A 72,089-nucleotide genomic window follows, 5' to 3' on the forward strand; every position below is an offset into this window, starting at 1 on the left:
TAATTTGCCCTGGGGAGCTTCCTTGGCCATGCGGAGCTAATCTGGCTTCCACCCAGTAGATGTCAGTAGCATCCGCCCCCCTCCCCCCAAAAAAATCATGGCAAAGAAAACTGTCTCCACACAGTACCATGTGTTCCCTGGGGGCAAAAGGACACCCAGCTGAGAAGCACTGGGTTAGAGCAACACATCTTTAGTTTAGAAGATTCCCACTAATAGATAGGTAAAAACCATTTTTAAATGACTTCTGAAATGGACATTAGTTTCTGAACATGAAAACCAAGTCCACTTTCCAGAATGATTTATTAAAATAGCTTATGTGACAATATATAATATATCAATGATGACAGACAGAAATACCCAGGAAAAGTACCATTTGCCTCCCCAGAATATTCAAGATAAGCAGTCAAACCTAGGATATTATCCAAAAAGAATTCACACAGCAGATGTGAATGCTAGAGCCGTTTTCCTGCACCTGGTCAAACACTCTACTTGATTTTAAACACTCCTCTTGAAGTGCTTGCTGCATAAAATTACACCGTGGAGAGTTAAATTATACATTTTATTCTTTGTTTAACTCTTTTTTGGTCAGTTTTATTGAGGTAAATTTACTGAAAATAAAATTAACTCATATAAAATAAAATTTGGAAAAGTTAAATTAGCAATTTGATTAAGACATAATTTTCCCTAACAAAGTTTGCAGCAGCGTAATCACCCATAGGATTGCAATTGAGCATATTTCCATCACCGCCAAGGGCTCTCTTATGTCCTATGATATCAATTTCATGCCCTCACTTCCAGCCTCTGGCAACCAGTGACCTGATTTCTATCCTTCTGTTTTTATCTTTTCCAGAATGTTATATAAATGACAGTTTGAAAGGCCATGTCTGGCTTTTTTCACTTAGAAAAGTGCTTGCGAATTCAACACATTTGATGCAGGATAATATGCTCCTTTATTTATGCAAGTTTTTTGAACGTATCATGGGGGGTGCGGTTTCACTCACAGCCTAAGAATTCTCTGAAAATATTTATTGAGACCCGAAACTAATGGAACTTCATCAGAGCAGCCGGCCCCTCTCTCCCCTTCCCAGCATGCAATGTGGCTGATTTAATGCAGCAACCCGGGTTACAGTTGCCTGCAGGGGGCAGCAAAGGGCTGGGAGGCAGCACCAACCTCATTTTCCCCCCCACAGTCAGCAAGCTGGAACTGGGGCCAGAAACACAGTCCCTGGTAAAACAGCTTCAAGCTCAATGTTTCAGAGGACAAGGCTCCAGCAAAACCTGAATTAGGCCCAAGGAGGTGAGGAAGTCCTCAAACCATTATCCAGCATGAGAGAACAAATCAGGGGTTAGACCAAAGATAAATCCAGAACTAGAGGCTAAAGAAACTTTTCCTAAATAAAACACACCATGCCTTCACTTAAAAAAGATAGTCAGTTATATTAAAAATGAAGACCAATCATTCACCAAAAGCACCTTCAAGACACTCGTTACAATGGAGAAGAAAATATTTTCATAATACAACTGACGAAATATTAGAAGATGACTAGGGAATGAATTCCTGCAAATCAATAAAAATAGCGTAAACAGACCAAAAGAAAAATAAGCAAAATTATGAACAAGTATGGAAAGATAAGAAATATTTCTAAAAGACAGATAAAGGAATGTTCAGCATCACTGGTGATCACACACACAAAAAATCTAACATTAAGACTAGAGTGGACACGATGTAGACTCCTTCTCTCGGCTACAACTGGAAGTCTGGCTGTGCTCCCTCTTGGAAAACAGGTGGCCCCACAGAAGCTTTTATACATAGCTGGTGGGGCTGTAAATTGATGCAGTGACTCCAGAAAAGGGTCAGACATCATCTGTAAACAACCAACCACTCGCACAGCTGATGATCCTTCAATTACAGTCCTGGGCAACCTCAAAGAAGCTTTGGCACCTGTATTATAAAAACCACACACGAGCAACTTTATAACAACACAGTGCCTATGAGCAAGACCTTGAAACCAACAAAATGTCTTTTGATGGAGGAGCGGGTGCATAGACTTTGATGTATGCACATGATGAAGTAGTATACAGCTGTCAAAATAAATTTAGTACTAAGATGTGTACATAAAAGATCAACCTTAAAAATACAACAGCCAAGTGAAAATAACCACCAAGAGATTTCAATGGCAGGATATCCTTTTCTAAAAAAAACTTGAAGAAGACTAGAATACAGATTATCTATTTGTAAGCATACATGTGCAATAAATCTGTGTTAAGAAAGAAAAGGGAATAGTTGACCTAGACTGCAGCATTATGGTGGAAAAAGCAGAAGGGTTGTTTCATTGTAAAAGATCTAGCTTTTGCTGTCATTAGTGGGATTTGGGGGTGTCCATTACACTCTTAACACTAGCTAATTAAACATCTAGTTGGAATACATAAAATGGGCATACCTGGAATAATGGTGAAAATGTCCTGGACCAGGAGTTATAATTCATCTGATTTCATGATCTTGAAATTTAATTTATCATGTACCATTTTTAAGTGACTAGACATCGTTCCCAGTGTTACACAGCAGGATCTCATTGCTGATCCATTCTGAAGGCAAAAGTCTGTATCTATTAACCCCAAGCTCCCAATCCATCCCACTCCCTCCCCCTCCCCCTAGGCAACCACAAGTCTGTTCTCCAAGTCCCACAATTTTCTTTTCTGTGGAAAGGTTCATTTGTGTCTCATATTAGATTCCAGATATAAGTGCTATCACACAGTATTTGTCTTTCTGACTTACTTCACTCAATATGAGAGTCTCTAGTTCCATCCATGTTGCTGCAAATAGCATTGTTTTGTTCTTTTTTATGCCTGAGTAGTATTCCCTTGTGTATCTATACCACATCTTCCTAATCCAATCATCTGTGGATGGACATTTGGGTTGATTCCATGTCTTGGCTATCGGGAATAGTGCTGCAATGAACATGCGGGTGCATGTGTCTCTTTTAAGGAAAGTTTTGTCTGGATATATGCCCAAGAGTGGGGTTGCTAGGTCATATGGTAGTTCTATGTGTAGATTTCAAAGGTACCTCCATACTGTTCTCCATAGTGATTGTACCAGCTTACATTCCCACCAGCAGTACAGGAGGGTTCCCTTTTCTCCACACCCCCTCTAGCATTTGTTATTTGTGGACTTATTAATGATGGCCATTCTGACTGGTGTGAGGTGGTAATTCATGGTAGTTTTGATTTGCATTTCTCTAATAATCAATGATGTTGAGCATTTTTTCATGTGCTTGTCACTTATGATGGAGCATGATAATGTGAGAAAAAAATGTATACATGCATGTGTAACTAGATCACCATGCTGTACAGTAGGGAAAAAAAAGGTAAAAAAAAAAAAGAAATTTCATTTAAAAATAGAATGAAGTAAAAATAACTGTACCAGATACTACATATTTATTTGAGCAACAATTGAGGTCCAGGGCTTCTAGAATAATACCAATTAATATTAAATTAAATTCTTTGTTGAAAGAATGAGTCAAGAAGCAATTCTTTTTTTTCTGGGTGCAAAGTTAGAGAAGAATAAGGCTTAGGAGTCAAATGGTATTCTTGTGAACAACAAGAAGTAAAAAGGTAGCATTCAAAGGACTGAAGAATGTGAACCTTGAGAACGCGACAGACTTTGTAGAACAGTCTCGAGTCCCTAATAAGACAATATGACACTGTCAGAAAACTGAGAAGGTAAAAAGTACAAGAGAGCAGCATTCCCACTGTGGCTCAGCAGTAACAAACTCAACTAGCAACCATGAGGAAGCAGGTTCGATTCCTGGCCTCACTCAGTGGGTTGAGGATTCAGTGTTGCCCTGAGCTGTGAAGTAGGTCTCAGATGCGGCTTGGATCCCACACTGCCATGTCTGTGGTGTAGGCCGGCAGCTGCAGCTCTGATTTGACCCCTAGCCTGGGAACTTCCATATGCGGCAGGTGCCTTAAAGAAAAAAAAAAAAAAGTAAAAGAGAGGGAACAGAGTCACTGGAGATGAGTTTAAACAACCAGCACATGGAGTCTACCACTCACGGTATGGTGTCCTGTGTATCTCCAGCCTGCCTACTCATCTCATTGGGGAACCTTGTTTCTCAGCCCCTCACTCTCCTGAGAGAGAAAAAGGGAAGGCTCATCATCATACAGCTGATGCTCAAAACCATGGCCTGAATGAGGTCACACAGCAGCAAGTGTGGATACAAAAGGGAAGAGCTAAAGGCACTAAAGACCATCATAAGCTAGAAAAACAGGTCCTATAAAAATATGGCCTGACCCATGGATGGGGATGTCTGGAAAATCCAGACCTGTAATTTGGGGCAAGTCTTAAGTCATGTAAGAATTGGAAAAGATATCTTCCTGTTCTATGCCTCTGTCAGATATAATGTAACCTCGTCTGCATCTTCCTCTCAGCCATGGGGGAGTTTCTGTTACTGTGACATTATTGCATTGTTTTCTCCACGTGTGTCTGACTTTACCTTTTTGATTACTGGAGTGCATTTTTGTTTGTTTGTTTGTTTTTTGTCTTTTTTGCCTTTTCTAGGGCTGCTCCCTCAGCCTATAGAGGTTCCAAGTCTAGGGGTCGAATTGGAGCTGTAGCCACCAGCCACAGCAATGCGGGATCCGAGCCGCGTCTGCGACCTACACCACAGCTCATGGCAATGCCGGATCCTTAACCCACGGAGCAAGGCCAGGGATCGAACCTGCAACCTCATGGTTCCTAGTTGGATTCGTTAACCACTGCTCCACAACGGGAACTCCTGGATTTTCTTCAAACATGATCTTCATGCTACGGGAGGACCACTCATTCATGTGATACAGGAAGGGCGATGGTTCATTTCATGTGTCAACTTGACCACAATACGGGATGCCCAGATGGCTGGTGAGATGTTGTTTCTGAGTGTGTCTGTATGAGCATCTCTGGGAGAGATGAGAGTATGAAGCAGAGCTTGATCCATGAAAGGCCTGATCAGAACAAAAGGCAGAGAAGTGCATTTTCTGTCTTTCTGCTGGAGTTGATGCATCCATGCTCTTCTGCCCACAGACATCAGCATTCCTGGCTCTTGAGCTTTCAGATTCAGACCAGGAGCTACTCTGTCCAGTGCACAGAGTTCTCAGGTCTTTGTACTGGGACCTAATTGCACCACTGACTTTCCTGATTTTCCAGCCTGCAGGGGGCAGTTGGTGAGGCTTCTCAGTTTCCATAACCATGTGAGCCAATTCCTATAATAAATCTCCTCTTATCTACCTACTGCCTAATCTACTTTTCTTTTTCTTTTTTTTCTTTTTTTTTTTGCTTTTTAGGGCTGTATCTGTGGCACATGGAGGTTCCCAGGCTAGGGGCTGAATCGGAGCTACAGCTGCAGGCCTACACCACAGCCACAGCAATGCAGGATCCAAGCCACATCTAGAATCACAGCTCGCAGCAACGCTGGATCCTTAACGCACTGGGCGAGGCCAGGCATCAAACCCGCATCCTCATGGATTCTAGTTGGGTTTGTTAACCACTGAACCACAAAGGGAATTCCCCTGTTACTTTTCTATCTACCTACCTACCTACCCATCTATAGGATCATCTATCAGTTATCCATAAATCTAATAAAATTTATCTATCATCTATTTGTCTATCTATCTATCTGTCTATCTATCCATCTATCTACCTGTCTGTCTGTCTGTCTGTCTTCTATGGGTTCAGTTTCTCTGGAGAATCCTAATACATGAACTTCTGCTTCTGTCTCTAACCTCATAATGAACTCTGGAAAAGTTCTGGGCACAGAAGAGGAAGAAAAACAAAACCACAACACTTGCAAACTTGCACTAACTTAGTTAAGATAAAAGGAAGTAAACAAATTAGCGACCCAACCAAAAACCAGAAGGTTTAAGTCCACAACTAATTATTCGAAAAGTTATTTTAAACTGTCAATCCATAGGTATTTTACGTCTCAGTTTTTATTTAAACAGAGATTATAATGGTTTTATATTTAGACTCGCAGCCTAGAACATTAATAGCATGGAATACTCTATAAATTTTATGATTATTATTATTATTTTGCATATCTGATAAGTCACTGAAATGTTCACCATAAAGAGGTGGACTTAGAAGTTAAGCGTTGCTACTAACGTGTCAAAACAAAAAAGTAAACATTTTATTCTAATCCAGAATTATCTTTCTGAGACCAGAAACATTTTAAATGCACATTTTCCCACATCTAATTGAAAATTGTTTTACGAAATGCAAGCAAGTACATAGGAAACCATGGAGTAATGGAAGATCGTGGTATCATTTTATTTGTAGATGTTTTAAACACAGAACTATGGTGGCTTTAATTTTTCATGTTGCATCATTTGAACGAGTGCTGCTTAATGCTCAGGACAACTAGTCGTGTTAAAATGCAGACGTCCAGGCCCCAATTCAAGACATCTTCATTTAATTGGTCTCGGGTGGCTTAGGTGTCAGTTTTTTTGTTTGTTGGTTGGTTTTTGTGTTTTTTTAGGGCTGCACCTGAGGCACGTGGAAGTTCCCAGGCTACAGGTCAAATCAGAGCTATAGCTGCTGGTCTACACCACAGCCACACATGGCCTCAATGGAGCTCCTTGTAAAGATAAAGACCTCTCTCTGTCCTCCTTAACTACTGGGAGGTTGTAATTAGCTCCCACTTCTACAACCTCACCGCCAGCTAAGGGCTCCCCAGCTCCCCTCCAACAAGCTGACATCTTCTGCTGGCTCAGCTACCAGAAGTAGCCCCAGGGAGGAAAGAACAACCCTTGACTCCCTCCTACTCTCCCTTTTCTCTGCCTGGCAGGAGAGACGTACAGCTAAATAGTTTTCTCTGTTTCTCATTTCCTCTCTCCTCCCTCCTCATCTCATGACTTAACTTGTTTAATTTTATATTTTACCCCTCCAGTGAGAATTTAAATAATATCCATTCATTCAGTGACTCTCTGAGCCTCTATATTTCAGGCACTGTTCCAGACGCTAGGGCACAAATAATAACAAAGTCTCCACCTTCTGGAGGTTACTTATTAATAGGTGGAGATGTTTACGTTACTCCAGATGATATTCAGCCCTATGGTTTGCATTTCCTTCTTGCATGAGCTTCTCTTTTCAACAAATGTGAAACCAATGAACTTTCCTAGTTCGAAAGAATGCTGGGAATGAGACTGTTTTCAGTGTGGAACTTGTCTTGCCTCCTTAGGTACTGAAGGCAAGTGAAGGCTGTTTCTGGTCTGCTGGGACCACTTTGAAATCAGCCAGCAAGTCGCACTTGGTCTTGAGGTGTTTGACAAGTATTATGGACATCATGTTGATTAGGTTCAAAGGCACTGAATGCTTTGATGGCAAGTGGGGGAGGGCACCCTGAATAGCCCCGATAGACAGCTGCAGGTCTAATGTCCCCCATCATCAGGTAGCACCAGGGACCAGGTAGCTGGTACAGCCCCACTTCCATGAGCCTCACCAGACCTGGCTGGGGTCACCTGCATTGATAAGTCACATGACCCAATCATAGCTGCCAAGTTGAAGTGGTCTAAACAGCCACTCCCCTGAGGATCTGTAAAATAAAACAGGGTCTGGAGTTCCTGTCGTGGCTCAGTGGTTAACGAACCTGACTAGTATCCATGAGGATGCGGGTTCAATCCCTGGCCTCCCTCAGTGGGTCAGGGATCTGGCATTGCTGTGAGCTGTGGTGTAGGTCGCAGACACAGCTCGGATCCCATGTTGCTGTGGCTGTGGTGTAGGCTGGTGGCTACAGCTCTGATTCCACCCCTAGCCTGGGAACCTCCATATGCTGCAGGTGCAGCCCTAAAAATTCAAAAGACGAAAATAAATAAATAAAATAAAATAAAACCAGGTCTATCAAGGTGAGCCTTGCCTAGAGCTGTGAGAATGGCCTTGAGAGCTGTCTTCTTGAGGCCAAATAGTAACTCAGGGAGGCAGTGTAGGAGCATGGGCTTTGATGCATTCTTTGATATGGCTATTGGATAACATGTGTGGCTTAAGAGCTCCAGGGAGTAGCATCCCCACAGGGCTTGTTTACGATAGGGAGTGTACCCATGCCCATTAACCTATAACCTCCTGTGATTCAGTCTACGGAAGAGAAGGGCAAAGAAACTATGAGACTTACTGGACATTTTCACTCCTAAGACCCCTACTGGACCAGGACTGATATAGGTAACTGGTCAAAGCCAATGGGAGAAAACCACATCTTTCTGGACCCCACATTGGTACCCCCAACTTTTAAGGGATAAAAACCTGCTCTAAGACAATAGAGAGCAGCTCTTCTCCCCCCTCCCCGCTGTCCTGGGAGCTGTTTGTTTTCCTGTAATAAAGACTTGGCTTGCTTGCTGCCTGCGTATTCACAGAGTCCATTCTTTGGCTCCAAGAACAAGAACTCGGATTCTGGTAATATCTCTCCAGCATCACTCTTTTGGCGCTGCCTTGCTGGCGCTGAGGGTGGAGAGCACGGCAGCCACGTGCACACTGTTAGGTTTTATCTCGTTCAGGCCATCAGTGCATGTAGCCCTGGCACTGAGGGGAAACTCTGGGAACCAAAGGCTTTGCTTCACGTGGGAGCGTGGCAATACCTCGAAGGGGGTGGCAGCCACTATGGAAAGCCAAGGTGCCTTGGAGCTGCCTCCTGGACACCCCATTTCCTCTGGGCCAGCGAGGCTGCTAGTTGGGCCCTTCCCACCTCTTCAGACCCTGAGTCACAGCTGACCCGCCCTGAAACAAGGATTTCAAGCGGGAAACACCAAACCACCTTGGATCCCATGTTTAGTGTTGATGGAAGGCCAGCCGCAACTGCTCCTCAAAGGGGAGAGCTGGGATCCCCCCCCACGCCCCCCCGCTGTCGGTGTCCTCTACTGGGCGTGGAAAACCGACGTGGGTAACACCAACAATTCACAAAGCCAGCCAGAAGCAAGCACTGGCTGCGACCACAGTCAGGTGAAGAAGGCTGCCTCCCACCTGCCATCAGGCTAACCGTGCCTGTGAGACGCTGTGGTTGTGCTCTGAGCCCCACTTCCATGGCAGGGGGTTAGTATGTGTAAATAATAGATGTTTTTGAGTCAGTGAACGTGGGAGCAGTGTTTAGCTCAGGGCTTGGTTGTGAGGCTTTTATTTTTCTTCCTTCCCTTTTTAGGGCCACACCCACGGCATATGGAGGTGCCCAGGCTAGGGGTCGAATGGGAGCTCTAGCCACTAGCCTGCACCACAGCCACAGCAATGCCAGATCCGAGCCACGTCTGCAACCTATACCACAGCTCACGGCAACACCAGATCCTTATCCCACTGAACAGGGGCCAAGGATTGGTCTTGCATGCTCATGGATACTAGTTGGATTCCCTTTCATGAAGGTATGACAGGAACTCTGGTTGTAAGGCTTTAAATGCACTAACCCTTATTCCTCCTCCTGTGCATGGGAGGTCACAGCTGGGCACTCAGCTACTTCTCATTTCAGCCATGCACAGCTTTCTGCTTGGCTTTCTGAGCCAGCTCCATTTATCTATACCCTGACTCTTCCATGAAGACAGAAGAGAATGAAAGAAAGGAATTCCCACATCTGTCATGTGACATTAAAATCCTTTCTCAGATGAAAAATGGAACAAATATCTCTGCAAAATAAAGAAATGCTGGGAAAATGAGTTAAGAGATTAATTCTCTTTGAAAACCTTAATCCGAGGCCGTGACTTCTTATTTGCTCGTGTTCACATATGCCTGCACCAGACTTTAGCCCGTAGGATGATAACTGCCACCCGGTTACAGCCCAGATGGACTTCATTCCTCTCTCTGTTCTAAATGTGGGTGGCCCTTATTTATTTCCAACCTCACAAGGTATTCTAGAAGGTAGTTTAAAAGCAATTCTGGAACCATCATCCCAGACGCGACAATTACACTGCCTGACTGTATTGATTTTTATTTTTCACGCTAAATGACTAGTCCACTAACTGTGAAATTTAAGGGAAAGTGAAATTGTTGCTTCAAAATAGGTAATAAAACTCGAGACATAAAGATGCTGGTACGTCATTATTAGATGCGTCTCCAAGCCTGGCAGCATCATTAACATGACCTACTAGGAGCGAATAAAACACAATACACGGTGCTTTTTATGATGCTCTTATAATGGGTATGCTTATAGCTGCAAAATGTGAGATCCGTCTTTGTACCCTTTTATGAAGCATCATAAAACATTTTGCATTTGTGGCTGTCGCCCACCTCACTGTATTAAAAATCTCCATCCTTATAAGCCTCTTCTCCATTGCTGCCACCATATATTGGTGCGACAGGTTAATAGAAATTTAGAAGGGGTTTCCCTGCCCTACATCTTGTCTCCCCTAAAATAAAAGTTAGTGGAATATCTCTTCTAAACATATGTTTTATGCACTTCATTGGCATAATGCTCATAAACAGTCAAATTAAAAGGTCACTGAGATTTTATGAAAATACTAGAAGACAGGAAACCATCATCTGGAGGTTTCACAAAACTTTGCATTTTCTAATGGGTTCAAGTGCCTTCTGATTTGACTTGATATGTGTTCAAAAGAAATGCTAAGTGTTGCAGTGCCTGGTACTTTAGTGCCTAAGGATTATCATTTAATATCAACCAGGCTGATGTGCAGCAACATGGATGGACCTAGAAATTATCATGCTACGTGAAGTTAGTCAGACAGCGAGACACCAATTTGAAATTCTATCACTGACATGTGGAATCTAAAAAAAGGACACAATGAACTTCTTTGCAGAACAGATATTAACTCACAGACTTTGAAAAACTTATGGTTTCCAAAGGAGACAGACAGGTTGGGGAGTGGGGGGAGTGGGCTGGGGGTTTGGAATGGAAATGCTATAAAATAGAGTCGTGATGATCATTGCACAACTTTAAATGCAATACAATTCATTGAGTAATTTTAAAAAATAAAAAAATAAAAAAATTAACCAGAGGAAATATCATTATCTGAGTCTCACAGATGAGGAAATTTTCAGAGAAATAAAGCCATTTGCTTAATCACAGTGATAAGTATGCTGCTATGATCCAAACCCAGGTCCAGCCACTCCAAAGTCCATGCGTTTTGCCATAGACCATTCATCTAGACACCAAACATGAACAAAAGAATTTAAAGAAAGGAAGAAAGTAATTGGGAGGCAGAGTAATTTCACCCATAGCTTCATGTGTGATAACATATATTGAAAGGCTAGCATTAACATCTTACACAGAAGTAAAAGGTTTTTAAGTCAAAAGTAAACACTGAGGACAATGACATTATTTCAGTGAACTGCTCAGAAGAGTAGGGGGATACTAGCCGCTGCAAAATGTCTAGAAGCGTGGGTCCATGGACACATGGATGGCCAGCGTAGACCAGGAGGCCAGGACATTTTCCAGGTGGTCCAGTGATGCGAAAACAAGCGTCAGCTCATTATTGCCCAGGGGCCAAATCCCACCTCCCCCTGTTTTATTGGAACACAGCCACTCCCACTCATTTGCATATAATCCAAGGCAGCTTTCATATTGCTCAAACTGCACTGAGTCCTTGTCATAGGAACCTCACAATCTCCCAAGCTTAGAAGATGGACGGCCTGGCCCTTTATGGAACAAGTGTGCCAACCCCTGGTATAAAGCCCAGACCAAGTGTTGGGTAAATGGCATTCTTCATGTGATGGGACCACTGGGCTTGCCTCCAGCCGGTACATGCTCGCTGCAGTTTCACCAACAATATCATGGCACACAGTCCCTGATGAACCTCCTCCACATCTGAGGGTCTGTGACACCCCCTGTGACACTGCTGTTTTCTGCTCACTACTGCGACAGTCATCAGCTGGGTGTCCTTCACACCCGCCCTTCACGCCGCTGACCAATGCTGGCAGACTGAGCTCTCGGAGCACAAAGGAGACAGCCCACCCCTCCTCTCCAGCCCCCAGGGTTTCCTGTCTCCTGCAGATTCAGCCCAATCTCTTTTCCTGTCCTCCAGCCCTTCCTGATTTGCCCTGCCTCCCTCTATGATCTTGTGATATCACCTGTTCTGTCTGCTCCAGCCTCCACACATATCTCACTGTCCTTCAAGCCTGTTCCTTTTGCAGAAGATGACAAATGCTCTCCCTGGTGCCAAAGACATCTTTACACCCCATCAACTCTGCATCCTCCAGTACCCCCTGCTCAAGTGTCACCATCACACTCTTTGCTGCCAGGAAAGGAATTCTGTAAATTCCAGCAGCAATACCCCTAGTCTTTATGAGAACTGCATTTTGAATGTCATTACACAAGAAATGGCTAATTTCCTCAAAGTTCTCAATACATAAAACACAGGATACAAGTTGATTTTTATTTCCCTGCCATCACCGTCACCCCCCAAAAAAGGCTGTAAAGTGGATTGTAACACGCCAAGAAAGATGGGTTTTTGTCATGTTCTGATTTCTCCATCTCTAGTCACCAGTCTCCGTCTCCAATCCCTCACCAGACCCTGCTTCATTTTTCTTCCTAACGCTTATCTCTGCCTGAAATTGTATTCTTGATTTGTATATTTATTTACTTATGTTATTTATGTGTTTGCTTTTCCTCTGTAATTAGAATGTAATCTCCATGAAAGCAGGGTTTTTTTTTTCCCTATCAAATTTGCCACGCTTGACACAGAACAAGAACTTAATAAATATTTATAGCATATTAGGTGACTTGTTCTCATGTTTGCAGATAAAGTATTATTTTCTAATACACAAATCCTGCTGTTACGCTGACATGATTTACACCAGTTGGGCCAAATTGAGGGTAGGATTCCACATTACAACTGCCCATACTTCTCTCCAAGGTGTGTGATCTCCCCTCTCATATATATATATATGTACATATATATGTACATATATATATATATATATATATATTTTTTTTTTTTTTTTCCCCTTATGGCTGTGGCCAGGGGTCACATCAGAGCTGCAGCTGCAAGTATACACCACAGACATGGCCACACTGGATCCAAGCCACATCTGTGACCTACACTGCACCTTACAGCAATGCCGGGACCTTAACCCACTAAGCAAGGCGAGGAATTGAACCCACATCCTCACAGAGACAATGTCACGTCCTTAATCTGCTGAGCCACAGCGGGAACTCCTCTTTCGCGCTTTAAAAAAAAAAAATGGGAGTTCCCGTCGTGGCACAGTGGTTAACGAATCCGGCTAGGAACCATGAGGTTGCGGGTTCGATCCCTGCCCTTGCTCAGTGGGTTAACGATCCGGCGTTGCCGTGAGCTGTGGTGTAGGTTGCAGACGCGGCTCGGATCCCGCGTTGCTGTGGCTCTGGCGTAGGCCGGTGGCTACAGCTCTGATTCAACCCCTAGCCTGGGAACCTCCATATGCTGCGGGAGCGGCCCAAGAAATAGCAACAATAACAACAACAACAAAAAAAAAAGACAAAAGACAAAAAAAAAAAAAAAAATGATTATAGAACATTCCTGGCCTGCTTTCCTTTGGGATCTTTGTTCCTGCAATTCCCTCTGCCCGAAATTCACCAGGGGGTGAGGAGGGAAGCATTTTACATAAGCGACACTCAACTCTGTCAAATCTTTGCCCAGATGCAAGCCTCTCACCTCAGCCCACCCTGCCCTCTGCCGCACCGGCGGCATATGGAGGTTCCCAGGCTAGGGCTCGAATCAGAGCTGTCGCTGCTGGTCTACGCCACAGCCACAGCAGTGCAAGATCCAAGCCACATCTGCAATCTACACCACAGCTCACAGCAACACTGGATTGTTAACCACTGAGCGAGGCCAGGGATCAAACCTACATCCTTATGGATGCCAGTCAGGTTTGTTAACCACTGAGCCATGACGGGAACTCCGTCTTCTACACTCTAAAAAGTGCAGCATAAAATCATCATCATGTAAAGGATGACAATAACGTATGATATAACTCTGAATCACATAGAATGCTTACTGGTCCTTGTGTCTCCCTAAAAGGTAAGCTTCGAGAAGGCACAGGGCTTTGTCACTTTGCTCCATGTCTTGTATGTGTCTGTTCGTGCTGTTGTATCAACATACCCAAGCCTGGGAGGCATAAACGATAAGTGTTTACGTTTTACAGTCTGGAGATGGGAAGTCCAAGATCAAGGGCAGGCAGATTCAGGGCCTGGTGAGGGGCCACGAATGGGTTCAGAGACAGCTGCCTTCTCACTATAACCTCACGTGGTGGAGGGGTCCGGGAGCCCAGTGGGGTCTCCTCTGTAAGGGCGCTCATCCACACATGTGGGCCTCACCGTCACGGCCTCACCACTTCCAAGGGCTCTGTCTCCCAACACCATCACACTGGGGGCTGGTATTTCATGTATGAATATGGCAGGGTTGGTGGGGGCGGGGCACACACATTCAGTGCATAGCATTGTCCCCCCTCTCTGATCCTGGGGCTGATCCCCTAAGCTGGTCCCCAGGTTCTCCAAGGGCAGGCTTCCAGCTGGGATTGGCAAGTGGGAGGCACTGGCTCTTGTGTCCATTGGGCTCTTCTAAGATTCCAGCACCTCTGTGGCTCCAGTGTGCCCCAGGCGGTGAAGCCCTTGGGTATGGAAATCACTGCTTCCTTCCCGAATTCCTTCCTCAGCCCAGGGGTGGGCTGGGGGTGGTGGGAGGCTCCTGGAGGCGGCTCTCTGCTTTGTCCTCCTGCCCCTGTTGGATGTTTCGTTCTTCCATCACCTGCCACCACCTTCCAGAATTAAGATTCCTCTGTTTTAAACACGCAGAACCGTTTCTGTTTTTCTGGTACATCCTGAAAGACGCGCTTATATTTCTTCTGGTTTTTAAGGTCTTCTTGGAAGGCAGGTCCGAGAAAGGGAAGCTAGTAGTGGACGGTGACAGGCTTGTGACTCTCCGCAGATGAAAACCAAGTGCCTCAGCCGCTCAGTGGGCTTAGCAGATAAGGTCTAGTTTCATAGGTTTCCTTCATTATCCCAAGAAAGACGTGCTATAAATCACCATTGCAGACGTTGTAGACGAGGCTGTAATCTGATGTACGGGACAATCACAGTCCTAGACGTCCAGGTCATCCATCATCCGATTTTAATTACGTGAAGAGACACGGTAAATTCATCTCTGTGGCCTCACCACCCAGTTCAATGCCTGGCAGGTAATGGTTACCTGAGAACGGCTCGTTTAACGGTGAAGTGAATGAATGGAAATATTAACAATTACGCACGCCGTGCTTTCCACATCCCAGTATAAGAGGGCATGAGAATTCTGACAAGCCAGGAGCATTTCGAGGTGGCAGCACGAATTGCCGAGGACAAATGTCTGCACTGACACGTGGGTATCACGAGAGGAAGGGCTTTCTGGCCATCGAAGCTCCAGTAGCCACATCTCCAGTTACGGCCGTTTCCTCTGTCTCTGGACATCTTGGGAACAGGCCATCGTGACTGACTGATGCTCAGGAGGGCAAGAGACATCCTGAGGACTCACACCTATCAGGGACCGTGGGGTCCCAGGCACGCTTAAGGTCACAGGTGTTTAGCAGACAAACACTGCAATAGATGCAGGATGTAGAACTGGAGGTGGGGGTGAGGAGGGGGGCAGAAGACAAAGGAACAATTTTATCCTATTGTCCAAGGTGTCATCGCCAGGCCTGAGTAGCCAGGTTTCATTCATTTTCAATCATCAACATACTCCAAGCCGAGGCTGGCTCCAGAGAGTCCCTGGACAGCTGGCACTGCCAGAGCTTCTGAGAGATTCAAGGGGACCCGGCTGTGGGTTATGGAGGCAGGCTCCCTCCCCTGACACCGAGCACTCAACTGTAGGGAAGCACAGCCACGATGGTGCCCTGGCACCTTGCGTGTCCCCCTCACATGCGGATGTGAGCACACCCCAGCCCATGCCTCGGTGCAAGAGCCCATGATTCCTTCAGGAGCTGAGGATGACAAGTCCGGGGAGGAGCTGCTGTGAGGCATGGTCCCAGCCCCCTGAGAGTCATTTCTCCTCTGTCCCCCTCATTTCAGCCACCCACAGCTCAAGGCCTCTGCCACCTGCGTGCTTGAGTTCCCTGCCGGCCCCTGGGAGCAGAGTCAGGGGCGCTGAGGCCATGCCGACCGTGTTCTCGCTGCCTGTGTAAGTCACAGCTGTCTGCATCCATGGGGGCTCCTGCATCCTCAGTGGCCATAGCGAATGGGCTATCCACCTAGCAAACACTGCACGCCTCTGCTGAGTGCTGGCACGACCCCGTGGCTTGGTAATGTTCCCTCCGCCCTTTGTTCATGGACCCTGGCGTTCCAGGCTGGGGTCCTGAGGCTCTGTGACATGGGCCATCTCACTTTGCTGTAACTATGCAGGACGCCCTGTGGTTGATGGGGCCACAACCACCTTGCTCTGTCTTTAGGTGGTTTGGAAACTTTCCCCACAGGTCTGCAGGCAAGGTTCTTCCTCATGTGGCCCTGAACCTCGTAGGCAGTGTCCACTAGGAACTTATGCAGTACAACAGCTGGTGCTGTTACAGCCTCACATTGCTCCAGAGTTTATGAGGTGACTCTACTAACTGTCCCCAGTGACATCAGCTTCAAAGAGAATTCCTTGAGAAAAAAAGGGAGTGAGTGAAATTTCGTGGCCAATAATATGCTTTTAGTTCATCTCAGAGCATATCATTTACACATGTGCAGAATAGGCACTTCTTGGAGTTCCCGTGTGGCTCAGCAGGTTAGGGTTCTGGTGTTGTCACTGCTGTGATTTGGGTCACTGCTGTGGTGCATGCTGCATGTTCGATCCCTGGCCCAGGAATTTCCAAAGAGCACAGGTGAGGCCATGAAAACAACAACAACAACAAAAAGAAAATTCTCCTCACCTCCAAATATGTATAAAGCCCTCTGGACAGACCCAAGCACAGGAACAGCATTAAAGAAAGTGAATCTCACTGCAGAGCATTCTGCTTTTGCTATGTAAGCCCTCTTCTTACAAGGGCTTTGAAATAAATAAATAAGAGCACTAGCTTTTTCTGCTGTCACTGTCACGTGTTTTCAATCGTGGCTTTTGTTAGTTTTGAATTCTATAAGAACGCAAACCCATTTTTAATTTTAACATGACTACCCTCTGGCTACGTACAACCCAGATGAGATATATTTGGAATAATAGACAGATTTCTCCCTCACAACCTCAACACGCTCCCATCATAAAACATATCTGATCCCAAAAGTCTTAGGCACATCCCTGATTGACTGTAGCACATTTCGGGTGCTCAGCCAAAGCAAGAGAAGCAGAGGGGCTGGAGCCACCTGGCTGTCCTCACAGAAAACGGGACCTGCCCACCTCTTCATCGTGACTGTGCCCAGGACGCCACCTCTTCATTGTGACTGTGCCCGGGACGCCCTCTCCAATTATACTGCCAACAGGGCTTAGGGCAAACACCGTCTGAATTTCCTCTGCCTTTTTCAGTATCACACGTCTGGAAAAGGAAGATAAAAGGAGAAAGAGAGAAAGAGAAAGAGGGAGGGAGGAGGAAGAAGGAAAGAGAAGGGTAAGGAGGAAAGAAAGAAGGAAGGAGGAAATGCAGACTTTTATCCAACTGCATAATATTCAGAAAAGAATAGAAACTAAGATTTCCTGTAGACAGGAAGGAGGCTGTAAGCAAAATGTAGTTTTGCCTGTTCTGACTTTAGGATTCTCCTCTATGTAATTGATTTATTTTGTCTGGATTCTCCTTTAAGTCACAGACTCACCAGTGGATGTTTATACACCGTGAATAGATAGGGATTCTTTGGACAGAAAGGACCACAAAGTCAATACGAGCGTTAACAATGGTGCTTTCTAAGTGATTTCTTTTTTTTTTTTTTAATTTTCCCACTGTACAGCAAGGAGATCAAGTTATCCTTACATGTATACATTACAATTACATTTTTTTCCCCACCCTTTGTTCTGTTGCAACATGAGTATCTAGACAAAGTTCTCAATGCTACTCAGCAGGATCTCCTTGTAAATCTATTCTAAGTTGTGTCTGATAAGCCCAAGCTCCCGATCCCTCCCACTCCCTCCTTTCTAAGTGATTTCAATGCAGAATGTGAGTTAACAGTAATTCAGCATGGGAGTTCCTCTTGTGGCACTGCAGAAATGAATCCAACTAGTATCCATGAGGATGAGGGTTCAATCCTTGTCCTCGCTCAGTGGGTCGGGGATCTGGCATCACTGTGAGCTGTGGTGTAGGTCACAGATGTGGCTTGGATCCCACATTGCTGTGGCTGTGGTGTAGGCCGGCAGCTGTAGCTCCAACTGGACCCCTAGCCTGGGAACTTTCATATGCTGCACCTGCGGCCATAAAAAGCAAAAACAAACAAAAAAAAGGGCACAGTAATTCCATATGCTGAGACTTCCTTTGCCCTTGGGAAAGGCCTGCTTGGGTCTGTGAGGTAGGACGCAGAAACAGGGAATCCCCAAGTTCAAGGGGGCCTTACACAGCAACCAGTCCCCTTTCACAGGGACAGAAAGTGGACCAGTGGTTGTCAGTCGCTGGGAGGCGGGGGGGGGAGGACATGTTTGGGGGTACGGGGTTTGTTTTGAAACCCCCAAAACTAGCTGAAAAGACTCTGAAATTAGACATGGTGATGGCTGTATGCCTTCGTGAATACACTAAAACCACCCAACTGTACACTTTTGCGATGGTGATTTTATGGCATGTAACAGATGTCTCTATTAAAGCAAACCCTAGCAAGATGCTAAGGTTCTTTGGCATGTGTGTGCATGTACACACACACACACACACACTCACACTGCATGAGACATACTTAGACTAAAAAAGTATTTGTTGTTTATCTGAAATTCACATTTAGTTGGATCCCCTACATTTGGAGGGTAGACTTTCCTTTTCAGCATTATGTTAGGTTAACAGCAAAAGTGAGGGGAAACACATCGAATTTCCGTATGCACATAACCCTTCCCCCAACACATGTATGGCCTTTCCTCTAGCAACATCCCTTAGCCAATGAGGCATTAGTTACCATCCATGAACCAACACTGACACCAAATCATCACCAGAGTCCACAGTTCACACTAGGGTTTACTTTCCGTGTTACCCATGTGTTTGGACAAGTGTATGAGGACCTCTGTCCACTGCTACAGTGTCAGACAGAGTAGTTTCACTGCCCTAAACACCTTCAGTGCTCTGACTATTCATTTCTGGCCACACTTAACCTCTAGCAACCACTGGTCTTGCTACTGTCTCCATAGTTTTATCTTTCTGAGGCTGTCACAGAGTTAGAATCATACAGTATGTAACATTTTCAAATTGCCTTCTTTCACTTAGCAGTATGCTTTTAGGTTCCTTCATGTCTTTCCATGGTGCTATCTTTCATTTCTTGTCATTGCTGAATACTGTTCCATTGAATGTACCACGGTTGTCTTATCCAATAACCCAATGAAGGAGTTTTGGCAATTAGGAATAAAGCTGCTTAAACATTTGCTCACAGGTTTTCATGCGAATGCAATACATCCATACATTGACGTAAATATCAAGGAGCACAAATGTTGGATGGTATGTAAGACTTTAGTTTTGCTCAATCTGGCAACCCTATGCTCCTTGCACTTCTTTTGAAGAGGCACAGGACAAGGACATATTTCAATGAGAAAATGCAGTAAAGGACATTTGATCTTTATTCGCTCACTCATTAGCCCACTTATTCATGTGCTGTTTATTGAACAAAACTATGTGCTAGGCCCTGGGAAGGCAAACACCACATGTCACAGAAGAAACAGATGCAGCAACACAGAGCAATAGTGTGTAACAAGGGCGTGTGCAGAGGTTTCCAACATGCAAGTTGTAGAACAAAGAAAAAAGACAGATAAATTTCCCCTGGGGGGTTAGGAGGGAGAGCCCTAGAATGCCCCCCCTGCCAGAAAAAGAGAGCCTTCCTCTTGAAGGATGTGGATCATCCATGCAGGGTACTGATGAGACACAGGTGAAGGATAGGATGATCCAGACAGAGGCGCAAAGGTGGCAACTAGCTATGACACACATTTATTCAGTAATGCTGAATGCCTTTCTATTATCCTGGGCCCAAGGACACGGGTCTCACCCAACAGGCAGCCTTGACAAGTATCCTACAGGAGAACAATGAGCACAGGTTAGTGCAACTCAGAACTGGGGGCCTTTCCCATGGTTGGGAACAGAAGTACCTTGAAAGAGTGCTCCTTTTTTTCCTGGGTATTTCTCCCCTTCCACTATCAGGAACTCTCCCTTCTGCCCTAAAAAGGAAACTACCACCATCAGTTTCCCCCAAAGGAAGAGAAACATACATGTGTACAAACGGGGGTCCCCCTCTACTAGAATTTCAAGACTTGGTTTAGGGCTTTTTCTCCCTAACTACTGACATTTCCTACGTCAAGTTCCCCTCCCCAAGTTTCGTCTCTATTGTTCTACATGAGATTTGTGTACCTTGTGTCCCCAGGTGCTTGTTAGACATGTCTTAAGAGGCATGTCAAGATTTACAGGTACACTTGATCAAATGGCTGGAAAGATGTGAGATGTTTTGCTGTGCCTCGTTTATTCCATATGCACACAGCAAAAAAAAAGACAAAAGACAAAAAAAATGGAGTTCCCGTCGTGGCGCAGTGGTTAACGAATCCAACTAGGAACCTTGAGGTTGCGGGTTCGGTCCCTGCCCTTGCTCAGTGGGTTAACGATCCGGCGTTGCCGTGAGCTGTGGTGTAGGTTGCAGACGCGGCTCGGATCCCGAGTTGCTGTGGCTCTGGCGTAGGCCGGTGGCTACAGCTCCGATTCAACCCCTAGCCTGGGAACCTCCATATGCTGCGGGAGCGGCCCAAGAAATAGCAACAACAACAACAACAAAAAAAGACAAAAGACATATGCACACAGCAGCCAAGCCTTTGGCAAGAGACCAACGGATATGATTTAGAAAGTCTGAATAGCTCATGCAGGACATAAGTAGCTGACAGATAAAGAAACACGGCAACTTTGTGCTTTAATGGCAACGTAAACTATCTAGAAGGGGCATTGATCTGTTCAACAAGGATTGATTTTCTTCACTCTCAACCCCTGGAACAAATCTGCAAGTTTGCACCAGTAATTTATGTGTTTATGTATACCTAGTATATTTTATATTGATCCAGGGTGGAAGACAACAATAACCAAGTGACCTGCTGAATGAGGCACGCTTGGAGGCCAGGTAAGGAGACGTGATTTAAAGTGCATTAAAAGACATGGTACAAGTGTTGCCTGAGCACTGAGACAGGGGAGTAGACGCCTCCATGTCCTGTGCTCCTTGGAGAAACCTGAACAGTCTGAACAGTCTGATTTTGTCCCACCTGAGATTTTAAAATGATATCAGTCAAGAGAGAGGTAACTTGTTCACGGGTGAACTTCTAAAAACAGGGGATTTCTGATTAATTCCTAGAATATGGGACATTTGAATAAATTTCAAGACGACGTTTTCACAAGGTGAAGTTAATTTTAGTATGTGTGTAAACAGAGAATGGAAAATTAATATTTGTTCAACATTTATTCCTTCAGTGGATCCATCGTTCCTTGAGCCCGTGTTGACAGAGCACTACAAATGCCTGGGAGTATGCTACGTTCCAGGCATAAACTTATGAATGCAATAACACTTCTCTAAGGTGACAGTTAACTAAACAGCAGCCATAACACCAGATCTGAGAGCTATGGAATCACCACAGAGAGAAGCACAAGCTCACCTTTGTGCGAAAACCAACAGATGATGCATTCTAGAAAAGGAGAAGTATAAAGCAATCTTTGACCCCAGTTGTGAATGCATCAGCGGATGAAAGTGTGGTCTGGACAGAGACTAGACCTGCATGGTGCTTCAACACCAATTACGTCCATCCCTACCAGTTACTTGCTGTTCATTCCAGAGGACTTAGCTCTGTTCTCACGTCTGAAAAATAGAGATACTAAGCATACCTAATTTGCAGACTATTAAAAGGATCGATTGAGATGATAAAGCTCAAACGCTTAGCCCATGGCGGTTCAAGGCTGATCCTGAGGAACTTGCCTATTTGTTCGCCCCTTCCTCCACCACGAAGAGTGGACGAGTGGTTTCCTGCTCTTCGCATCCCCTACCCCGGAAGAAGGCAAGCTACTTCCTGAGCAACAGGGACCAGAGAATGAAAAGCCCTGCTTCTGTCCTTTATGTGAAGCCATCCAAAGCCATGTGCAGTGGCTGCTGAGATGGTACGTGAGTCTCACAACTCCCATTTTTCTTCTCTAGAATTTTTTATCATTTCATTTTTATTTTTCTATCATTTTAGGATCTTCTTTTTTTTGATGTATGTATTTTATCATTATTATTTTTTAATAGTTATTTCCCCAATACAACTTTTTTTTTCTACTGTACAGCATGGTGTCCCAGTTACACATACACGTACACATTCTATTTTTGCACATTATCGTGGTCTATCATAAGTGACTAGACATAGTTCCCAGCACCACACAGCAGGATCTCATGGCTAATCCGTTCCAAAGGCAATAGTTTGTATCTATTAACCCCAAGCTCCCCAACCACCCCACTCCCTCCCCCTCCCCCTCCCCCTTGGCAACGACAAGTCTATCCTGCAAGTCCATGATTTTCTTTTCTGTGGAAAGGATCACTCATGCCATATATTAGATTCCAGATATAAGTGATATCATATGGTATTTCTCTTTCTCTTACATTGTCTTCTACCGACAAAGGGTTTCCTGAGAGGCAGGCAGAGCTGGGGTCAAATCCCATCCCTAAAATGTTGATTTATGCTTTGTTACTTCTCCTGGGCTCACTGATTTATAATCTCATGGGATTATAATTAGCAAAGGTAGACCATATACACTCGCTAGCTTTTTGCAATTTTTACACCTGTCATGTGTGCATGGCTTTACTGTTGGGTTAGTTCTTGGTTCAGTGGAAGATGCTGGACCTTTGAAATGTAGAAACAAAGTGAGAGGATGTCCCTGATCCTTTGGCCTGGGGAAGTGGATGCACCCACTGCCACAACAGAGGGCCCCTCCTGGCACACTGGCACGGTCCTCCTCTTACCAGGCGCTTCTTTGTACGCCCACTCATCTCCTACTCCTGGAGCTGCCAGATGGCACATATGTAGCAATATTCCTTAAGTAAGAGGATAAATATTTATTCTTATTTCCTGTAATGAGCATGCCTAATTTTATAACCTCTTAATAAGAAGCAGAAACCAAAAATAAAAGGATCTTTTAAAAACTATCAGCATTTTTTTGGACATTTAATTTATTCTGTCAGTACTCTGTTTACAGACTCACGGGATTCCAACTGTTCCCTGTTATAGGTAAAGCAGTTTGTTGCCATTTTACTTTATCAAAGAGCACAGCACAAAGATAAAGTTATCTTAAGCACAGGCTGCAGGTAAAAAACGAAAAAACAAAAAAACCCACAAACATGAAAACATATGAAACTATGCGTATATTTCCCCAAGTAGCACAGAACACTGAGAAACTAGCCTCGCGGCCTGACAACATCACCAGACTTGAGAAAAGGAGTGCCTGGAAATGCGATTTTGACCTTGGCATGGCTTAGAGTAATTCCTCTTCAGACCAGCTGTTTTTAGCCCAAACACACGCTACCAAAGCTAGCAAGAATGAAAAATGTAACAGCGTTTCAGCTGAGTCAGAAGGAAGGAGAAAGACATGAGTTTGTCACACAGCACCAGGCACATTCTTTCCTTTTATTGGTGATGAAGTGACAGGAGGAAAGGAGGATTCCCAAATGCCCTCAATATGTCTTTGCCTCACACTATTCATGCATCTGTGAAAAAATCTGCAATATTTCCAAGCATTGGAAGCAGAGTGAAGACTTACATGAAAGAAGCTATTTACTTTATTGGGATCCCCCACTCTACATTATTATGCATGATTAGCTGTGACAGGGGACCTTTGGACAGCTGAAACACTAACTGCTGCACTAAGTGGTTCTTCCAACAATCACAGGACTGTTGAATTAAGTAGAGCAGACGTGGATTATCAGCTTCCATTTCTCTTTCAAATTTTCATTAGGTCCTCTCTGCTGTAAAATTCTTTTAAGTGCTTCCCAGAGAAACTAAAAACATTTTTTTTTCCAAGCTGAAAGCCTTCCCACTAAAATCTGGAACAAGACAGGATACCCACCCTTACCACTTTTAATCCACATAGTATTGGAAGTCCTAGCCATGGCAATCAGACAAGAAAAAGAAATAAAAGGTATCCAAATTGGAAGAGAAGAGGTAAAACTGTCACTATATGCAGATGACATGATACTACATACAGAAAACCCTAAGGACTCTACAAAAAAACTACCTGAACTTATCAACAGATTCAGCAAAGTAGTAGGATACAAGAAAAACATTCAGAAATCAATTGCATTTCTGAATACTAACAATGAAATATTAGGAAAGGAATACCAAAAAATATTTTAAAATCCCACCAAAAAAAAATTAAATACCTAGAAATAAACGTGACCATGGAGATTAAAGACTTATAGGGTGAGAAATATAAAACAGTAATCAACGAAATTAAAGAGGATTTAAAGAAATGGAAAAATATCCAATGCTCCTGGATTGGAAGAAGTAATATTGTAAAAATGGCTGTATTACCCAAAGCAATCTACAGATTCAGTGCAATCCCTATCAAATTACCCATGACATGTTTCAAAGAACTAAAACAAATAATCCAAAAATGTATATGGAACCATAAAAGATCCAGAATTGCCAAAGCAGTCCTGAGGGGGGGTGGGGAACAATAGGAGGTATAACTCTCCCAGACTTCAAATGATATTACAGAGCTATGGTAATCAAGACAGTGTGGTACCAGTACAAAAACAGACATACAGATCAACGGAACACAATAGAGAACCCAGAAATAAACCCCAACACCTACGGTCAATTAATCTTTGACAGAGGAGGCAAGAATATAAAATGGGAGAAATACAGTCTTTAGTGCAAGTGGTTCTGGGAAAACGGGAAAGCTGCATGGAAATCAATGAAACTAGAACACACCCTCACATCAAGCACAAAAACAAACTCCAAATGGCCTAAAGACTTAAGCATAAGACAAGACACCATAAAATTCCAGAAGAGAACAGAGGCAGAAAAACATTCTCTGACATCAACCATACCAATGTTTTCTTAGGTCAGTCTACCAAGAATAGAAATAAAACCAAAAATAAACCAATGGGATCTAATCAAACTTACAAGCTTTTGCACAGTAAAGGAAATCATGCAAAAAAAAAAAAAAAAAAAAAAGAAAGAAAGAAAGAAAAGAAAAGAAAGAAAGAAAGAAAGCTATGAAATGGGAGAAAATAGTTGCAAACAATGCAACCGACAAGGGCTTCATCTCCAAAATACACAAACAACTCATATAACTCAACAGCAAAAAAAACACAAACAACCTCATGGAAAAATGGGCAAAAGACTTAAATTGACATTTTCTACTTTTCCATAAGGATGGCCAAGAGGCACCCATTACTCTGTTTTGCTTTGAAATTTATCCCTGAGAAGAAATGATGTATATAGCCATAGAGAGAGGCATTACTATGACAAAAAATATCTAATGTTTGGTTTCCACACTGTAAGGGGGAAAAGGAACCTAAAGACTGTGGCACTTCAGGATGCGAAAATCTCCTGAATTCATCAGAAGAAAAACATAACATTAATAATGGGTAGCAGTACCTGGTTATTCTATAACGACCCTTCACTTCATCCTTTTAAGATAATGATGAGGAGTTCCCGTCGTGGCTCAGTCAGTGGAAACAAACCTGAGGACACAGATTGCATCCCTGACCTCTCTCAGTGGGTTAAGGATCTGGCGTTGCCATGAGCTGTGGTGCAGGTCACAGACACAGCTCAGATCCTGCATTGCTGTGGCTGTGGTGTAGGCCGGCAGCGGCAGCTCTGATTCCACACCCAGCCGGGGAACTTCCATATGCTATGGGTGTGGCCCTCAAAAGCAAATAGTAATAATAGTAAGTGTTTCAAACATTAATGTACAAGAACATCAGCCTTTTGTCAAGTCAGCCCACGTTTGTGTGTCTGGAGTGACGGTGCAGTATTTTAGATCAGCTTCTCACGGTTTCACGCCTCACCTCGACATCACAGGCAGAAGACAGAGTAAGAGGCAGTGAAGAGCGAAGCAGGACCATGGTATTCTCAGGGAATGGAAGCAGTTCTTACAGATGGAGCACAGGATTCAAGGAGAGGCAGGATGGGGGATGGATGCAGGTATATGTATAAATGAGCAGGGGCCAGGTGTAAGGGCCAGGATGGGTCTTCCATAGCAGACCCGAGACGGCCCTCCTAGGAAACCCCACGAGCAAGGTCAGCCCTTGGTGGGCATCTGGGAATGTGGAGTTGAGAAATGTCACCACCGTTCCTGATAAGAAAGGCTCCCTGGGCTCAATTGTTTGCACAGTGTGGCTTGTGCTGACTTGTTATTCCTCTGAGAGTCTGGAATGTGGGCACGAGCTTGGCAGGGGGTATCTCTGAGACCAGTCCACCTAAAACCCTGCATGGAGATTCTGCAATAAACTTCCCTGGTAGCCGACATGTCACACATGCTGTCACAAATAAACAGTGTGCTCTCTTGCGCACAAGCATGCACACTCACACACATACACACAAACACCCCCCCCAACACACACAGGCTCCAAACAAGCAAACAAAAACCCAACCCCTTTCGTTTATGAAGGACTGAGAAAGTTGCACGTCATAGTAAGTAAAGTAAGTCAGAAAGAGAAAGACAGATAGCATATGCTATCACCTCTCTGTGGAGTCTAATATATGACACAAATGAGCTTTTCCACAGAAAAGAAACTCGTGGACTTGGAGAACAGAGTTGTGGTTGCCAAGGGGGAGTGGGAGGGAGTGGGATGGACTGGGAGTCTGGGGTAAACAAATGCAAACCATTGCCTTGGGAATGGAGAAGCACTGAGATCCTGCTGTATAGCACAGGGAACTATATCCAGTCACTTGTGATGGAACATGGTGGAAGATGATGTGAGAAAAAGAATGTGTATGTATGTGTGTATGTATATATATATAAAGCTGGGTCACTATGCTGTGCAGTAGAAATTGACAGAACACTATAAATCAACTACCATGGAAACAATAACAATCATAAAAAAGTGATGGATAATCACCATTCGATTTTGAATTAATCACAAGCTTACACTATGGTTTAAATATGTGAGAAGAAAGATTATCCAGCCCACTGGAAGATGAGAAAAACTTTTAAAACTTCAGAATGGTCCCAATCCCTTGAACAGTCAAAAATACTTATTCCATTCAGTATAGAGATATTTTAAAAATCTGAACGTTGTTTCACACATAAGGTGTATCTTCCCAAACTCTGGTCATAAAGAAAGTAGCAACTTCAGGAGCCAACGTGTTAAAATTAAGGTACGTTCTTAACTTAGTTTATGGACTTTCCCATCAGCTGCTTACCTTGATGCTAGAAACCCAGAACTCAGGGTGGACTGTTAGATAATGGAAAGGCTTCTTGTGATAAGAAAAATCACCACCTTATGATTTACAAAGTCACTGACATTGTAAAGTAATGTTCTCTGGTTTACCCCATTAACGCTTCCAAACTGGGTGCTCATTCTTAGACAACAGCCCTGGATCACCTGTCCCTTTGGTTGATTTAAGTAAATTGGAAAATTAATGTCACGTTGTCTTCGGCTGAAGGGAAATGGTGTGTCGCCAAACCTGTAAATGTCAATTTCTCCCCAGATCCAAGGGATATTCCTAGATGCCTCTTAATTATTTCTGACATCAGCCTTCAGACTAGCCGTGATAGGCCCTCTTATTTTAGGGGAAAAAAAATCTTAACAACACAATAAATCCATTTCTCACCCCACCTTCATTTTTTCCAGATGACTCTCAGATTGAATTTTTTTCCCTTTAAAATTCATTTTAAGCATTTTCTCAGGTCTGTGGTGGCCCCATGAATGCTCTCTATAGGAAGAGAGAATATATTTTAGAGTGTATTTTTTAAAAGATACATAATAAAATACCCTGTGTGTCTTTAGAGTCAGTTTTTGTCTTCAAGCTTCAGACCCCACAATTCTTTCCCCCCGCCCTCTTCCTCAAGATTCTTTCATTTGTCTTTTTTTTTTTTTAAATTGTAGTTGATTTACAACATTGTGTCAATTTCTGCTGTACAGCAAAGTGACCCAGTCATACATATATAGACATTCCTTTTCCAATATTATCTTCCTTCTTGGTCTAGTCCAGGAGACTAGATAGAGTTCCCTGTGCTGTACAGTAGAGCCTCATGGCTTATCCACTCTAACTATCAAAGTTTGCATCTACTAACCCCAAACTCCTCGTTCATCCCACACCCTCACTTTTCCCCTTGGCAAACACAGGTCTGTCCTCTATGTCTATGGAGATCTCATGATTCTTGATAAAACACTGAAAGTCTAAGCCAAGTCAACATGGGAGTATGCACGCAACCTTCAAAAACCATTTGCCTATGTAGAAAATATAAACCAGAAGACAATGGCAGAAAGCAAAAAAATCCACTTTGGCCTAACACATAAGACCAAAATGTACACAATAAATCAGCAATGTGAATGAACCCAAGATGGGCTTTTCTAAGCCCAGGTGATGAGTAAGTCCCAGGACCTGTCCTTGGGGCTGTAACAGCTTCCAGCTTCCAGCTGGGGCTTCCAGCTTCCACCTTTCTACCCCAGGGGTGTCGGTATCTTTTACTCCTGGGTGAGAAAAAGAAATATGCATTGTCGCAAATAACCTACTGATTCATTGCCAATGTTTCAGAGATAGGAAGCCAGGAAAAGACTAGAAGATGCATGAATGGAAAATGGGCCTGTCCTCTGAGGCCCTAGAGAGAGCAGGTTTGGTGCGGAGAGAATAGGAGAAGAGCTGTGGTGTAGGTCACAGACGTGGCTTGGGTCCCGTGTTGCTGTGGCTGTGGCATAGGCGGGCAGCTGCAGCTCCAATTCGACCCCTAGCCTGGGAACGTCCATATGCTGCAGGTGTGGCCCTAAACGGCAAAACATAAAGAACAGAAATAACAACTAAAGCAATCACCGAGATGGATAAAGTCATACCTCCACTCACCACTGCTTCCGTGGGATGCCCTCGCCTCAGGTTGGCTTCTAGAAGGCCTGGCGGTGGAAAGAAACAGACCGGGAAGGGATACTGTTCATCCTTCTTGTGTCCTCTTCAAAGACCACCTGCTAGTCCCCAATACCATAACTGTATTGGTATATCATTGTGATGAATTCAAGCCCAGAAGTGGGAATCTCTTCTAATCAAATATTTGATGACTCCATCTTGGCAGTTGCTAAACTAGTTCCATGACTTTCTTCTCCCTTTCCGGGGAGTGGGCCGTGTTGCCTTTCCCAGCAGATTTTCTTTTTAAAGAAGACATTCTCCACCAGAATGGTCTCCTGAGCCTTGCAGAAGGTTAGAATCGCTGATCCTGGAATCCTATTCCCCTCTCAACCTGGCCGGCCCATGCCACTTGATTATCCCTGCTGAGCCTTCTATCCTGGACCAAATGGTTTGTTTAGTTGACTAGCAGAGGCTGATCACATTAGCTTTCAGGACATCAAAAGAGTGCTCAAAGGGAGTATTTGTCACCTTTTTATGGTTTACGAGACATCATGTTCCTGGTTTTAACGGACTGTACCACGTGGGAAAAAGACTTTCATCTCTGTACGTCTTCAGTGCCTGCCTCAGCCCTCAGCAAACATGAATGAAGAAAAGGAATAAACAATGCCATCTATTTGATCTACCTGAAGGCTTTGGATAAAATCAATCCTGATAGTAAAGATGACACTTATAAGCGTGCTATAATGCTTGACAGGACAATTATGAAGAGAAGTAATGCATTAGCACTTCTTTTTTTATTTTTTGTGTTTTTAGGGCCGTACCCACAGCTTATGGAAGTTCACAGCCTAGGGGTGGAATCGGAGCTATAGCTACTGGCCTACACCACAGCCACAGCAAAGTGGGATCCAAGTTGCATCTGCGACCTACACCACAGCTCAGGGCAACAATGGATCTTTAACCCAATGAGCAAGGCCAGGGATTGAATCTGTGTGTTCACATATACTAGTCAGGATTATCACTGCTGAGCCATGACAGGAACTCCAGTACTTATTTTTTAAAATTGATTTTTATTTTATGGGTGCACCCGTAGCATATAGAAGTTCCCAGGCTAGGGACTGAATCTGAGCCACAGATGCAACCTAAGCCTCAGCTGCGGCAGTGCCAGATCTTTTAACCAACTCCACTGCTGGGCCAGAGATGGACTCCATACCTCTGCAGCGACCCGAGCTGCTGCATTTGGGATTCTTAACTCACTGCACTACTGCAGGAACTCCACCCTAGTACTTCTTCATTCTTGTGTTAGGCACACTCCCTGGCTCAAATACCTAAGGGCTTAAATATGTGCATTTTATGCTATCAGTAGAATTACCTCTATAGTTTAGCCTTAATATGAAAAAAAAATGTAAAATCTTTCCTTAATGTCTATTTTTGTTGGCTTAGAGTATGTATGTATGTAATGTGGCTGGAATTAATTTTACCTTTGTGCATAGCCATCTACAGACAATTGTCATACAGGCATCCTCGGTTACCATAACCCAACCATTGACATCTTGTCTAGATAAATCGTGAATGTTTCCCACTTCCGGTCAATTTTCTCAGAGCTGAGAGACATTCAATCAAAGATACACTTGGGGCTCAACTAGACAGGGGTTGGGGCACATACGCACGGGGACTGGTGATGCAGGAAACCCACAGGAGACGGAGGATCTACCTTTACCATCTTCAATGTCCATAAGAGAACAAAATGCTTCCAACAGCCTCACCATCCACTGTCTGAGAAAAATCTCTGGCAGCATTTCTCTGTGTGTATATGGATTCCATCAGGAGCTGCGGTCTTAAGGGCAAAACGAGAGTCCCTTTCTCTGCAAATGCTGCAGAGTTTTGTAACTTCTCTCCCAGCAGACACATCCCAAGTTCCCAGTTCTCCTGCTTACCATTCCCACTGTACCTGGGACTACTCAGTATAAGGGGTCAATTCGATAAAGAAAATGCATCTAAGATGAAAATATAAGGACATTACCCGCAAAAGGCAACTTGGGGTATTTTCAGGAACCCAACTGGGAACATTCTTAGGTCGATCATTGGAAATCTTTGGAAACGTTCACACTAAAATGTAAATATTCTGATATTTCAGTACAACCAATCAGGTGTAGAACCAAGACACTAGTTTTGAGTCTGATGCTAATTAGCAGTGCGATTTTAGGCAACATAATAAAGTTCCTGGAGTTTCTCTGAAATTCAAGAGTCTGGGATGACTAATTTAACCTTAACGTCCGGTGAAGTTATGAGGTCCTGGACTATAATCTTCTTTCTGGTCTTTATTAGAGAAATATATATTATGCTGCAATATTCCTTTATTGGATTAAAGGGTTTCTCCTTCCTCCACCATAAACCATTTTTAAAATGGTTTTCATGACTTATCTCTATTTCCATTTTGTATTTGAATGACACTCAGCTCATCCAGATTTTTAAGAGAGCAATGCTAAACCCTCAGGAGATTAGGCTGGGATGCACCATTTATAAAATATTTATGGCATCTAGTAGAGAGCTCTGAATAATAAATGGCTTCTATTTAAATGATGATAGACTGTTTAACATTTTCAACTTTGCTTTTTCAGTAGCTATAAAGTATTCTCAATCTCATTTGATTTGTGATCTTCAGAATAGCTCTAATCAAGTATATAATTTAATAATCTTATTCACAGATAATTTTTATCTATATTTGGTTTTGCTTTTTGTTTCATAACAATAGTAGGAAAGGATCCCCAACAAAAATAATTTTGTAGATTAAAGTTGGAAGCCTCTGGTTTTAGTTTGGAAAAGCCACAGTTAGTCTGAAATGCATTATTAAGCTGTCTGTAATGATACTGAAAAGCTGGAGAGGTTTAATTCCACAATAGCTGTTTCATTTTTAAATTCGACACATCTTCAGTTTATGTAACATGTCTGAAGACTGCACAGCTGTTTTTATTTATAGCCTAACGGCGGGATTTCACGTGTCAAAGATGCTATGACAAATAAGTGTCCTCGTGCGCACTGCATTCTGGGAGGAGGTCCACTTACAAGCCAACAAGATGTCAAGAAGTATCACTGTAATCCTTGTAGCCGCAAAGAGACTGAATTATGATTCTTCTCCAGTTCTTACTCTCCAAGAGCTATTACAAGAGAAGTTCCCATGATGCAGGAGAGCCCATTAATTTACATAACATGCTTACTATTTTCAGTTAAAGAAAAGGAAGTTAAACTCATCTTCAGGCCTTAATACTAGCCACATTCCTCAGCAGTAACAGGAGGGTGGTACACTACAGTGATGCCAAGACTCTGATAAGCTGGCAGGTAGTGAGGAGGTGTGTCTCAGGGGCTTCAAAGAGGAGTTCTAGGTTTATAGGCATATCCAGTCACTGGCTTGCCTGTGTCTGATATGGGTGACTTACAGGGCTTCTCTCAAAATTCTGCCCCATACAAAGACTCTACAGAGTCTAAGGACTGGCAGTGCCACTTATTCATTGCCTGGATCTCTTACAAAGTAAACACCAAATTTATTCTCCTACATACAAGTACATGACCTATCGTTGTTTTCCAAGCAAAGACTGAAAGGTACCAAGTGGAAGACCTTTGCCATTGCTTCTTCAAAAAACATTGATTAGTTCCCAGCTCATCCTTCTCAGTCAAGCTGGCTATAGGAACCCCAGGGGTCTTCCTTCTCCTTGCAGTACAGTTGACTTGCTGATGGCCAATGGACTCACCCAACTCCAGATTATGTCAAGATCAGCTGGGTTCATGTGCCCTGGCATGATGGTCTTTGCAAGTAAGGCTATTTGAAGAGGCAATAAAACATAGGATTTTTATTTCTCTCTCCTTTGCGACTGCTTGTTTTAAACTGCAGTTAGGCTTGTAAATATTTTTGTTACCAAGAATCACTGGACTATAGAAGGATTGCAACTTCATTATACGTTTTTCACATTGGTTTCTGTGAGAGCTCTGTGGCAGTGTTTCAGGCATTAAGTAGAACAAGTCTTCGACAGAGAAGAGTAAAACCTCATGCAATATCCCATCCGTATTGGGAAGATTGTCTAAAAATTGACTGCCTTTGACAACAGGAACAATAGGTCTGTTATTCATGTTACAAAAAAAAAAAAAAATACCACAAAGGTGAGCCAGAAATTACTGCAAGCAGGAAGTTCTTTTCCACTACTCATTTTCATAAATTTGCAAAACATTTTCTGTGCAACATATTCAGATATATGCATTCAGCAAGCGAGTGAGATGTTTTATTATAAAAATATGTGTTTACATGTGGAGATTATCTGAATTATTTCCTACCGTTTTCTTCCACTTTTAGTTCACATTGTTATTTTTTTCATTTGTTTTTGAGTTGTGTTTTTATAATAAAGGCTCCTTTTTCTACGGAGTTGGTCTTTCCTTATGAAATTACTCAAAGGGATCTTTCTCAGTCTCAGTCTACAAAATATAGGCGATCAGCCTTCTTACGTTATGTTTAAACTGAATCATTCGTTTCTCCACAACAGCATGCCAGTTTTCCAGCAGTTGGGAAATGAAACAAATGATGGCATTGCAAGAAGCAACCGGGTACCTGTCAGGTAGAGGGCTGATTAACAGATACCACCTGAAAGCCATTTCTGTCAGTTCATTCTAGAAAAAGCAGAACGCTCACCTCCGCCTGATCCCAGATAATGTATGTGTCTGATTCTTCAGCAGTGAAATTTTGGGGTCAGAGACCAAGCCTTTCTATCAAAAATTTCTAGATTCCATAGTCAAAGTTTGTCTAATGCAAAAGCAATATCGGCATTTTCTCCCTCTCCCTAATCTCAAATAAAAATAGCATCTTATTCTGCAATTTCAAAACAGAAGTGTTCTGTCTCCGTTCGCAGATGGACTTGCCTGTATTTCTCTGAAAATATGTTTTGGTCTATTTTCACAATTCACCTCATCATATGAGTGTGGAAAGCATCTTGGTGAGATGAGTCTTTATCATAGTAATTACCCAAAGCTACCTGAGGCAGGCCCTTTTGTCAAAACACACCATGATGTTTTTGAAAAGACATTTTGAGTATTGAGAAAGAAAGCTTCACCGTAATCCTTGAGAGCTGTATAAAGGTGGGGAAGAATGGATTGGTAAAAGCCTAAAGAAGCAAGTGGTTCAAGAGAAAATCAGTGTTATTATGACGAAGCATCGCATAAGGACTTCGTCGCCTTGTTTAAACGTTATTACTCAAAGACATAGAAATGATACAGATAAATATGAAGCCAATACGAATGTCAAATCCTGAAATGAACCTGTGAGAACCCAGGTGCACAAAAGTGAAGCCAAAGAGAATGCAGAACATCCTGTGACCATCTCGGAAACTCCTGGCATGGAAACAGGGTGGAAACATGTTTCAAGGGGCACCAATGAGAGAGCTCGCTGTCTGGACTGGCCTTGGCCGCTGCAGGATGAATCCCCATTTTTCCAAACCTGGGCATTCTCACCCCATGGTATGGAGGCCTTGCCACGTTTCTTAGCAAGTAAATGGTGTGGAGACGTCCCTCCACGATCAGAAACAGCTCACGATGCTTCTGATGTCTCAGGGCTTTGTGTGGGATCTAATTGGTTGATAGCCCTGGGATCTAACTTCCACAGAGTTGCTCTCCATCTAACCGCACGCTGATCCCCACGGTGGAACGAGAGGAGAAGCAGAGCTGCAGACAGTAACCTGTCTCTCCAGCCCTTTGCCCATACGTATGGACTTGTTAACTGCCCCGTGAGCAGCAAAGGACAGGGGTAAACAATGAGAACCAAGCTGGGGTTTTCAGGATGAACACATAACACACCACCTAATTATTTCCTTACTTTGTATATATTCTTCTATAGAACCCAAACTTCAGAGCTGTCAAAGCAAACCTCAGAAATGGGGAAGGCTGACAGGAAAAAAGCCAAACAAAGCAAAGCAGCCCATGTTTCAAGGACGGGGACTTTCGGTTCAATTAGATTTCCTTGCTGTCCAAAGAGTGGGTGCAGTGACCCACGGTGCAGTGACCCACAGTGTAGAAAATTTGTCAACATTACATAACGACGTCAAAAGAATTCAGTCATTTTCCTATGTGCTTGTTTCAGCCATTCTGCTTGAATTTCTATTATTGGAATTGATGATAAATACACTGAGGGTCATGTGGTGAAACCAACACCCCCTTTAGAGAAAACCGAGTTTCACGGGCAACAAATAACAAATCCACTTTGGGAAAAAAATCAATGCCAAGCAATTCACTGAGGCCAGACACCTGCCACCATCCATCCTTGGTTTAAAACCCTTAAATCGTTGAAGGCTAGTGGACTTGGGGTCACTCCAGAATGACACCCGAGGGATCAACTCAGAATCATTGATAGGATAGGCAGTGTGGCATTTTATTGCCTAAAACAGAGACGGCATTAAGTCTCCTGAGTCTAAAGGAGAGAAAGAAGATATTTTTCAGAACTGTTTAAATAAATGTCATTCTGTTTATCAAAACAGAGAAATCTGGCAGGCATTGCTCACCATATGGGACTTTTGAAATCATATGAGAAACATCTGATGATGTGTTTAGTTGAATATTATTAAAACTGTATGCAAACCCTTGGGAGAGCTTTTGGCCCAAGTTCCCTGAAATCACCCACTGGAGCATCTTATCTGATAAGACTGTTGTGTGCACAAATTATTCCGAGATAAATAAAGCAGAGCCTCCATGAAACTCACTCAGTCCTCCTTTGCTGAGCTGATTCCATGAGTAACTGTAATAATAGTATCTATAATCAGTTATTTTGATTCTAAAGATAATTTAATCAAGCCATTGCCTATCATTTGTGAAAGTAATAGGATCAGTATAAAAGTGAGGGTGTCATGCTACTTAGGAAGGATAGCTATACCCCACGAGCTGAAAGAGCAGGTAGTGGAAAGACTGAGAGGGTGGAAGGATGGGGCTGGGCAATGGTCACCTCTGGTTCCTCTGAGTCACCTTCTCATCAGGGCCTCAGCCACAACCTCACGTTCACTCCTTCAAAACGCAAGTTTGCTCTCAAGGAATGCAACTTGAAAACTGAGGCGCACCGAAGGCTTGGGAGGTCAAGGACCCTGTTATTTCAAGGTCAACTCGCTGTTAACCAAATGAATGGACTTAGATGTGACATTCCCATCAAGTTGCTAAAGCAGAGCCCCAAGCAAAACATTTCAGAGCAGGGTTTATAGTCTGTAAGAGGATTTTTACGAGTGGGACGTTACAGCTGCTACCATACGTGAATGGACAAATACATACGCTCAAAAACAGCATTCGCTAACATCAGGCGGAAACCCACAGTCTCAGTACATCAGGTTCTGGGGACAGGTGAGAGGTCAGGTGAGACAGAAGCCCAGATGCTCTTCTCAAAGCAGGATCCCTCCCTGACATGAAGCCGACGACTCACCCTTCATGAGGAACAAGGAGCCCGTGCCGAGGCCGCATTCACTCATTCCTGCACCACTAACATGTGTTCACGGTAAATTCTGAGGGTTTTTCCCCTTAGGATTTCTAGGAGAGTGTCCTGATAAGAACACAGGGTAGAACACTCAGATTTAGAAAGGAGATTTAAAAAAACCCGGAGATACAGAACCTAGTTGTGCCAGCAAAAAAAAAACGTATGTGTGAAATAATTGCAGCTGCAACCTAAGAGTTGTGTTTTCCTTTGCAGCCCTCTCCTAAATCTCTGGCTTTTGCTTCCACCTGTACCTACCATCCAGAGGCCATGGGGTGGATATTTATGAAGTGCCGAACTCAACATTAATTTCCTACCTCTGGACATGGGCTTCTTCCCGTAAGTGTGTAAAATATTTAACCAATCAAGGTTGCAGCACAATTCCTTTACAATAAGGAATCGACTACTGTCAGCATAAATCTGTTCCTTAAAGGGCTGGCAGCAATCAACACAATGGCGTGAATTTGTAAATGTGGAGTTTTCTGTTCTTTATTTCAAGTCGATTTGTCATCCTTGGGGCACGTCCCTAGAGCTCTACCACACTGAAAACAAACATGCTATAAATTTAAATCACAGAGTTGCCAGATAAAACCCAAGATGCCCTGTTAAATTTGAATTATATTTTCTTGGGACATACTTCTCCTACAAAAATGACCTGATATTTATATGAACTTCAACTTTAACGAGGCATCTTATATTTTTATTTGCTGAATCTGGCAAAGCTAGCCATAAATACAAACTGTGCATGTCCATAAAAAAGCAAGCATTAGAGGAGAATGAATTGATATTTGCTTCTATTCATGAATTATAGAAACAACAAAATATAAGTAGGATCCAAGTCAATAATCCTATTGGCTGTAACTCAAGGAAGACTTGGGTGGAAAATCCCTTGATCAAAGCAAACCTTTGATCAGCTGCAAAATGAAAGACTTGTTCACATATGCCAGACATATGTTAATGTGTACAGTGAGGATAGAGCCTGGTAAATATATTAGAGTCAGAAAGATCCTCCAAAGTTGTAACTGTAGCATCTGAAATCTCCTACAAATGATACAGTTTGACATACACAGAATCTCCTGCAAATGATACAGTTTGGCACACACAGAGCCAACACCCGCAAACATAACCCATATAGTAATCCATAATCTTTGTCACAACTACCCAATTCCATTACTGCAGCTCAGATGCAGCCATACTCAGTGCAGGAAGGAAGGGGGGGGGTAACTGTGTACCAGTAAAACTTTATTTACAAAAACAGTGGGCAAAGATGTTAGGACTCACTGGCTCTAGTTTGCCTTCCCTTGACCTAGGACAGATGAAGAGTCTGTCAGTAGCCCTGTACACTGAAGATATGTAAACTCAGAAGAAGAAACAGCAATCCCAAGAATGATTCAATGCTGTCAGTCTGCTCTCATACAATAGCTAGGAATTTGAAAGGCTTGATTTGGTGCTATTACACAAATTTAAACTGTCCGTTGTGGTTAAGAGAAGTTAGTTATCTGGTTAATGACAACAACCAACTTGATAAATGAGATGTAAATATTGAGGGTTGGAAAGATGAAGATACCCAGGGTGCCTTAACCACACAATCTCTCTCCTTTTCAGAGCTCGCACAGATGGCATTTAAATCAATGTATTGATCCATACCCACAGACAGGAAGGGAGAGGAGACAGGAGCTGAAACTGCAGCAACTTCTGGAAACTGAAAAGTGACTAGAAGATGTTCATGGATGAGAAAGCAGTACAATTGCAATCCAGGCTGTGTTCACGCACTCTGTCTCCACCCTAGGAGAGAGGCAAGATGTGAAATGAGAAATCTGGGCCCTGCCAGAGATGTTCTGACCTGAGATAAGGTAGAGCCTGGGCAGTGTGGCCCTGATGTTAGTTTTCCTTAATGACCTCAGCCTCACCTTTCCCATTATCTTCAGTTGTCTTTCAAGGGAGTCTAGTAACAAACCAAAAAGAGCATTGTTTTATCTGGTTTTTTTTTTTTTTTTTTTTTGCTTTTTAGGGCTGCACCCACTGCATATGGAGGTCTAATTGGAGCTGTAGCCACTGGCCTACATAACACCACAGCCACAGCAACGCCAGATCCTTAACCCACTGAATGAGGTCAGGGATCGAACCTGTGTCCTCATGGATACTAGTCAGATTCGTTTTCTCTGAGCCACACAGGAACTCCGATTATCTGTTTTTTCAAAAAGAGAATTACTTTAAAATGTTGAACGAGAAGAATTATTTTTCCCAAGTACCTTAATGCAAACAATTATTTTCAGAGTCTCAACGCACAGTCCAACGGTGTGTCATGAGTTTGAAAGAAAAGCACTTTCAAGCAGTTGAATCAATACAGGTTAGGAATCTTGATTCTATTAAATGCAGCTGACAGGTGTTAAGATCCAACAAATCTTCACATACAATGCTGTTTCTACTTAAATTATCATCAATCTCACCTTATTTCATGTTATAAAATGTTTAATATTTTATTTCTCATTAATAGGACATAAAACATATGCGTTCCTGGGGTGATTGATTTTTAGGTTTTTTTTTTATTGTTTCTTTTTCATTAAATAACGAGAATAAGTAAGGTTACAGTGCCTCACAGAATTCATGGAGTTATGTCTGAATTTTTATAGATGATTCTTAATTATTCCCCAAAGCCTAAAACCAACACACATATTTACCAAAACAATTTTATGTCATTGATCATACCCCTTGCTTAACAAAAACTTGCAATTTTATAACTCACCACACTGCATTACTGCAAATTAAATATGAGTAACAGGGTACGGACTTATTAATATAACCTACAATAAAAATGGGTAAATTCATCTTATTACCTCTTGACTACTTTTGATCATTAGTCTCACAAAATGTCTACTGTAATTTATTTCCCAGTAGGTCTTGTGATGGTCTTCGAAACACAAATGAACTCATTCATCTCACTTGAAATACTTCATCTGAATGTTTTGACAGAAAGGAATTCTGATACGGTTGATCACATTGAAGAAAAAGGCTGATGTGCAAATTAGTTTACACAGTAAAAATTTCTCATTTACTGAGAAAGGTTTATACATAGATCCATGGTTTTGACAAAAGCCTATGTAGAGCACATTTTTGCCAAACAATGTAGTATGTGGAAGGTTTATTACAATTCAACAATATCTGGATTGTTCTCAACTCTGTTTATTGGGTTAAAAGAACACCTCTAAGTGTCAAATAAATAATCTTTTTATAGGTCCTATTATAACTATTTTGGTTTAATTATAAGAATTTGAGAAAAAAGAACTGAGAGATGGGTAATAAATCCTTTTGAAGAGCATTATTTCCAATGTTTGGTCTTCAAACAACCTATTGGAATAGCCAGCAGGGCTTTTTGTTTTTGTTTTTGTGTTTTGGAGAGGGAGGAACATGCTCCCCAGGGGAGTCTTGGCGGGTGTCTGCAGTCATTTTTGGATGTCACATCTGGATAGATACCAGTGACATCTAGTGGAAGAGGCCAGAGATGCTGCTAAAAATCCCCTAATAAATAGGACAGTTCCTTTTCCCCCAAGGTCTGGCCCCAAATGTCAATAGTCCAAGTTGAGCGATCCTTATATACGAATATATAAATAAATTTAAATGGGGGGAGGAACCTCCACTTGTCTCCTTAAACGATTCACTTAAATTTTATTTAATCATTATGAATGTCTATGTTTTAATTAAACAATGTCTGTTTATGTTACTGTGGTTAACTATGCAGTAACAACAAATGTAATGATAACACAAGCTAGAGGAATTTTTTTTTTTTGAAACTCCTCAGGCTTATGGTTACAAGACATTTTTTAAAAGCAACATTTAAAATAATCAACCGTTTTGTTTTTGGTGTTTTAGTCTGTTCAGGCTGCTCTTACAAAATAGCAGAAGCTGGATGGCTTAAAAACAACAGAAAATGCGTTCGCACAATTCTGGAGGCTGAAGTCCAAGATCAAAGCACCAGGATGGTCAGGTGAGGCTCTCTTCCTGGTTCAGAGCTGAGTCCTCACATGGGGTGGTGGGGGGGGTAAGGGGGGGGTCTATGTGGTGTCAATTACAAGGGCCCTAACCCCATTTATGGGGGCTCCACCTTCCTGACCTTATCATCACCCCAAAGTCCCATCTCTAAATACCATTATATTGGAGGTTAGCATTTCAACATATGAGTGGTTTGGGGGGAGACACAAGCATTCAGACCACAGACCATAGCCGTAAGCAAAGTGAGTGATCAATAAAAGATTCTCGAGCATCGTATAATAGGAAGATACAATTCTCTGCAGAAATCAGAATGGAAACTCAAATTCAAGGAAGAAAACAAATGATGTAAAGTTTCATCCTCTTAGAAAGGCACTTTTTCAGGATGTTTAATTACTTATAAAAGGTATCAAGTTGCTGTAGCAACGAGATGACATTAGACATTTAAAACAGTGATATTACAGTTTGGGGTTAAGATGCCTTTATTAACAATATGTTAGGAATCTTATTTTTCCATGGATTTAAAACGATGATGGGAAATTTTAGATGTAGCTAAAGCGTGCCAGAAGCTGCACAGAGTGGCAACAACTTTTTAGGGTGTATTTAAGTGAAAATGTTTGAAGACCAAGGCTGTATATGACCAATCCAATTCCCTCCAACCACAGGGGGATCCAGACAGATGAGCAAAGATAAAGACCTTCTGGGTCAAAGTCCTCATGCCTTTTCTACCCTTACAGCCCTGGAGCATTTTTGAATAGCAACTTTTCAAATCCCAATATATAGGCATATATTTTGGAGATATTAGGTGTTTGGTTCCAGATCACTGCAGTAAAGCAAATATTGCAATAAAGCCAGTCAGAGAAATATTTTGGTTTCCTCATGCATTATTAAAGGTATGTTTCAGAGAACAGACTTGTGGTTGGTGGGATTGGAGGGAGGGAGGAGGGAGTGGGATGGATGGGGAGTTTGGGGTTAGTAGATGCAAACCCTGACATTGAGAATGGATAAGCAATGAGGTCCTGCTGTCCAGCACAGGGAACTCCATCCAGTTTCTTGGGATAGACCATGATGGAAGATAATATAAGAAAGGGAATGTATGTTATATATATGTACACACACACACACACACACACACATATATATATGGATGATTGGGTCACTTTGCTGTACAGCAGAAATTGGCACAACACTGTAAATCAACTATACTTTAATAAAAAATAAAAGTTACGTTTATGCTATATTGTAGTCTATTACATATGCAATAGCGTTATGTTTAAACACAATGTACACACCTTAATTTTAAAATGCTTTATTGCTAAAAAGTGCTAACCACCATCTAACAACCCAGGCCTGACACAAATTTTCAATCTATAAAGTCCAAACTATCTATGCAGTTTAATAAAGTGATTAAACAGTGCAACAAAATGAGGTATGCCTGCACTACTCATTCATAACACTAACAGCTTTTATTTATTTTTATTTTTTATTTTTTTGTCTTTCATCTTATTAGGACTGCACCTGCCGGCATATGGAGATTCCCAGGCTAGGACTCTAATCGGAGCTGTAGCCACCTGCCTATGTCCAGAGCCACAGCAACCCAGGATCCGAGCCACAGCCACGACAGCTCACGGCAAATGCTGGACCCTTAACCCACTGAGAGAGGCCAGGGATCGAACCCACAACCTTATGGTTCCTAGTCGGATTCGTTTCCACTGCACCACGATGGGAACTCCAATAACACTAACAGCTTTTAAATTTTATTGCTTAAAGCTATTCAGATAACCAAATACTATTTTGATGCAATGAGATGAAGGCAAAGACAATTCTGCGTTGCCAGACTTAGTGATTCTTCTATATAAAGAGAAAGGATCACGCAGATGCTCTGTTGGCTTTTACATTTAAATATTCTTTACGTGAATTTAAAATATATTCATAATTCTCATCTTCTGATGAAGAAAAGAAAATATTTATCTGCGACGAAGCTTCCCTACTTAGTGAAACTCAAGGGCTGGAAATGGCAAGATTTAATTTTTCTCTAAGGCAGCCGAATACCATTTAAGAAATGCAGCACAAGATGGCAGTAATTCCATCCTTTAATTCTCATACTCAAGTGGAAAGAGTCAGTATTGGTATTTCTATTTTGACAAGTGAGGGAGGGGAGCTCAGTATTGGCCTTAAGTACAGATGTTTAAATTGGGGAATTCTCTTTGTACTTAGATAGGTGATAAATTTCCCCCTGGCGTTCACTTAAAAACATTTCACCGTTATCAATCTTTTTTCTTATTTATTGAAGCAGCACCGCATAGGTCGGTTACCTATATTAATATGCACAGAGTTAAAAGGAAAAAAAAAGAAATGGAAAATGAAATTGCCAAACTAGTATGTAATATGAGCAAATCATGGCTTAATTCACAGGGTTTTTTCTTTAAGTAATAAACCACATAACTTTACCCAAGCCGAATACACCTACATAGATGAGTAACACACAGGTGACTATGTGTAGTCGCTCACACATTACATGAAAATGACACATGCACTTAGGAAAGGCTGCAGTTTTTGGTTTGATACATATTCCATAATGGGTGGCAAAAATATCATATACACTCTTGTGATGTCATAATTCACTCGAAAATGTTTCTCCCTGTGAAGCTGGGTAGACCTCAGGGCCTGCTCCTCCCAAGTTGTATGCACTTGACAGTATTTTTAAAAAGTGCTTGGTGACTCATTTCATAGCGTCCTCTCTAAAAACAGGCATAATTTCACCCACTGCTTCTGAGGCGTGAGAAAGAGTCAGTGGGAAATAGCCGGCTGGAACACACATCACGTAGTGCTCGTTCAAACAACGATAATAATCATTGATTAGTCATGGCTTCTTAATTAGAATCCTCTTTAAAAGGGGCAGGTGCTATATGAATCCTTCACTAACAAGGCTGACCCGAGGGAAATCAGGGACTTTCTAGCTTCTAAACCTCGTCTGTCTACACTTTGCTGTCCCATCTAATGTAATATCAAACCAATTACAGCCTTTGGGGGGACCATTGTGTACCCATGATCTCGCCCCCTCCAGACTAGGTTTTACACATTATTATTAACTGTTTACTAAAAGAGAGTACATGGGAGTTCCAGGTCAAGGATCCGGCATTGTCTCTGTGGCATCGCGGGGTCGATCCATGGACCGGGAACTTCCATATGCTGCACGAGCAGCCAAAAGAAAAAAGAGAGGACACTTTTAGCACGTTTATGTTGCTGCTTTATGTATCTCATTTCTTCTGCAGAACAAAACTGCAATGATTCTGTTGTGCCAGGTCCACCACACAGAGGGAGCATTGTCAGTTTGGTCACAGAGCAAGGAAAGAGTGGCTCCCCGCGATTTCAGCCGACAACTGTCTTCTCGCCATTGGCAGAGTCCTGACTAATCCTCCATGCCACCACTCCTGGACATTCCTTTCTCCTTCTTAGAGGAAATACAAAGGCCAGCTGAGCAGAGATGTTTGGGAGGAGATTGCTGGGAGTTGGGGTCATCATTTGCTAGTAGCGCTTGTTCTGTAACTCAGGAGCAAAGCCCAGCCCTCTGGTCCACTTGCACTTGGCTCCTCTTCTCAGCTTCTCCATCCTACTGTGACTGCGAACCTGCATCCTCGGACTCTGCTCAGAGCACTCTTAGTTCTCTCAAACAGAACCCCTCGCCTTGTGAGCTCCTCATTTATGTGCAGTTCTGGCGTGGAGCCTGCAGACACTGATCTCTCCTAGTCCTATTACTAATAATAACGCTGTTGCTGCTGGATGCTTGGCTAGGCGTTTCCCCATGCCTGGCACACACTCTGGGCATCATGCATGTCCCCGATTGCCCTGGTGATGGCGCTGTGGACGTGTAAACCCCCAAAGCGGTTCCTTCCAGAAGGCATAGCTTGCTCCACGAGCCTTAGAAACAAATGCAGAGCCTTGACTGCAGAGGTCCCAGGAGCCCAAATCCAGCTGCTCTTGCTCGCACGCCATCATGGATAAAAGGTCATATTTTATCCCATTCATCGTACATTCAAGGAGTCTGTAGTCAGCAAAATAAAGCAAAGCTGGCTGTTTCCAATAAAGAACCTGGAATCCCAGGGCTTCCTCCCCCAGGGCACCATCAGCAGCTTCGAATAAAACACTCTGGTCTCCTCCCTGTTCAGCAGCCTTGGGCTGATGTCATGCTTTGTGGCTTCCTGCACCAGATGTGGGTGTGAGGTCTAGTTCGTGCCTAGGTTTGGAGATGGATGTATATAGATCACAGGCACATGCACGCCCAGCCATCCAGTGAGGTCAAAAGACCCCGTTTCTGAGAAGCCTGGTCTGCAGAGAGCAGTGGTGTGGCTGGTCCCTTCCACGCCTGCAGTTGGGTGTTGCCACACATGAAGATGCTCGACTGGCTGAAGGTCTGCAAACACGTGTGCATCCACCTTCTGCGCTGCCACCCAGGGAAGCTCTGAAGCTGGCCCCATGGGGTGGGGCCCCCCATGGAAGCTCTGAAGCCAGCTCCTTCAAGGCTCTGCTTTTCTCACAGTCTCTTTATTGATGTAGCTGAAAGGGGTTTCCGAAACCAGTGCCATGTCAATTTACATCCAATGAGAAAGTGAAAATACGTGGGGCTGACTGTAATCTCCCGACACCAGTTTATTCTACCTCTTTAAGAGTATACACAGGTCACCCGGCATTGGGCTGCCTCCTTCAGGATGAGTAATCTAAACACTTGTCAAACAGTGACCTGAAAGGTGTCAAAACGTTTGTCTGAAACGTGTCAAATACTAGATTACGTGACAGGGCGTTCTGTTTGCTTCATGCGTTTTCCCTTTGTGCCATTAAACTGCCATTTCAACCCAAAAGATCCAATTTAATTTCTCAGAAATATCTGTTTCCCGTCTACCTGTTGTGCAGGAGCACAGAAGGCATGTGCCGTGGAAAGCCCTCCTTGAAGAAAGATGACATGTGAGCATATGGGCCTTGTATTTGCAACAAGCCTTCATATCGTCTCAGATATAAATCACATTCTCTGTAAACACATTATTTCCCAAGGTCGCCATTGTCTAGCTGGTAAATAAACCCTTGGCATGGCGTGTCCAGTGCAAATATATATGGTCCAGGTAGAAGGAAATCTCTCCAGCTTTATGAATCTTTGCCAAAAATTCCCACCATAACACAAGCTTTGAGTGGCCTTCACCATATCCACAAACTCCCTCAGATTCTTTCTTTCTTTCTTTTTTTTTTTTGTCTTTTTGCCTTTTATACGGCCGCTCCCACGGCATATGGAGGTTCCCAGTATAGGGGTCTAATTGGAGCTACAGCTGTCGGCCACAGCCGCAGCCACAGCCACAGCCACAGCAACGCAGGATCCGAGCTGCATCTGCGACCTACACCACAGCTCTTGGCAATGCCAGATCCCGAACCCACTGACCAAGGCCAAGGATCAAACCCACAACCTCAAGGCTCCTAGTCAGATTCATTTTTGCCGAGCCATGACGGGAACTCCCCTCAGATTCTTCCTTATCTTGACTCTCTGGTTCCCCAGATGATGACAAAGACGAAAAATGGTACCATTATAACTCAGAAGCACTATTAAAAACAGAGGCCATTTTATTGTTATCTTTACTATCTTATTTTTTATTGCCATAGAAATTCTCAAACATAGCCCCCCAAATAGACAGACTAGAGTCATACACCTCAAGGTATCCACCACCCAAGTTCACCATCAACATTCTTCAAAGGTGCCACCCATCTATTTTTGGAGCATTTTAAAGCAAAGCTCAGATGGAAAGACTCCGTGTCCTTATTTGTCCTGGACCATTTTCATCTTCGAACTGAAGTTCCCACATCTCAGGAATCTGCTCAGTCCCAAGCAAAATGAAAAGAGCTAGTTACCTTCTAAGTCAAAATATCATTTCACCAGTCAGAATGGCCATCTTCAAAATGTCTACAAAGAATAAGTGCTGGAGATGGTGTGGAAAAAAGGGAACATTTCTACACTGCTGGTAGGAATGTAAATTGGTTCAACCACAATGGAGAACAGAATGGAATTTCTCAAAAAACCAAATTAGAACTACCATACGATCCAGCAGTCCCACTCCTGGGCATCTATCTGGAGAAAACCATAATTCAAAAAGATACATGCCTCCCAATGGTCACTGCAGCTCTGTTTACAATACCCAAGACATGGAAGCAACCCAAGCGTCCGTTCACAGAGGAATGGATAAAGACATTGTGGTACATATATGCAATGGAATACTACTCAGCCATGAAGAGAATGGAATAATGCCATTTGCAGCAACACGGATGGACCTTGAGATGATCACACCGAGTGAAGTAAGTCAGAAAGAGGAAGATGAATTTCATATGAGATCACTAATATGTGGAATCTTTAAAAAAATGATACAAATGAACTTATTTACAGAATACAGACAGACTCACAGACTTCAAAAACAAACTTGTGGTTACCAAAGTGGACATGTGGGGCAGGAGGGATGGACTAGGGGATTAGGACCGGCATATGCACACTATTGTATATGGAATGGATGGCTGATGGGACCTGATGGATAGCACAGCAAACTCAACTCAGTATTCTCTGATAACCTATTTGGGACAAGAATCTGAAAACAAATGGGAGATACTTGTGTGCATATACACACACACACACGCATATACACACACACATATATACACACACACACACCTATGTACATATATACACACACATATACACATGTGTGTGTGTATCTATATATATATGAAACTGAATCACTTTGCTGTACAGCCGCAATTAACACAATATTGTAAGTCAGCTTACAATAAAAATAAAACTTGCAAAAAACATCATCATTTACCTGTAATTTCATCATTTCTCTCTAATGAATATAGGCTTTTAACAATGTCACCATCATACTACATCAAACAAACGCATAAGCATTACTTAGTATTATTTTATACCAGCCATGTTCATTTTTTTCTTGACTTTTGGGAAAAAAAAGGTAAAGTTTCTATAGTTCACTTGTCTGAGTCAGGATTCCTAGGACTGATAACATCACTTAAATTTCTTTCCATCTGTAACACCTCCCCAGCATTTTCCGCCTGCATTATTTATATCTTTAAGAATTTGAGTCCATTTTCCCCTCAAATTCCCCACTTTCTAACTGTTGGGTGTTGTGATCGTGTGGTGATGTTTTAACATGCTCCCTTCTGGCATTTATTTATTTTTTTAAGTGCTGTTTAGCTCTAGAAACTTGAGTACATTCAGGGTTGATTTTTTTTTTTTAAGTAAGAATACTTCCTTGGTTGTGCGAGGTACTTCTTATTTCATCACTGCTCATGTGGATGAGACGGACCTGTGGTTCCGCAAGGGCTCACCCTGATGGCATCATCTGAAAGCTTCCTTCTATCCTGGCCCTTAAGATTTTAGCAGCCACTGATGATCCCTGCTTTGATGTATGACATCACTAGGGGTAGCAAAGCATGATATTCTAATTCTATTATCCCTCCTTCATTTATTAATGTGACTCCCTACAAATAAGAGCTTTCTATCATTGACTATCTGGTTACCTTGAAGTAAAATCCATTCACAACAGGCAGAATAACTGTGTGATATTTTCCTTCCATTTATGAGTGTTCAGAACAAAGAGGTGGAGCCCTAGAGATGATCAATAAAGCTTTGGGGGAGGGGAGTAGAGTAAGGAGAGAAGTAGCCTTTTGAACTCCCTGGTGCTTATTCTCTGATGCATCTTCATAACTTCTTTAGCTGCTGCACACACGCAAATGCATTAGATGCTCCACCAAAACTTCCTGCACAGGTGTGCACGTGCACCTAGAAATACATGGCATGGGACCTTCCTTCTGTTGTCATCACCAGGACACTTTCAGGTGTCATCAGGAGGGGAACCACGGCAAGCACGAGGCAAGACCACTAAGTCGGGAAAGGTGCCTGCACCTTTCTGTCTGGGCCTGGTCTTTCATTCCTCCTGGCTCGTGCACAAGAACTTCTCAGAGGATTAGTTCTATGTCTGCTGCATCTAGCCTTGCAATCACCTAGCCATTCCCTCTGCCGCCCGTCTCTCTTTCCCACTCCTCAACTCCAGAATGCAGATTTTAAAACGAGTCAATCCTTGGGTCCAAAGGAACAAAGGTTTAATTGCACTTTCCCAAAATGTCTGGAATTAGCCATAAAAATGAGGGAAATGCTGTCACTTGAGACAATGTGGATGAATCTACAATTATGCTGAGGGAAGTACACCAGACAAAGACAAACACTCTATCATTTCACTCCTAGGGAGAATCTTAAAAAAAAAAAAAAAAATCAAACTCACAGGCACAGGGGGTTGGGGTGGAGGAAACAGGGAGATGTTGGTACAAGGCTACAAACTTTCAGCTATAAGATGAATAAGGTCTGAGGGTCAGATGTGTGACATAGTGACTTCAGCTGATAACAGTGTCCTATCAGTGAAGTTTCCCAAGAAAATTAAACTGAATTGTTTTCACAAAAAAAAAAAAAAAAGAAGAAGAAAGAAGGAAGGGGGAGAGGGAGGAAAGTGAGGTGACAGATGTTTTTGGATGTCTTTAACTCAAGGCAGGAATTCTTTCACATGGTCTGTCTCTGTCTCTCTCTCTAAATCATATTGTACACTTTTAATATCTTAGAATTTGGTCAATGATACTTCAGTAAAGCTGAAAAAAAATATCTTGAGTTTTTCTCTTGCAAGACAATTGTCAAAAATCCCAGAGGACCTCCCCCACTTCAAATAACACCGTCCTTCCCTCCCTTCAAATCTCTCCAACTCACCTCCTTTGTCATAACATCCACCTACCTCTAAAACTCTTGTGATTATAATCATCAAATGCCTCATGAAAACGATTCTACTGTTGCCTTGAATGCGTATTCATTTCCTGCAATGTTGTTTTAACAGTGTAGTAACATTTCTCTACTACACTGTACAGTCTTGGAGGGCATGGGTGGTGTGCTGTTTTAAAATAATACCCAGTGGACATTGTACATCTACTATACATCAGTAACACTTTAAAAAACATTAATATTCAGGGAGTTCCAGTTGTGGCGCAGTGGAAACAAATCTGACTAGTTTCCGTGAGGATGCAGGTTTGATCCCTGGCCTTACTCAGTGGGTTAAGGATCCAGTGTTGCTGTGAGCTGTGGTGTAGGTGGCAGACGCGGCTGGGATCTGGCATTGCTGTGGCTGTGGCGTAGGCTGACAGCCACAGCTCTGATTCGACCTCTAGCCTGGGAACCTCCATATGCTGTTGGTGCAGCCCTAAAAAGACGATAATAATTCAGTGAGTTATAGCACAGCATGAATATCTGTATCAATAATAAAATATTGGTAAATGTTTCAGATGAGAATGGAGGCACAGGAGATTCTCCTTGAACATTCCACTTATCACCGGCCTAAGAAACATTTTTACTTCCTATAGCTCAGCATACTTCTTTTGAACCATTCTAATATTTTTAAAAATTCAATTTTCAACTCTGCTACTAGAAAGTGATGCCTTTCTGTGCAAACCATCTGGCTGTTGTATTTTAGGGCACACATATTTCCCAGTATGACCTACGCTAACCAAATTGCCAAAAAATGTTTATTAGACCACTACCATGAGCTGAGGTGTGGAGACATGGATTCATGGGTTCCGTGCACTGCTAAGATGGGATACAAACGGACATATCCTTGTACAGGCAGTGTGGAAAGATACACCAGCCTTAAGACTTGTAAGACCCTGGTCCAAGCAATTCCATCTCTATGAAGTAATTCTAATAGAGACACATATCCCTAGAGACAGGTGCATGTCCATCCACATCACTGGGGTTTAGAAGTGAACAATTAAAAATCATCCGTAAGTCTCAAAATAGGGAAATAAACCGTCACAGATACGTGTAATGGAATAACTATTCAATTATAAAAATTTTTCTAAAGGAAGAGCTACACAACCAAATTAACTCTGAAGTAAAAATGAAATGGTTTAAAGGCAGTAAGTGAAATCTGTAATTAAAAAGTCAGCTAGGACACCCTGAAACATTGATGAGTGGCTGTCTCTGGATGCTAGCGTTATGGATGAGTTTCATTCTTTACTTTAGAGACTTATGGACCGCCCAAATTGTCTGTAATGAACAATATTATTGTAAAACCCAAATAGTGTTATCCTGTGAAATACCTAGGCCACATGGCAGTTTCATGATAGTTATTTTTAAACACATACAGAGCTCTGACCCAGAAATTGCACAGCTATGGACATACCCAGAAGACACATATACCCACCAAAAAGGCACACAAGGAGACTCAGAGCCTTTGCAGGTGATGAAATGTTTTACAACTAGATAGAAGCGATGGCCACACCTTGCTGTGAATGTATAAAATGCCACTTTGAAAGGGTTAATTTTATGCTATGTAAATTTCCCTTCCACAGTAAATCAACATTCACAGCAGCACCATTTATAATAGAGGAAAACAGGAAATAACCGCAATGTGTACCAACAGCAGAACGAATGGATACATACATGAGAGTAAAATGACAACAGCAGACTGCCAGGCAGAAATAAGAACCACAGGACGACTGCTCTGTGCAGGTGCATGGAAGCATCTCCCACAGGTAGCACCGCGTCCAAGAAGAGGGGCACAGGGAGGATTTACTGTGCAATTCTGTGCACACAAAGTTCAAAACAGACGGAAGGCATTCACAACGTCAAGGGAATTTTGCAGTTGGTGGTGGGGAGGGAGGCGGCTTGTGGCCAGGAGTTTGCATGAGGACGGGTCTGTGTGGCTGGGAATATTCTGCTGGCTTATCTGAGTGCTGGTGGCAGGGATAAGTTCACAGCAGTGAAAATCCACCAAGCTATAAACTTACAACAAATGCATTATCCAAAACACCCGTTGATTTCATTTTTTTTTTTTTAATTTTCCCACTGTACAGCAAGGGGGTCAGGTTATCCTTACATGTATACATTACAATTACATTTTTCCCCCACCCTTTCTTCTGTTGCAACATGATTATCTAGACAAGGTTCTCAATGCTATTCAGCAGGATCTCCTTGTAAATCTATTCTAAGTTGTGTCTGCTAAGCCCAAGCTCCCGATCCCTCCCACTCCCTCCCCCTCCCATTTTTATTGGGTTCCCTGCAAATCCTCCAGCCCCCAAAGACCTTCCCTGTTGCTACATCTCCTCTTCGATGAATAATGTAATTCTCTTTTATCAGATATATATTTGGACTCGGTTTCTATACCTTCCAGTTTTAGGTATTCACCCACATTTCAACAACAGCATTGTTGCATTCTATATTCTGAACTCGGTACTGGGTGATGGGGAGACAGAGCCAGAAAGAAAACACATACTGAAGAAAGCCTTGAACGTTCTCCTTTCTCTAAAACATGCCCACAAAATTCATTTATCATGTAAAGGGGTCACCCCCCTGGTCCCCGAAGACCCTTGTTCAGTGCACACTAAGGCTTGGCTTTGTAGGCAATGCTTCAGAAGAGTGAGATGCAATTTCTCTTATGCTTTTGTTAGTAATAACTTTGCTGCTGCCTTTCTGCAAATTAAATTTGCACCTGATAAAGTGGTATTTTAAGTCAATTGATGTGGCTCTTGAGTTGTATGGGTTCTCCCCCTCCAAGTGGAGGACGTTTTCAAACTTTCTCAAATTCAGTACTTCTGCTCAAAGTGTCCCGTGTCTTCTGAAACAGCATCCCACTTCTCTTTAAGTGCATTCGTTAAGAAGCTAAAACCCACATTTTACTGCACTTAACACAGTGATCACAATTGCTCGAGATAAAACTGATATTATAATTTCATTTCTCCAAAATATTTTGGCATATCTGTTTTTCATTAGAATAAGATAACTAATAATGAGGATGCTTTTCCGTAGCCAAATTATAGAGGCTATTATAATTTTAAAGTCAATTTCTAAATTCTTAATACTATGCAGTTAAATTTTTCACTACATGGAAAACCGTCCTTGGGGCTCACATCCTGGTAAACTATGAAGACTGTAAGAACAAAGCTGATCATTAACGTGACAAAAGAACAAAACAGTATGGTAATTCGCCATGCTAATTAAACTACAGAATGTTATACCGATGGCCCCAAGCATTTAAAGGAAGAAGAAATATAAAAAACATGTTTTATGTGAATAAGCACAAAAGAGGGCATGCTCTTCTTTAAGGTTACTTAAAATTCCGGAAACTAAATCGAAACAGTTACCATTCTACAATAGGCATTTACAATTACAGAGACATATGTATCAGGGTCTCTATCTCTCTTTACAAAAAGTCCAATATGTTTCCTTAGGACACTTCAGCTGCCCCCCCACCCCAGCCCATAAGAAATACCTTTATGATTTTATCACAAGGCAACTGTTTTCTAGATTTTACCAACTTGTTTTTGTTTTTTGTTTGTTTGTTTTTCTTAGAGTTGTCTTATGTCTTAGGAGTATGGCCCTTGCGTTACTATAAACTTTGGAGCTTTTTATTTGCTCTCTTTTCTTCTGCTGCATGTCTACTTCCAATGGCACCTTATGGCACATCTTGTAGCCTTCCTAGCAAGGACCACGTCTTGACTGTTTAGCACACCTGAGGTGTTGTTTCTTTTCAGAATGAAATAAATGACATGCACTATGCTCCAGCAACAATATATCCATCTTCTGGAGGAAAAGGTGCCTTGGCTGTCAACAATTCTCTAGGGGCTCTATAATTTATACTGTAATCAACATGGGAACTCTCTTTTTTTGCTCTGCTTTATGCAAGATCCCTTCTCCACCTCGTGAAACATCTTCCATGAGTTCATGGCACATTATTGCATTGGGCTAAGAGTTTGGCAAAACTGTAAACCATATTTTCCCCAAACACTCAGCAGGAATATAAAGCATTGGCTGTGGGTGTCCTAAAACCCTGGTCTTTTCACTGTAATTTACCTGGGTTTCTGGGGGTGGTGGAGATATAGAGGTAAATGAAGGGCAAAAGAGTCTGAAGTCAGAGAGGAATTTCTGTCTACTTGGACCCCGCCCTCTGCTCCACACCATCCAGCCCAGGTTACATGCTGTGGTCCTTTCTATGTCCAACATGTCTGTCCATACAATGTCTGTCCCCCAGAGAGTTCCCATACCCTACTGGAGATACTAGTCATCTCGTTTGAATGATAGCTACGTCTCTATGAGCCCCCTAAATCTAGGCTCTCCCCGCATGGTTTCCTATGGAATAAAAAGGATTTTAAAAATCTAAAAAAAAAAAAAAAAAAAAAATTGAATTCTGATCATACCCAACCATTTTATTCCATACCAAGCCACTCCTCTTTGCAAATCTGAGGCCTGAGCTGTGACAGACAGCTCATGGTCCCCTAGGCCAGCCGTGCATTCAGATGTCCATGCATTTGCTCTTGTTGGAAAGCTGCCCCCTTCCCCTCTTCTTTCACTGATGAATTTGTACTCATCTTTCAAGCTCAACCCTAACCTGGCTTCAAGGATGGCCTCATTGCTCCCCTGCAAAGGCAGAATCAGTGCCTTCCTCCTCCTATTTCCGTGGTTTGTCATTTATAAACCACAGTCTTCTAGAGTACAGCTATGATACTAAGCTATGATGAGGCTGGGTTTCCCTCCACAGTGGGAGTTTCTTGAGAAGAGCATTCATTTGTTCGTATTTGTGTTAGATACATAACAAGAACGTCTTATTCACTCAACCAACCACCCCATAAGGAACCTCTGCAACCTTGTGCCCTGATGCGAGGGGTATGAGTGGTACACCGTGAATGAGACACAGTCGTCGCTTTTAACGAGCTTCCAGTCCAGGAATTCAGCGGTCCATCAATGTTGGCTGCATCATTTCACTAGTATTTCTTTATATCCTGCTTACCCCGTGGCATGTAGACTAGTTTGAAGGATTTCAGACAGCCTAGCTCTACGGTCTTCCTCTGAAACACAAGCATGGTTAAAATTGCTCAGGTGCATTTTATACCAGGTATAAAAATGTAGAGGAGGAGAGGAGGTGTGAGACATGAAAGAGGAAAAGTGTTAACCAGCACCAGTCCTCATCTCTTTTCCATATCTACCTCTGGGCAGAGGTGGGAAAATTCCCATCCACCCACCTTCCCTTGGGTGGATGGAGCTGACAATGGGTATCCTATGATGTCCTGTGGTGGACAAGGATGGGACTGCAGGCATAGGTTCTTGTTCTGTGAAGTGTTCCTCATTTTGCTCCTCTCCTGAGACCCATCCAAGACAGCTTCACTACTGCTTGCCCAGCACAGTGCAGCTGACACTAGGTGCCACTCTGTGGGGGTCTCTCAGAGGCTGGCACGCTCTACACCTAACGCCTTAACACCAGTCATTTTCCACAGAAAGAGCACAAGGAGAATTTCATCCACTCAGGCTCCTTTCTGTCACCTATCTGTCTGATGTTGTCCAAGAAAGGGACCCTGGAAAACTCCTTTCTTCAGGAAAGGGGCAAATGTGCATGACTTCACATTTTCCCCCTGTTTGACGATACACTAATGGCTCCACTTTACCCTTCCACGCTGAATGAGCAAGAATGGGTTTCATTATGGGTGATGCTATTCTTCCAAATCAGGTTGATTCCAACTGGTTCTCCCAATAAGAGACATTTGTGCTTGGATGTCATGCCCCTCCAAACAGTGTTTCATTACAGGGAAGCCATACCAGGCAACAGCAAATGCCCATGGAAACACACTCTCTCTTCCCTAAACACCTCCCTTTATGGTACCGCTGCTTTCATGGAAATTTCAAGGCATTTCTAAAAACCAATCTGTATGGTAAAAGCATACAGATGAGGAGTACCGACCTGACAAGATCCTCAAGGTGAAAGCATGTAGTACATATACACATTGTCCATTATAGCTCATATCTGTAATTTTATTTGTCTTTTGAGGGCTGCACCTGCGGTACATGGAAGTTCCCAGGCTATGGGTTGAATTGGAGCTGTAGCTGCCGGCCTGCACCACAGCCACAGCAATGCAGGATCCGAGCCACATTTGCAACCTACACCACAGCTCATGGCAACGCCGGATCCTTCACCCACTGAGCAAGGCCAGGGATCGAACCCGCATCCTCATGGATCCTAGTGAGATTCATTACCATTGCGCCACGACAGGAACTCCTCATGTCTGTCATTTAAAGTTTCCCATTTGGGGATGATAGACTCCTGTACTCACACCTTACTCATTTCCACAAAGGGTTACCTTCCACAAAGGGTTATCAGAAGGCCAAGAAATACTTAGTATGCTTTTTTATCCTTAAAAGAAAAGGCTCTTCTTTGGCAAAAGATGAAAAAACTCTTGTCTCCAGAGACTTGAATTTAATTCACATCTGATCGCTTTGATTAAAGACTGAACCCAGCAAATTAGGTTCCCCATTTGAGGCAACCCCCTGAGGCATTACTAGGAAGAAGGACAGAGGGTGGGGGAAAAAGAATGACACTGAAAGTCATAATTGAGATTTGAGGCAATACCTAGTCACATTCAGTTGCCATAATATAAAGTTATAAATCAGCCAAGGGTACAAGAGGGTGAAAAGAGTTTGAGAATGTTAGGAAGGTTTTCTCCTATTCCAACTAGCAGATGAGAAAATGTTGACAGCTGTCTACTTTACACAAAAGAACAGTTGTGATAAGAGGCTGTTGATAAAACAATGAAAATGACAGTGATAACAATGAGAAAGAGAAATCACACCGAGTATTTCTGAGAACAAGGAGAAATCAATCCGACATTAATTTAGAGATTAATCTTCTTGCTCCCTGGGACAAGTCAGCACTGCCAAATCTTACCACCGTAGCTCTGCAATAAAAACATAGCCGGATAGGAGAAGAATACAGGAAATCCAAAACATGCACCATTCATATGCAGTGCAAACTGCCCACAGAATGAGATCTTGGAAGCTGAAAGAGACATTTGTTTCAACAAGGTTCCCCCTTTGTCATGAGATTGCTGCCCTTAGGGATGCACCCGACAGAAGAACTCAGGTAGAAACAAATTGTCGCACCTTTAAATCCTGGGAATGGATTATGGACTTCTAAGAAGTGAGCATTAAAAAAAAAAAAAATCTTATCTTTGCTTCTCTGTGAGATGCCACACTCTATGTTAAGACAGGAGTCATTGAAGATAAGCGGGTGATGGCTGGCTCTCTTGCTGTGAGAACTGAGGATAATGAGGTCTTCTGGCGGCAAGCTTGGTATGGAATGGAGAACACTGCTTGTTTATAGCTTAGGACCCATGCCTTCGTGGGAGTTTAATTATGGTAGAATTTGGCCAAGACGTGGTTCTTCTCCTCATGTGTTTTTATATAAGAAAGAATCTGATGGAAGTTCTCTAAAGCAGAGATGATTCATCCTACCACGTATAGCGCTAATACACACATACACAGACCATATTAACAGACAGACCAGTCACTCTCTACTGGGAAATAAATACCGTCCTTTAAGATGAGAAAAGATGTTGTTTTCTCTCCTGGAAATGTGTTCTGTGACGCAGTCATTCAATTATTTGTCCCAATGTCTATGGAGACAGAGGGGAACAATAAGACCCTAAGTTTAGCATCTTTGACCAAGGGCATTCAAATGAACCTCTACTTCCAAGAAAGGGGTGTCGCTCAGAAGTGGCGTCACGAGTGACTGTGGCTTGTCCGAGACAGAAAGCAGGGGAGAGGCTGTCAGGGGCTGGGGAAAGGGGCGTGTGGGCAGTGATTGCTTAATGGGTGGGATTAAGCATTTCTGGTGATGGAAAAGCTTTAGATACCCTGGTGGGGGCTGCACAAGTGTATGAATGTACTAAAGGTCTGAATGGTATGCTAACAGTAGCTGAAGGGGCCTATTTTATTTTTTATATATTTTACCACCATCTGGAAAAGGATGGATGACCACTGCTAAGCTAGTTATATGGAGTATGTTTGTCCTTATTGGCGGACTCTGATTCGACATATTCTTTCCTTGGTATTGGGGGTAAAGCCTCGTGCACTGGAACGTGGCATCATTTCCCAGGAGCTGAGTAGTCCAGGGCAAGGATTTCCTTAGAAGAAGAGGGAGGACAAGGAGGAGGAGGAGGAGGAGGGGGAGGGGAGGGAGAGGAGGAGGAGAAGATGGAACTCACCACGCCAACGTTCAGGGCTATTCTGATCATGAGAGATGATGTATTTACATCGCTTAGCGCCTGACGGCTAAATATTGACTACCCTCCAGGTCACACTCAAGGCTTTCAAAAGGGTGCTGTTTCAACATGGCTAAGAGGACCCCCCGGGGCGGTATGACGTCACTGCCCTAAATCTTCTCCAAGAGGGGAGAACCAGGGGTTTCAGAAAGAAGCCAACCATCGTTGAAGTTTCTCTTTAATCAGTTCAGCTGGGAGAAGAAATTAGTCTAGAGTTGATTTTTGCTGATGGGGAGGTAAACTCTACGGGTCAAATCTTCATTTTTCCCCACTGCATTTTTTTTAATTTTATTATAGTTGATTTACAATGTTCTGTCCATTTCTGCTGTACAGTAAAGTGACCCAGTTATACATACACACACATTCTTTTTCTCACATTATCCTCCATCATGGTCCATCACAAGTGATTAGATAGAGTTTCCAGTGCTATACAGCAGGATCTCATCGCACAACCACTCCAAATGCTATAGTTTGCATCTACAAACCCTGAACTCCCAGTCCACTGCATTTTATATATTGAGGAATCATTTTCATGTAGTGAAACGCAAGCCTTAATTGTCTAAAGCTTCATGACTCTTTACACTTGTAAATAACCCTAAACCATCACCCAGATCAAAAGGAAGAACATTTTGATTCTTCAAACAGCCTGGTGGTTTGGGATGGGCAGGTGTACCGTGTGGTACAGGAAGTGACTGGCTAACGGGAACCTGCTGTCTTGCACAGGGAACTCTACTCAGTGTTCTGTGATGGGCCACACAGGAGAAGAATCTGAGAAAGAATGGATGTATTTACAGGTAGAGCTGAGTCCCTTTGTGGGATCACAGGAATGATCCCAACCTTATAAATAACTAGACTTGAATAAGACTTTAAAAAATGAGGAAGAATGAAACTTTCCTCATGGCCTCCCAGGTACTGCCCCACCCCCTCCAGCCACAGGCTGGCACCTTGTCTGCCATCTGTCATCACTGGTAGTTCTGCCACTTGTGGGATCTCACAGGACATAACTTGCGCGTCTGGCTTCTTGCACTCCAGGTAGTGGCTGAGAGGTTTAGCCATGTTGTTGAGTTTCCCTGTAGCTTGTTTCCCTTACGGCTGAGTTCTCTATGGTGTGAAAATACCAGGTGTTCATACATCCTCGTGTTGATGGACATTTGGGTCTTTTCCATTGTGAGGCTATTAGGAGTGAACTCATGGACATCCCTCATAAGTCTCTCTACAGCCATGAACACTTGTTTCTTTTGGCTAGCTACCCACAAGTGGGATTTCTGGGTTCCATGGAAATGCACTAACTTTATTAGAAACTAAAAGTCTTCTAAAGTCATTGTACCTTTGTACAGTCCCACCAGCAGTGAATGAGGATGGCCTTAACCTACCACATACTAAAATAAGTCAACCTGTTTTTGTCTTTTTTAGCTACATCCACAGCATATGGAAGTTCCTGGGCCTGGGATCGAATTCAAGCCAGAGCTCAACCTATGCCACAGCTGCAGTAACACCGGCTCCTTAAGCCATTGCTCTGGGTCAGGGATTAAACCAGTGCCTCCACAGGGACAAGCCAGATTATAAACCCACTGAGCCACAGTGGGAACTCCTAAACCAACTTTTAATAGTACAAGAATAAGGTACAGAAAATAAAACACTGGGGAGTTCCCATCGTGGCTCAGCAGAAATGAATCTGACTAGTATCCATGAGGACGCAGGTTCAGTCCCTGGCCCTGCTCAGTGGGTTAAGGATCTGGTGTTGCCATGAGCTGTGGTGTAGGTTGCGGACACAGATCAGATTTGGTGTTGCTGTGGCTGGGGCATAGGCCAGCTCCAATTCAACCCCTAGCCTGGGAACCTCCATATGCCACAGGCACAGCCCTTAAAAAAAAAAAAAAAAAAGAAAATAATGGAACTGGCTCAAGAATTCCTTCTTTCAAAGTATCTGGAGTTATTATCAAGAACCACACATGGTTTTAGGTGTCAAGGTTAAATGGAGGGGAAAAAAAAATAAGAAGACAGAATAAGATCCCTGATATCAAAGGGTTTACATTCCAATTAGAGAAAAGACTCAACAAAGAAGGAAAAACCTGTTAATAATATAATTTCAGGTACTGCTAGGTGTTATGAGAATGAGGCAGGCTACCAGGACAGAAATAACCATTATGGGTACAGAATACAAGCTATGTAGTGTGTCACATGGAAGCTCTCTCATGGGAGGAAATATTGAGTTATACTGTCTTCATCTCCATTCCCTTCTTCCTCATGACTGGGAGGAAGTGTCAGATATTTCCACACCGTGAACCTGAAGACACCAGCAATGTCCTCACTCGTTTGGGTGGAAAGCAGAGACTTTCCTGGTGGAAAAGCCTTCCCTGGTGGGGTTAGACACCCCACCCTGAACTCCTTGCTGTGGCCAGTGTGCCAGACTCCACTAACTGCGGAGTCCCACCAGCCACACGCCACCTGCAGTGAAAGTGTTACAGCACTTTCCATGTGGAGTGAGGGAGGCATTCTAACGGGAAGGAGGGGATGTTACTATTAGAAGAAAGTGGGCTGGGCGGATGAAGTTAACACACCAAGAGTGTGTTGGCAAGATGCAGGGGAAATAAAGTCACGAAGTGGTAAAAAAAAAAAAAAATCATTATATACAGGCACCTGCTTGCAACAAAAGCAGATATGTATTGAGGGGGAACAATTTAGAATGAGTTGCACGGGGCTGGACAGCAGGTCACTGTCCACTGTCCAGACTGGGAATGAGGGAAACAATCACTGGTGGGCAAGATATGACCAAGACTGGAAAGCTCTCCCCTTCTTCTCCACCTCGCTCCCCCTCCAGGCCAAGGTCACTCTATACTATGAAGGAGAAACTTGTCTTTCTGCATCCATGGTCTGTCTCCTAGAACAGTATCAAGCATGCAGCTGGTGCTCAGTAAATGCCTGCTGAAATGGTGCATAAACAAATAAGATTTGGTTTCACAAATTTTGTTACAGCAACCTAAGAAGAAGGCAAAGTCCCGTGGCCATGCACCATCTCTTAAGATGTGGAGATGATGGAAGCTTGCTTTATTCTTCTCTTGCTCTGTCGACTTAAACCTCAGAAAGAAACATCTACTTGTAAACCAACTTTTCATCCTTTCTCACCTGTATGGTTAAGGAGAGTCCATGATTCTCCCATGCATAACAAGCTGTCCCAAAGAATTTGCAAATTGACAGGAACTGACCCAGTTTAACGATGCCTAGTCTCAACTGAGATTGAAATCACCCCAACAATATAAAGCCTCAAGATGGGGCCAATGTATGTATAAGATTTATGAGACTATGACTTTGGATACTTCTTTTCAACCTGTAAAGGGTAAAAACTTCAGTTGCTGTATGTGAATTTTTTTTTTTTACTTTTTCAGTAATTTTTATTTTTTTCCATTATAGTTTTTTTACAGTGTTCTGTCAATTTTCTGCTGTACAGCAAAGTGACCCAGTCTCACATACACACATATCCTTACGCATTGGCTGAAGAGCCCAAGACGCACTGTTTTACAGCTTTCTTAGGAAAATGGACATAGATTCAGTCAATTAATCCTACTGACAATGATTACAACTAACACTGTACAAGCCATTACTGGTAACTTTACTGGTAATAATTCAATTAATTGGATCCATTATGTATAACGGTCTCACCTTGCAAGTCTGGAATAGGAAACGATCTTTTGACTTAAGACAAATTATTCATGAAACACAGCTCTGCAGAGGGGTGAGCAATTCACTCAATTGATCTGACAACCTTGTTTTGAGTACCAGTGTCGCATGTTCTTTGACAGGAGGATATGAGAAGGAAGGGACTATTTTCAGGATAGATTTAGCCTCGAGTTTTCCAATGCTTTCATCGTCATAAGAGACTCAGGATCATTCCTTTCCCATGAGTACTTGTCACGCAGGAATGCTGATGGAGAAGCAGTTTGCTGAACTCATTTTCTCTGTCAGGGGTTCTGCTGGCCTTGGAATCGGCCTTTCTCCCCCTTGTCACCCTCGGGATAAGGGTGATTTCTTGAGGTGCCACACCCAGATGCTTCATGGGAGAAGACCTCATATCGGGGTTTGGGTCAGACTTCTGGAGGGGAATACAAGTGTTAAAACTGGGAGAGGAAGAGAGCTGGCAGGCCTGGGGCATGGGAGCAAGGCTCTTGGCTGGAGGTGCAGGTACATGCAAAGTGTAACAGAGTATCCTAACCGTGTGTGTGTGTGTGTGTGTGTGTGTGTGTAGAGAGAGAGAGAGGAGAGACAGAGATGAGAGAGAGAGACAGACTCTATGGAGCTCTGCTTTACCTCTTCCTGCAGGTATCACAACGCACATGTTTTATTCTACGCTGCCCTGAGAGCAAAGATGATGTTCCACTGAACCTGCCTCCTGTGGTCCAGCCTGGCACACAATGGGCACAGCATGGACATTTTTAGACCATGAAGGGAACTGAAAACCACCCGGTCAGGATAATGAGGCACATTTGAAAAAGTGAGTTGGAGACAGAGCCCATTCCACAACCCTGACACTGCCCTATCCGAGTCTTCCTCCCACATTTGGCAGCTGGAAACCTCATCCCCTCGCCTACCAGCCCCAGGGCACCCCTCTCTTCACTCACTCTCAGGACACAACAGAGGCCCCACTGAGGAAACCAAAGAAGCCCATCAGGTACAATCACTTGATCTTCGCGCTTCTAAATTGACCTGCAACGGACACTTGGGTTTGTATTCTCTTTATAAAGATGCTTCTTCCCATGAAGCCCTCGTCCCCAAACATCTGCCTCTTCACCATCCTGGCCCTCACTGTCGGCTGCCCTCCCTCTCTCCCGGCTCCCTGTCATCAGCATTTAGGTATGATAGTATTCTCCTACCTTAAGACTAAGACAGTTTCCTGGAATCCCTTCTTCCAGTTAAAAACCACCTTGAGGGAGTTTCCTTGTGGCACAGCAGGTTGGAAATTCAGCGTGATCACTGCAGCAGCTTAGGTCACCACTGTGGCGTGAGTTTGATTCCTGACCCAGGAACTTCTGCACGCCACTGAGTGTACCCACTAACTAACTATATATAAATAAGGTGGAGGAGAAGAGAAGGAAATGTTTTTTAAATATAAAATGGATATATATACTCACACAAAAAAGAGAACTGTATTTTTTTAAAAATCCACCCTTGGAGTTCCCTTGAGACATCTGGGTTAAGGATCCAGCATTGTCACTGCAGCAGCTTAGGATGCTGCTGTGGCACAGGTTTGATCCCTGGCCCAGGAAGTTCTGCATGCTGCAGGCATGGCCAAGAAAACTTAAAAAAATCAATCCATCGATCAATATAAAACCCACCTTTGCTCTCCCTTCCATGCAAGAGCTGTCTAGAGCCCTTTATTTTCTGTTTTCATTTTCCTAGGCGTCTCCACCCTCCACTAAACCAAAACTTGTCTTTGCTTCATTCAATGGACGAGGTGCGGTCCTAATCATTCTTGATGTTTTGGGGTGCTGTACACAGCACCTTCAACCAGGCTCCAGGAAGCTGCCCTCTCCCCTTTTTCCTTATGCTTAGTTTTGCTGTCCATCCCTTAAATCCAAAGCTGGATTTCCATCACCAGTCAAAGTGGAATGGGACTGGAAAACAGCTGCATTTGAATAGCTCCCAGGAGGGTCTTTTATTCTAAGCTTTCAGAAGCACTTACAAGTCCATCTATTCCTCAGAGACCTGTATCACGTCTTCAAGTCACATTGGTGAGGTAGAGTCCAAATGCCAACTCAGGCCCAGCTCTTGTTTTTGTAAATAAAGTTTTATTGGAACACAACCACACCTCTGGTTGGCATTTTGCCTACAGCTGCTTTGGAACTGCTGCTGCAAAGCTGGAGAGCTGCAACAGCGACCATATATATGGCTGACAAAACCTGAAATATTTCCTGTCTGACCTTTGATGATAAAGTATGCCAACTGCTAGTTTACAGTCTCCTGACATTAACAGCCTTTTCAGGTGAACTTGCTGCTAGGCTTCAGACTCATAAAGCCAACAATGTGCTGGAAAGCTGCACGTGCATGTGCCACAGAGCCCTGAAGCCCAGCCTATGCCCTTGCATTTCCCATCTTCCTCCTGACTTGCTCCTCCCTCTAGGGTGTTGCAGCTCAGGCACAAGCACCACCATCCGCCACCAACATTTCTCCTCGTCCTCCATCTCTGAAAGCTTCACCCTCATGCTAGCCTGGCTCCACCATCCCTGGCCCCAGCTTCCGGTTCCAGCTCACACGGAGCTTAGTGCAAGCAATAGACATGCTGGCTGATGTGCCCAGGTCCACAGTCCAGGAAGGAGCAGCTCTGGATGAAGGGTCCTTTGGGGAGAGTATTGGGGGTAGTGGGACATGGCAAAGCTGCAGTGTAGGAGCCCATTCAAAATCATCACACTTGAAAGAGGTCTCGTTAACCACATCAGCAGGACATCATGCAACACCAATTACGAAGAAGAATAAAGCAATGCCCAGTCTGCTGTGAGGAAAGAATGGTCCTGCCTGGGGAAGAGAGCAGGGGCGGATGAGACAAGACAAGTCAGGGCTTGAAAACGCTAGAAAGCAACGTGTGTCTCTAACCAATGGCAGAAAGAAAAAGCACACACAGGACTGAGACACAGTTTAAATTCAGAGAGCTACACATCATGAATTCAGATGCAATAAAACGGGTGCCAGAATTGATTCATTATCCTTCATTGGAAGAATTGGGGAGTCGTATTTCCCCGAAGCAGATGCTGGGTATTTTTTAATCATTGCACCCCTGTTGGGTATGGAATTCTGTTACTGGATCAAAAGCCACGTCATCTATGGAAATACATTAGTCTCTGCTTACAATTTCTTCACTTGGGAGGAAAAAAAAAAGAGGTCTATTGTTATACTTTTTTAAGCTGCATAATATAAATAATATCATTTTCGGTCCCGTCAAATCCTCTTTTACTGACTCTCAAGGTTGAGAAATTGTTGGCAGGCAGAATTTTCTTATTTTCGGCCCCTTATCCAATCTTCCTTCAGCTGAAAAATCACAGCTCATCTTCCGAAATAGCCATTCAATGTTCAATAACATTGAACATTCAGTGTTCAGTGTTATTGAGCTTAAATGGTGAAACAGTACACTTGAACACGTTTCAAGACGTAGAGGTTTTCTATAAGGGCCGTAACCACTCAGACGAAATATTGAGGAGGTAATATCCAACTCGCTCATATTACTCATCTGCCTTGTGCAAAATAATGTACACTGCCTGCCATGTGCGGTTATGAAAATGCTTCCACGTCCCAGTGCCCCGTCATGGAGCTGAGTATGTAGAAATTCACCACCTCATTTTTCCCATACAGGTCAATCCCTGCCCTTATGGAAGAGGTGTTTTCTGGGGTTCTTACAGAGGCCTAGGACGGCCCGTAAATTCATGACGCTGCCGCATGAAGTGCCACCCACAGCACTGGTGTGAAGGAAAAAACAATACAGCTCATTAAAAAGCAGTATTATCTATCCAATGGAAATAAAGGTAGTATCTCCAAAATAATGGCAGCAAGTATTCGATGTTAGTTTAGAACTATATTACACTCCACTGACCTCAACAGGAGCTACGTTTTTAGGCCAATGCGTTCATGAAAAGGTCCTAAAAGAATGTTCAATTGTCTGGAAATATGGCCCCATCTCCCCAAGCACATTATTATTTTGTTGTCGGTCCATGAAGAGAACGTTAGGAAATAACTTGCTCAGGGCTTCACTGGGGAGCCTGCCAGGCACCTTCCCTGTAAACAAGAGGCAACCCCGCCAATGATTCACGGGCACCCCAAGGACGCCAGGAGTCAGGCAGCCTGCATCCAGTTCTCTGGGTCATTGGCAAGCATCCCTCCAGTGCACAGAAAGCTCTACAGAGAGGCACATGCCAGGTGTGCTCACCTGTGTGCATCAGAAGGTCAGCACTGCAAGCCTCTCTCCAGCATCTATCCTTGTAGATGCTGGCCCTGTCGCTGTTCGGCAAGACCCTTCTTTCTGCTGCTCTGGCTCTGCCTTGGGGCTCTAAGATGACCTCAGTTCATACAAGACATATTACAGTTTGTCCCAGGTAGAGTCATAACCTCCAAAGAGGTCCCTGTCCTCGTAATCCTGGGAACCTGGGAATAGCTCTTACGTTGCACTGCAAACGATGCGTAAAGGACGTGTAGGGGGAGGAGGTTACCCTGGCTCATCCAGGTGGGCTCGAGTGAATTGTAGGAGCCCCTGAAAGCAGAGAACCTCTCCCCCTGGGCTCAGAGAGCTGCAGCAGCAGAAAAAAAAATCCACAGAGATGAGGCATGAAAAGGACATGGCCTGCCATTACTGGTGTGAAGGAGGGGAGGGATCATATGCCGGGGAACAAGGGGGGGCCTCCAGGAGCTGAGAATCTGAGAGCCAGCAAGGGATCGGGGACCTCCACCCTTAGGCTGGAACCTCAGACCTCAGTGTGCAAATGGAGTGTCCCCCAGACCCTGCAGTGAAGGGTTCAGCCCAGCCAAGACCTTGCTCTTAGGGAGCCCATGTCAACCTCCTCACCTATATGACTATGAGACAATAATGTGTGTCATCTAAAGCTACGAAGCTTGTGCTAACTCTTTCTGGCAGCAGTGGGCCACGAATACAGAATTCTCAACATCGCTTAAAAAATTCCTCGCACCTTTAATTCTAAGAGACCCCTCGGTTGTAAATCATAGCAAAAGTCTAATCGTGAAGATTTTCCAGGGAGGAGAAACACTGCAACATTAAACTGAAGGCAAGCTGCTTCGTGGTTTCTGAAACAAAAAAATGTAGACCAGGGGAAAAAAGACACCATCTTTCTTTTGAGTTAAGGAAAGATAGTATTTATTTGGTGGTCTTGTTTAGGAAGTATCCAACTTGAGAGGAAAACATCAGCTCTCCTGCTCTCTTGCAAGCATGTTTCAACATCCATTCATATGCTGCTCCCCAGAAATGTCTCTCCTCTGAAACACAGTGGTGAAAAGGTGATGAAAGCTGGCTTCCTTCCCTCTGTGCACGGGGCTGTTAACTGTTCAGAGACCAGTGAGGTTTGTTCCGACATAGCTCATTCTATGATGAATTCCTTACAGACAGAAGGAACATGTGTGACTTAAACCAGAGGTCACACGTTCGAAGAAATTCCAAGTCTATTGAAAGGAATAAGCCTTTTGTGATGAGAAGCCCTTCTCCAAATTACAATTTATAATTATCTGAGACTAGCACAATAGTGCTTTTTTTGGTACAAATAAACTGGCTATGGTTCTGGCATAAAGTGTCAGAGTTCCCATCGTGGCTCAGCAGTAACATGGCTAGTATCCATGAGGACCTAGGGAGGATCCCTGGCCTTGCTCAGTGGGTTAAGGATCCAGCGCTGCTGTGAGCTGTGGTATAAGTCACAGATGCGGCTTGGATCCCACGTGGCTGTGGCTATGGTGTAGGCTCGCAGCTGCAGCTCCAACTGGACCCCCAGCCTGGGAACTTCCATATGCCTTGGCTGTGGCCCTAAAAAGACCAGAAAAAAAAATGTGGTATGTAATTCATCTACTCATTTTGGCAAGAGGTGCCATTTCTTCCTCAAAGTCAGATCTTCTACAACCGGAGTTGGAAATATCAACCAACTGTTACCATAAGCTGGTAAAGGTTTATTTTCCTTTGATTTTCTAAGGAACATATAAACTCAGCTGTATTCTAAACCTTTTATCCGCATATGCCAAACATAGACTGGATCAAAAGAAGCAAAATATAAATAATTATTGCAACTTCTGAAGCAAGTAAAGTTTTCTAAAGATAAGTAAACACCTGTTTTTCATTTTTTTTTTCCCCTGGGATACATAAGCAACAGTGGGTGAATTATTAAACTTCACAGTCCAAAGTCACGTCTGATGACACAAAATCAATAAAGTTTTTTCAGCCAGTCATTGCCTGGATTCTGGCTTACAAGTTGTGGTGTGTATTTGTGTGTGTGTGTGGTGTGTGTATGCATGCACATGCACAAGTGCACTCTTTGCAAGAATCCGTATAAGCTGCAGGGCGGAAAATGTGCGGAAAATGAAGGAAGGGCTTTGCCTTCCATTGCAAGGAAAAGCTTGAAGCGATTCAGGTTTAAGATTATGTAGCATGGTTTCAGGAAAACATTTTCAGGAAACCTCTGTGAATAATGTAAATTCTGAGGATGCCTCCATATAAGCTTATTTTCCCCCTATAAATGAGAAAAACAAAGAAGAATAGCCTTTGCTATCGGCTCCAGAGATCAGCCTAACCTGAAGTCACTTCGTTTACATTAAATGACCGAATGTGGGTCATTTAACAGAGTGTAGACGATAGATTTGCAGAAAATGTTTGCCCCGACCCATAACAGGTCTGCTGGCTGAGACTTTTTGAGAAGAAGACAGGTGGTTTATTTTCCAAATGCTCTAAGCTGTCTTCCTAGAGCCCCCTCTTCTGACTCTCCATGGTCCTTGCTTTGAAGGACCAGCATCTTTTCCGTATGTGCTCTCACCCCTCTCCTGTATCTTTAAGATTAAGGTGCCCGAAGAGGTAAATCTCTAAAGGTGTCAATCGGGTACCGTGTGTGATATTCTGCTCTCGGGTTTCAGCAAACCTTCTGGATGCCACCTTCCTCTCAGCTTCTGGAAGCGGAAGCTGTGACTCACTGATCCAGGGGCATCACTGGTGAGGAGAACGGGAGCTCCCAGGATGTTTCAAGAAGGAAGAGCTACGGGAACCGGATGCTGGTGGCAAAGCTGGAAACAGAGGGACAAAAGCCTTTCCCTGTCCCCCATTGCTTGTTCTTAGGACATGGGCCTCCTTCAGCCTCCGTGGGCTTCCCTGAGTTCCAAGAGGTAGGTTCAGACAGGTGCTGATCAGGGAAGGGAGGGGAGGCAGAGACCAGGGAGGAGCTGTCAAGCAACAGCAGTGCAGCCTTGGGGCAGGATCCTGGTTCCCTCTCAAGGGATGCACATAATGATGCAGGCATCTTATACACCTAAGACAAAAGTGCTCTTCCTTATGCTTCTTGTAAAAATGAGGACTTTGAAGCTGAACAGCTTGGAGCCCTTCCTGTCCTTCTCCCTGGCTTAAAAGTACCCTCAACACATCACCTGTGAGCTAAATATCAGCTCGGTGGCCTGTGGGTTGAAGATGATGAGCACATGATGTTTTTCGGGAGCTTCCCTAGTTTGTTCTCATCTCTGATCCATATGCCCTTTTCTCAAGGGCTGTTGTTCTCGGTGATAACCCAGCAGACCCCCACCAGGATCAGAGTGAGATCTCCTGATACCGGCTTTGATGAGTAAGACTCCCCCCAAGGAAAGAAGAATGCCTCTTTGCCCCAACCCTGGTTCTTATTGGAAACCCTGCTTTTCTCCTTTTAGAGTCTAAAACTACCTGCAATTCTTCCCCAAGGGAGAGCACAGTCTTTAAGGAATGAGCCTGCTGTGGCCTCCTTTGCCTGGCAAAGCAATTAATGCTATTTTCTTTCCTCTTTGACCTCAAACTCTGTCTCCGTGTTTCTATGCAGCGTCCGTGGACCGAGGCTGAGTTTTGGCAATGAGGGGACCCATCCCAGCGATGCCAGTCCTGACAACCCCTCAGCTTGCGTCCCCCCACTTCAGGACACCACCCTGGGGAGGAGCTAGAAACCAAGGCTCCAGCTGGCATTCCAAGCCCAGACGCATCCCTAAGGCCCCAAAGCCCTCCCTCTGTCCACATGCTCTGTGGGTTCAGGGTTCAGCTCTCTGGACTCCCCTCTTCTGAATGCACATTATTTCTTCTGCATAAAAGGTAAGTAAGGATAATTGCTTTCCAGGAGGAGGAGGATTCAATTGGATACTGAAGCCTTTGGCGTGCAGGAAACACTCAGGGAGCACCATGGTCCTTCTGCCTTACTGAAGATCTCAGGGGTCCTAAAAACTGCACACCTTCCTTTATGAGCTTCCTTTCGGGCCTGTATTGTCACTCAAAGGAAGGGACTGTTTCTACGTTTAGTCGGGTCTCTCCTGCCCTGAGTACATACACCCCGTCCTCCTTCTTCTACTCATTCTGGTGACAATGCTGCTTCCAATTCTCACTCTCCTTCTCCTTCCGCTCCTCGTCCTCGTCCTCCTCCTCATTCCCACATGTATGTATACAGGGCTCCATCTCCTCGACTAACTGTAAGAGAAAGGAAGCTGTCTCCTGGGCTTTCAGGGCTAAAAGCCATTTCCTGACTGTGGGAAGACAGGCTTTATGGCTGCCTCCATCACACACAGCCGACAACAGGGCGGCGTCATGTCTGGAACTGGAACGAGGATGCACTCAAATCCTTGCTCTGCCATGTGCCGGCTTCTTGAAGCCTCATGAACATTTCTGAGGCTCAATCTTGCCATCTAATGCGTTAAGGACCACATGTAATAGCCAAGGTCACAGAGCTACTGCAGACTAAGAAGGATGTCATGTGAACAACTGGCTGGCCCACCACATGACACCGATAAATGATGAATCATGGAAGACGGGGCAATTATGCCACCAATAGACTGCAAGCATTTGCCGGGCAATTTGGTAAGGACGGGCCATATCAAGAAGGCCATATCATATGATAGCACTTTTATGTAGAATCTAATTTTTTAAATGATACAAAAGAACTTATTTACAAAACAGAAACAAACCCATAGATCTTGACATTAAATTTATGAGTACCAAAGGGAAAAAGGTAGGGGAGGGACAGATTAGGAGCTTGGAATGAGCATATATGTCCTACTGAATATAAAAGATAATCAGGAGTTCCTGTTGTGGCACAGTGGGAATGCATCTGACTACAAACCATGAGGTTGCAGGTTCGATCCCTGGCCTTGCTCAGTGGGTTAAGGATCTGGTATTGCCGTGAGCTGTGGTGTAGGTCTCAGACACGGCTCGGATCCTGTGTTGCTGTGGCTGTGGTGGAGGCCAGCAGCTGTAGCTCCGATTCGACCCCTAGCCTGGGAAGCTCCATATGCCATGGGTACAGACCTACAAAACAGATAATCAACAAGAACCTATTGTATAGCACCGGGAAATATATCAATATTCTGTAATAATCTACATAGAAAAACAATTTGAAAAAAAAATGGATACATGACTATGTATAACTGATTCACTTTGCTGTACCCTTGAAAGTTCCACAACATTGTGCATCATCCATTCTTCAATAACATTCAACCAACCAACCAAACGAAAGCCATCTTCCCTGGATGAACTTCTGTGTTTCTTATTCATAATAGGAAATGTTTTTGGTGTAGCCACAACATTCTCTGGAAGATTCCCTTGCTACCTGAGAATGGATGAGACACCCTGATAGCCTTTGAATCTTAATGTAGGGCCATGAAAAAATACCATGATTTGCTCTTTTCTTTCGGGGACCCTGAAGTAGATCTGTGCCATCATGTCATCCTCGGGTGCCTACGGTCACCACGGGATGGGGATTTCCATCTTCATTCTTATGGCCACTTTCCTTTTTCTTCTTACGCATTTGGAACATACAAAGACACGGCTACACCTGCAGGACACAGGTAACACCTCTGTCGTTTTTGTTGTGTTTTTTTTTTTTTGCTTATGTTTCTGAACCACTTCTGGACAACTTACCTTCTTCGGCCACCTCCCTCCCTTCCTTCCTTCCTTCCTTCCTTTCCTTTGCTTTTTAGGACTGCAGCTGTGGCATATGAAAGTTTCCAGGCTAGGGGTTGAATTGGAGCTACAGCTGCCGGCCTACACCACAGCCACACCAGATCCCAGCCGCGTCTATGACCTACACCCAAGCTCTTCAGCAACGCAAGACCCTTAATGCGCTGAACGAGGCCAGGGACGGAACCTGCATCCTCATGGATACCAGTCGGGTTCGTTTCCACTGCACCACAATGGGATCTCCTCTTCTGCCATATTTCTGAACATTCGAAACGGACGTCCTCACGTCTCTGCTCTTGCTCCTGCTGAGTGAGCCACATCTTGCCCTCATGTGGAAAGCTCTCATGAGAAGCCCTGCTTTTTCTATCAAAAAATAGATATCCAGTTTACTGAATTATATTTATTATTGAAAGTACATCAGCACAGACATCTCAAAATTTGTGCTCCCTCCACGGAGTTAAGATAATTCCTTTCTGTTTCATTCTACTGCTGATGACTGAAGCTCATCTACTGAAAAATATTGCTGTAATGAGTTCCCTGTCAGTCTCATTTAAAGTATATTAACAATAATGATATGCAAAAGTCAATATTCTTTATTACTCTAGCAAACTGAATTTCTCAAGCCACTTGACAGTTTAAAATTGCTCCCGGGAAGAACTTGACTTTGAAGGAGAATTAAATGGCGCTTATTGTGATGACTGATTATCAGCATAAGAACCAGGCGTTTTTCTACTACAGTAGAGGAAATAATTTAATTAGTCTGTTACTGTAAATGTT

Source organism: Sus scrofa, chromosome X (assembly GCF_054392235.1).
Source record: "Sus scrofa isolate SSC_HxYL_T2T_F1_AM1 chromosome X, Sscrofa_HxYL_maternal_Yorkshire_Landrace_v2.0, whole genome shotgun sequence".
NCBI classification, from domain to species: domain Eukaryota; kingdom Metazoa; phylum Chordata; class Mammalia; order Artiodactyla; family Suidae; genus Sus; species Sus scrofa.